The 52,711-nt window shown below is 45.9% G+C and overlaps 3 protein-coding genes across 6 annotated transcripts; 2 read left to right on the forward strand and 1 right to left on the reverse strand.

Annotated features, from left to right (window-relative positions):
* The first annotated feature begins 14,599 nt into the window (after positions 1-14,599).
* On the forward strand, positions 14,600-21,646 carry CHCHD2 (coiled-coil-helix-coiled-coil-helix domain containing 2). The gene is made up of 4 exons (XM_081173241.1): positions 14,600-14,761; positions 17,747-17,987; positions 19,767-19,920; positions 21,336-21,646. The coding sequence occupies exons 1-4, from the start codon at positions 14,712-14,714 to the stop codon at positions 21,344-21,346; spliced, it is 456 nt and encodes a 151-aa protein (XP_081029367.1). The 5' UTR covers positions 14,600-14,711; the 3' UTR covers positions 21,347-21,646.
* Positions 21,647-23,908: 2,262 nt separating this feature from the next.
* Positions 23,909-40,815, forward strand: PHKG1 (phosphorylase kinase catalytic subunit gamma 1). 3 transcript variants are annotated; one of them, XM_081173123.1, is made up of 10 exons: positions 23,909-24,249; positions 26,624-26,759; positions 27,986-28,161; positions 31,227-31,281; positions 32,712-32,777; positions 34,093-34,256; positions 35,503-35,593; positions 35,981-36,134; positions 37,411-37,536; positions 39,166-40,815. In XM_081173123.1, the coding sequence occupies exons 2-10, from the start codon at positions 26,677-26,679 to the stop codon at positions 39,415-39,417; spliced, it is 1,167 nt and encodes a 388-aa protein (XP_081029249.1). In that variant the 5' UTR covers positions 23,909-24,249; positions 26,624-26,676; the 3' UTR covers positions 39,418-40,815. The 3 variants fall into 3 exon arrangements, with proteins under 3 accessions (XP_081029249.1, XP_081029250.1, XP_081029251.1); XM_081173124.1 differs by lacking the exons at positions 23,909-24,249; positions 26,624-26,759 and adding an exon at positions 27,462-27,523; XM_081173125.1 differs by lacking the exons at positions 23,909-24,249; positions 26,624-26,759; positions 27,986-28,161 and adding an exon at positions 28,197-28,375.
* Positions 40,816-40,974: 159 nt separating this feature from the next.
* SUMF2 (sulfatase modifying factor 2) lies at positions 40,975-51,997 on the reverse strand. 2 transcript variants are annotated; one of them, XM_081173161.1, is made up of 9 exons: positions 51,817-51,997; positions 50,942-51,080; positions 49,430-49,544; positions 49,024-49,068; positions 48,430-48,580; positions 47,500-47,555; positions 43,773-43,857; positions 43,063-43,231; positions 40,975-41,866 (listed from the first exon to the last, which is right to left on the reverse strand). In XM_081173161.1, the coding sequence occupies exons 1-9, from the start codon at positions 51,914-51,916 to the stop codon at positions 41,758-41,760; spliced, it is 969 nt and encodes a 322-aa protein (XP_081029287.1). In that variant the 5' UTR covers positions 51,917-51,997; the 3' UTR covers positions 40,975-41,757. The 2 variants fall into 2 exon arrangements, with proteins under 2 accessions (XP_081029287.1, XP_081029286.1); XM_081173160.1 differs by having other exon boundaries at positions 50,942-51,083.
* Positions 51,998-52,711: the final 714 nt, after the last annotated feature.

Consider the following 52,711-nt stretch of genomic DNA (forward strand, 5'->3'; position numbering starts at 1 on the left):
AATTTTCAGTTTCGAAATATTAGTACTAGTTTAGTACTGTATTTCTATATTACTATAGTACTGTATTAGTTATTTTCAAATACTTAAATATTTTTAGGATGTAAGACCCAATTAAAGCCCGTTATTTACATACAGTATTACAGTATTTACATACAGTATTAGGCATACTGTATTAACTTTAATAACTGTATTAAAGCATTAACTTTGAGATATTATTTTTATTTAATGAACCCTCAGCCTTATTCAAAGTAAGCTTAAATTAGCTATTTCACTTATTAATCAAAGTGCTATTACTGTGCGACAGCAATATTTTATATTTTATTCTTTTAATGATAGTTTAGGATTTATTTAAATATCATTTCAGTCTTTTCAGAGCTATATATTCACTGCTCTGTAATAGTCTATAAGCATAATTATTACTGTAAATTAAATTAGCTTTTTATGAAAATACCGTGCGTGTTTATGTTTTGTTTCTTTTTTCAAAGCCAAAAAGTGTTTCAGGCTTGTCGAGTTTCCCGGAGTGTGGAGTTATAGAGAGTCAAGTTTTCGGGGTTCTAATGTTGATCATATGACTCTAAAATACTTTTTAAAAAATTTAAAACTCACCAATTTTCATCTAAAATTTAGAAAACTTCCCGGGGCAGGACCCCGGTATGGGCCCCCCCAATATTTTTTATAAGTCGGCGCCCCTGTTCATGATACACGAAAGCAGGCGAGAGATCACAGGGTATTTTTGGAAACCCTTTCAAAGCAGTGTCCTTTGCTCAATTCAGATAAAGTTGTCTCAGTGTCTGACAGAGAAAAAGGAATTGAAAAGGCTCTGGATAATGTTTTGCTCAAGAGCCACAGAGTGGTATGCTAGAATCACATCCGCAGAGAGATCGTGTTTTGGTTGAAAAAACATGGGGCCAGTTCAGAAGATACCAAGGTATACCTTGCTGACTTTTATCTTCTGAGGTCAAATTCTGAGCAAATACTACACATTCAAATTAAATAAACTCAGTAGATGGTGGAGCAAAATGTTCTTGGACTACTTTAATGAAGACCTGCACCAAGCAATAGTAACTCATGCTGGGGCCTGGATTTCAAAGAGACTGAACATATATACTGTAATGAAATCTGTCTGAGTTTTCATGCAGCTCTAAAAAAGACTTTCACAATGGAAAGAAATGATGATTGAAGCAATGGTGTTATCTGTATATGCAATGCAAAAACTTTACTCGAGTAATTTTTCGTGGACTATAACACAGGAAACCTTCATTTGCAGCCTCAGTTTATCCGGTACTCAAGATCACCAGAACACAGTCTTTCCTCATATAGCTTGTGATCCATCACAAATCATGGATCTTGTACAAAGGCAAGAACTTCTGCGGCCTAAGAAAGATGAAAGCTATGTTTTAAGCAATGGAAAAAAGATTTAACAAAATTTATTTGGCAATACAAAACACCATGAATTAAAGATAAATCATTAAGAGATAGTAAAAGTAGGCTGATTGTCGTTACCCGATTTAAATTTATATTTTGATGAAGCTTGCTTCATGTGGTTGAGAGAATGGCTAACACTAAACAATGGAGATTTATTGGACCTAGAAGGGTTCAATAATCGTTTTGGCTGGCACACACCCCTAGGGTATGAAAAGTGAAGGTAAACAGGGGTTTTCTTAACCATATTGTAAGAAAATCATTATATAAACTATGGGGAAAATATAAAGAACTTTTAGAACTCAAAGTACCTTGGTGGCTGTCTCCCAAGAAGCAGTAACGATTAAAAAGAAAAATATTGGAAACAAAGTGGGCTACATAGTTTGCTAGAGGAAAGGGTTAATAAATTAAAATTAAAGGATTACAAAGAAATAAAGGATCACCTGGCAGGGTGGATTCAATACCACTAGTTATATGGTAAATTTAATGAAGACAAGAAAAACAAAGGATTTGCAACAGAAGTCTCACTATTAGATAAAAAGTAATAACAAGTAATGTTAAGGTAATTTCCAAAATGTATGGATTATTATTAGAATGGGAAATTAAGGACGAACAAATCAAGGAAGTAATGATTAAATGGGCTATGGATAAAAACATTCAAGTATCACAGTGGGAGAAGCTTTGGAGGGAAAATTGGAAATTCACAGCATGCGAAGCGATAAAGAAAATATGACATATAGTAGCCCCATATTATCAACACAAAGTGAGAAGTGTTTGGGCAAATCACTGATTTGTACATCAGTTCCCCCATGGCACAACTCTACCTTCACCACAGTCTACAACCATCTCTGTGTATGATTTCAGTCTACAACCATCTGTGTATGATGACACAGACACACTGAGAGGATGAAACTGGATAAATGACCGCACAATGACTGCATTTCTTGCCTCCAGGGTGATCATGGCCAAAGAGTTAGGTCACAATGGAACAATTTTCCCACTTAGTTGCCACTTCATACAGACCATGATGTGTCAAAGATTGTCAGTGCAAACCTTGAAGTACTGTTTGAGATTTGGAGTGCTAAAGAAAGATGTTTTGATTATTCCAGTAAATGATGAGAAAGTCCACTTGATACTAATAGTTATCATTTTTAAAAGGAAGATTGCACAAGCCAAGTGATGCAGGTAGTATTGAGAGCCCTTGCACCCTCCAGCCTGAGGGCTTACACAAAAGCATCATCTTATTTCAAAAGGGTCAGAGCCAGGTTTTGCTGGGCATTATGCTAAGGAATCTGATGTCTTGAAATACAGTATTTGGTTTATCTGAAACAAAAAGGCCTGGCCCTTAAGACCATGAGCCTTCCTAAGTCTGCACTCTTATTTCAGTAATTGTTTGTGGCAGCCCGACTCTTGTGACATTTCCATGTTAGGAAGCTATTTGCTGGCTGGCGTTGCGCATACCCCCAAATCCGACTAGAAATATGATGCTGATACAGAGTATTTTGCCCAGCATTTGCTGGTCCAGCTTTGAGGTAACTTTTCCAAGCTGTTTTCACGTTGCAGTCACATTACCTGATCCCAATCGGCGCAAGCAGACAAAGATGCTTCACTAGTGGGGCAGGCAGTGGGGCAGTTAGGTACCACTTTGGCGGGTATGGCCAATAATCCACACGCATTACCAAGTTTTTTTTAATGAATTTGATACAATGATGTGGCGGTTTAGGCCAAGGGGTGAAGGCCTTGCAAGTCTCTGACCCTCAATCTACCCCCGACTGTATTCCCAACACTGGAGCCAGTTGTTCTAGTATGTCCTTGGCCAGTGATGGCAGGGATGAGATGCCTTCTACCTCTCAGGCCCTATTCAGTGACTCACACCTATCCAACCCTGCACCCCGGCCCCGCAATAAAAAGCCCACTGTGACATTGCGCTTGCACCACAGGGGTAGTAATGAGAATCCGCCACAAGTTGGGGTGACGCAGGCTCGGCGCACGAGCCGAAGGATTACTAGAGGCGCAGAAAGGCCAGTTTCTCCCCCTCCTATCAATGCTACTGCTGGGCGGCATCTGGCAGCATTGCTTCCATTTCCAGGTGCTGCAATAGCACTCAGGAAGCGCCATCATAAGAAAGACTCCAGCAAGAAGAGCAAAAAGTCCAGGAATTCAGATTCAGATCTGATTCTGATAGTGATGAGTCTATGGATTGTTACTGGGGCCAGGGGGAAGGGGTTCCTGGTCTTCCTTTATGGGCTTGGAATAGGAGGGCTAATTCCCATAGGAAGAGGTTGTGGGGGACCTTGGAGTGTAAAGATGGGGCCCTGGTGGAGGATGTTAAAATCTCTACTAATAGACCCAAGGACATTATCCTGGGTAACCACTTGTCTTCAAAAATTTCAAGCTGTTCCTGCTACACGAGTCCCATGAAAAACCCGAAAGGAAGCATGGTTTTGGTAAACGCAAGTTTAAGACCCCCAGGGTTGAGAAAACTTGGTTAAACGGCTTCCAAGTTTTTTCTTGTGTAGTTCCTGCTGCTTATCCGAAAAGAGCCATGCATTTAATGGTCTACCAATCCCTTCTGCAGAACACGCTGATCTCCCAACAGGCAAAATGGCCACCCAGGACTTAACGCCTTACGTTCTCCATGGATCCCCTCGCCCATCACCTCCAGAACCTCTCCCAGACAAGAGATCCCTGAGCCCCATCTGGGAAGCTCCTGAAGAATGGACGACCAGCGGACCTCCACCCCGGAATCTGAAGCCAGGAGCACAAGCCTCAAATCCTTGCCTTGCTCCTGGGCATCCCTGGACACTGTTCAACTTCTCCAGCCAGAAATCCATCCAGAAGACAAAATGTCTTGCATCCCTTTTCTCTCCCTCTTTGCTGTGGTTATCATCAGACACAATGACCCCCCCCAACCTTGCTGAAGTGACTTGCTGCACTGATTATCTCCTGCAGGCTAGGGACAGAGGTGAAACCTGTTTCCTCTCTTCAGCAGACCAGGATGGTGACGCTGCACAGAAGAGACTGCCCTTACGACAGATAATGGAAGATATCCAAGGCCCTCTTGCCAATTTTCCTCCTCAATTTCCAATAATGACTACCAGGGCTGAAGTGTTGCAGATGCCACCCCACCCAGTCTACTGTGAAAAGCCTGCATCCACTTGGAGCTCAAACACCTCTCAAAACCTCACTCAAAACAGTAGCAAAGAGAGCTAACTGTTGGTGGAAAAGGACCTGATCCATACAGAAGCCCTAAAGCTGCAAAACATGCTGATCTCCCAACAGGCAAACAGGGCATCTGATCCAGTAGTGGCAGACTGGCCAGGATGTCAGTTTCCTGATGGCAATTGCTATTTGGGGCTCACTTTTATAAGTGTGTCACAAACAACTTCCAGACACGGGTACAAGAGCATGTGCAGAGCGAGATTACATCATTTTCAAGTTAGCAGAATACAAAAAGAACAGTTTCCCCTCCTGCAGACATTATCCAAACAGATTCTAAATCTGTCTACTTCCTCATTTCTTCCCGAATATATTGAACTAGCCAAGATGCAATCAATCAGATTGCAATCAAAATTGCATCAATCAGATTGCAATTAAAATAAAAATTAAGGAACGGAAATCGTGTTGGAAAATATATTGTACAAAATCATTCTATTAGAAATCTCTGGGTAAGTATAGACTGAACCCATTAAGTTAAGAAGTTGTTTTCCTCTCTCCCCCTCCCGATTTTAATAGATGAAGGGCTATCGTAAGGATTAAAAATGAACACAATGTTAGAGGGTTTTTATTAAGTTGGGCATCACGCATGTGGGTGAAAGAAGTCACACGGGCATTTGGGTACAAGGGGAGGTTGGTTGCAGGGTTCGATGTAGGGAATTTGCAGAATATATTCATGTTATGTACAATAATGAAGGTGAATGGCAATTAACATGTAATGTGAATTAGTTGAAAATAATAAAAATTAAAAAGTCAAGTCACATTTTACAAAGTGGTTGCAATTGAATCTAGTTGTTCAGAGAGCTGAACCAAATATAGGTCACACAAGCACTTAACAGACTATCTTGATTTTCCATACTGATCCAGACTGACCACACCACCTTTGGAACAATGGTAAAGAACCTAAAACAGGAGGCACTGATTTATCTGCAGATTTGGCATTGCCAGACACCAAATTCCTTATATTCTTTGTGCCTATGTGGGTCATTCCCCACTCAACCGTGGAACCAGGACTTTTGCCAAGGGGGCAGGCAGGCTTGTTAGGGGAAACAGATTTAGGCGGGGCAGCTAACCCCCTGATTGGCTATCACACATCAAAGCTTTTGCGATATCTGTAATTTATTTGGGGGGGGGTTGCTACTGGAACGGTTTGGTTTCTTTAAGATTCAGCATTTTTGAAAAAAATCACATCAAGGTATTTAAAACGTTTAGTTTTTCTCATTGTTACTTTTTAAGCTTTCTTTATTAAAGCTTAGTTTATATTTAGGCGAGCCTAGAAAGAAATTGCTAAGAAAAAGTGTGGAATATCCTAAACTGCATGAGTGAGATTTTCCCAGTTTGCCAGGAGGACTGATTTTGTTTTGTTAATCATCCCTCCACCTCCACAACAGCATATTGATTCAGACTTCCAGGTTATTGCAGAACAGCATCGAATGGCAAGCCCAATTCTGTGAACGGCTTGCTCATTGTGAGGTAATTGGGGGAAGCACAAGGGTGCCGTGCACCCCCAAGAAAGCCCAAAGGTCTTTTGGGGTTCTGAAGGGTCCAGAAGTGCAAATCTCCATCTTTTGTGCCCCCGTGTAGCTCTGAAAATAACAGGGTGGGGCAAATTCAAGCCGAAAGTGTCAGCATCCAACACAGCTCCACACCGAGAAGCCTCAAGCTCCATGCATCAGTGGCAACTTTTCCAAAATGTAAAAATCTAAATTAATTTTTTAATGATTAACTGTATTTTAAAACGGGAATAAATTTGGTAAATGTTGGGGTAGTGGTAAAGAGGAGATCCACCCCAGACATTTTTTGGGGGGAAATTATCTGCATGGGAATTAGTAGATAAGTAACTAACGGGGCTATTCCTTTGAGAGCAGGACTTCACTGATGGAACAAGGTGGGGGCTGCCCCCCCAGTAGGATTAACATTTTTAATGGGGTTGGGGTTATTTTAAATTGTCAAGTTTTACTCGTTTCAAATCCTACAACTCTCAAAATGATTTAGCGGATCGACATTTAACAACTCCAGGCATGTCTGGATGATGCGGACAATTTGAACCACTTGCAATCACGATTCAGGAGAAACCGCCTTGGCCACATGATCATCTGTGGGCTACAGAAAGAGGTGAAAGCTGTTTCCTCAGCAGACCAGGATGGTGACGCTACACAGAAGAGGCTGCCCTTGCGACAGATGGTGCAGGAAATCCAAGGACTCTTGCCAATTTTCTTCCTCAATTTCCAATGACTACCAGGGCTGAAGTGTTGCAGATGCCACACCAACCCATCGTCTACTCAAAGACCTCTCAAAATCACACTCAAAACAGTAGTTTTCTCTCCCTCTTTGCTGTGGTTATCCTCAGACACAGTGACCCCCCCCACCTTGCTGAGGTAGGGATTTGGAGCCTCAGGAGGACCATCTTGGAAGCAATTATATTGGCGGCGGAGGGGAATCAAGGTTGGACCAAGATCCAGACCAGTGCCCAAGATACAGATGAACACCCGTTGGCTTTTTACATGCGGCTTGTATCTGCCTTCAAAACGTGGGGGGGGGGGGTCGATCCAGATAACCCTGACAATCGGGTCATTGTGATATCAACAGTAGAAGTCTGCTTTCCACTGTCAGGAGGAAGGGATAACACAAAGCCTTACACTGTCCAAAACTACAGAAAGGCCATCCCCAAAAATACAGATTCAGCCAAAAGCGATAAATTTATTTTAAGAAGTGGAACCTGTCACAAGTCAGTCCACAGAACCTGAGCAAACTGAATAGTCAGCCTGAGAGACCAGCCGAAGTGGAACTATATGCAGACTTGTGGCATTGAATGAGGTGGTAGTTGAATTAAGGGATATTGGATCAGAGGTCACTCTAATCCAACCTCAGCTGCTAGAGACACCAGAATTTGCCACCCCAGTCCTAGAAATCAAGGCAATTTGTCAGAGTGGTGCATCCAAAATGCTATGCAAAGAATTAATGTAGTAGAGTTCACGCTGCCACCACAGTAGGCAGTTTTCAGTTAGGCATGCCTCAAAGCCAGTCTGAAAATATTTGTCTCCGACATAAATTCATGAAAATATTCTTCAGTAACTTAAGTATTGCCTACCTCCCTTGTACATTCAAATTGGACAAGAGCAAGTAAAATTCCTATGTTGTTTTTAAAACTTGAGTGTTGCGTGGGTTTTTTCTAGAGGGAAAATAACTAGAAAGAGTCACACAACTTGGGGCAAATAGCACACAACTCTATAAAGTGTAATTACCACATTTCCTGCCTTCTTTCTTGGTGTTGTCTTTTAGTCTCTGCCTACTAGGCCACAGGACCCGTTGAGATTCTCTAGGGCAAAGAATTGGGGCCAAGCAGATGGAACTCACACAGACCCATGATGGAGGGAAGTCTTCCCTGACTTGGATCTGCTTCAGTGCTCTTCAATACCCATTATTTGTGGGTGCTTCCAAAAGGCATCTGATCCAGTAGTGGCAGACTGGCCAGGATGTCAGTTTCCTGATGGCAATTGCTATTTGGGCCACACTGATCATCTGTGGGCTACAGAAAGAGGTGAAAGCTGTTTCCTCTCTTCTGCAGACCAGGATGGTGACGCTACACAGAAGAGGCTGCCCTTGCGACAGATAGTGCAGGAAATCCAAGGACTCTTGCCAATTTTCTTCCTCAATTTCCAATGACTACCAGGGCTGAAGTGTTGCAGATGCCACACCAACCCATCGTCTACTCAAAGACCTCTCAAAATCACTCAAAAGAGTAGTCGTGATGCCCCCCCGCCCGCCCACACACCTCTTGCATCCCTTTTCTCTCCCTCTTTGCTGTGGTTATCATCAGACACAATGACCCCCCCCCCACCTTGCTGAAGTGACTTGCTGCACTGATTATCTCCTGCAGACTAGGGACAGAGGTGAAAGCTGTTTCCTATCTTCCTCAGACCTTGATGAGGCCCCAGAGAAGAGGCTGCTGTTGCGCAAGATCGTGGCAGATATCCAAGGCCCTCTTGCCAATTTTCTTCCTCAATTTCCAATGACTATCAGGGCTGAAGTGTTGCAGATGCCACCCCAACCCAGTCTGCTGTAAAAAGCCTGCATCCACTTGGAGCTCAAAGACCTCTTAAAACCTCACTTGCAAAGAGAGCTGCTGTTGGTGGAAGAGGACCTGATCCATAGAGGCCCTAAAGCTCCAAAATACCATGATCTCCCAACAGGCAAAGTGGCCACCCAGGACCTAACGCCTTACGTTCTCCATGGCTCCCCTCGCCCATCACCTCCAGACCTCTCCCAGACAAGAGATCCCCGAGCCCCATCTGGGAAGCTCATGAGGAATGGACCACCTCGTCAGTCACAAATTGTTAACGCTCCTGGCTCCAGCTTGGCTTCAATAATTTCAGACCCAACTCCCTTCATGGCTCCTTGTTCATGTAACCCATCACACCCTCAAAACCATCTGCCTGTCCTGTAGTGTTATGGAGCCTCCTCTGGCAGGCCCTTTACGCTTCTAGGGGCTGGTGTCTTCACACACACAACAGCCGGCCCTGTTACTCATGTTGCCCCCCATCTTAGCCCCCCAAGTCTGTTTACTGAGACCCTACCGCAACCGCCAGCATCATGGATCTTCCAAAATCATAAATATACATTTCCACTGTTCATTTCTTTGCAATAAAACATTCAACGACTTCCCTTCTTCCGCAGTTCCTGTTGAATTTCCCTCCACTCCTGCATATTCTTAAATATCCATTTAGTGTATTATACTGTTGAATTTACTTTAATCCTGTTAGCGTTTACACTTGCTTAAAATTATTTTCCAAATACTTGACAAACTTTTCCCACTCCTTATATACTTCATCATTATCTTGTTCTTGTTTTACTTGTTAGACCTAAGAACTCTGCATATTCAATCGCTTTTAATTGCCAAACCTTATTAGGAACCTCACTCACACACCATTTTAGCAGCATACATAATTTTTTGGCTCCTGGGTACTTCCACCATTTCAGTGGTTTGAAGGCCCCATGTGACCCAATTACCTTGATGTGGTAAATGATGAAAGCGTAGAAAGTTAAGAAGAGGATGCACACAGTAGTGACAGCGACGAAAGTGATAACGAAGAGAACCAAAAGACTATGGCTCCCCTCACTCGTAGCCTCAAGCAACTTTCCGCATTCTAAGCACCACTATGGTTTCTCCCCTGAACAACTGAGTTCTTTGACAGGAAGCGAGGGCTGCTCTGACTTAAGTGGGAGCAGTGAGTGGAGCAGGAGAGCAAGTGGGGACAGTGGGCAAGTCAGGTCTGCTGTGCAGGTTTTTGCATGGGCCGAGGGGGAGGGGGTAGGTCAGACTCAGAAGGGGGGAAGGGGTTGCCTGGCCCTGGTTCAGTGCAGAAAAGCAAGAGTGACACTACCAGGGGCAGCAGGCAGGTCTTTACACTCCCAACAACCTGCCCTGCTAGTCGTGATAGCCCCCCGACCCACACACCTCTTGCATCCTTTTCTCTCCCTCTTTGCTGTGGTTATCATCAGACACAATGACCCCCCAACCTTGCTGAAGTGACTTGCTGCACTGATTATCTCCTGCAGGCTAGGGACAGAGGTGAAAGCTGTTTCCTCTTTTCCACAGACTAGGATGGTGACGCTAGACAGCAGAGGCTGCCCTTGCGGAAGATATTGGAAGATATCCAAGGCCCTCTTGCCAATTTTCCTCCTCAATTTCCAATAATGACTACCAGGGCTGAAGTGTTGCAGATGCCACCCCAACCCAGTCTACTGTGAAAAGCCTGCATCCACTTGGAGCTCAAAGATCCCTCAAAATCTCACTGGCAAAGAGAGCTACTGTTGGTGGAGGTGGAGGACCCAATCCATACAGAGGCCCTAAAGCTGCAAAACACGCTGATCTCCCAACAGGCAGAGTGGCCACCCAGGACCAGAACCTCTCCCAGACACGAGATCCCCAAGCCCCATCTGGGAAGCTCATGAAGAATGGACAGCCTCCTCATCAGTCACAAATTATTAACGCTCCTGCTCCAGCTTGGCTTGCCCTTTAAAGCATTTCAGACCCAACTCCCTTCATGGTTCCTTGTTCATGTAACCCGTCACGCCCTCATATCATCTGCCTGTCCTGTAGTGTTATGGAGCCTCCTCTGGCAGGCCCTTTACACTTCTAGGGGCTGGCGTCTTCACACACACAACAGCCAGCCCTGTTACTCATGTTGCCCCCCATCTTAGCCCCCCCAAGTCTGCTTATTGGGACCCTAAGGCAACTGCAAACATGGAACTGGAGATTAAAGTAGGTTCAGAGCAGCCAGAGCCCTTTAAGGGTTGCATCATACTGGGATGGCTGGCTACTTCACAATATTCTTTAGTCACAGCCATTGAAGAACCCAACGCTTCACCCAGCAAGAGCTGTTATCAATAGAAAATTACTAAACTGAAAATGACCTCTACTTTTATGTGCCTTTAAATTTTGAGATTTACAACTATTTGCTAAGAACGTGAAGATTGATGACAAAAGGAACCTTTGGCTTTAACCTGTTAAACGTTTTGTGGCTAAACTACCATATTTCAAATACTACAGACCCGACTGTTTCTATAGAACACTTGAGTAGCTATAATTTGAGAACCTCAAGTAACCCCAGTCCAAGTTGCCAAAGGCCTTGACATCACTGACTTGCTTTCTTTGGTGAATAGTGCTCACAAAACTATCACCTTAATTGGAGGCTTTCACCACAATGCTTGCCAAGCTTTTACGTACTATTGCCAACCACTATCCGTTTCCCAAACACTGTATTCAAACTTATATTAGAACCTATAGCACATTTTAAAGGTCTCTTGTAAATAAGAGACACCACTAAGAAGTTACTGTCCAGGTCCAATTGGCCTTGTCCAGACCTAATTAGTAAAGCCCAGGTGCCGTTAGATTCTTTGTGATAGGGTCTAGACAACACAACCCTATTAGTTCAACATGCTTGGTTGTTATACTCCTGAATTTTTCAATCCAGTTGTGATATTTCTTTATAATAGAACACTCAACATCTTCCCTTCCCCAGTTCCTTTTGAGTTTCCCACCACTCCTGCATTCTCGCACATCCATTTAGTATATTATACTGTTGTATTTATTTTAATCCTGTTAGCGTTTTCACTTGTTTAAAATTATTTTCCAAATACTTGACAGACTTTTCCCACTCCTTATATACTTCATCATCTTGTTCTTATTTTACTTGTTAGACCCAAGAACTCTGCATATTCAGTAGTTTTCTATTCCCAAACCTTATTGCGGACCTCACTCACACAGCATTTTAGCAGCATACCTAATTTTTTCTGACTCCTGGGTACTTCCACCATTTCACAAAAGGGATGCCTGTTGGGAGGGGGGAGTGCTTTTTAAAAACTTCATCCAAATTATTTTTTATCATTATTTCCTCAAGTTTCAAAAACTTCTGCTCTCCCTTGTAACCCTGCTTCTATGTGTTAACAGTTAATTAGAATGCCTTTGTTTCAACATTCTCAATTAGAAGTTTGTGATTGAAAAGCTTGGTTTATTCAAATATATACTGCTCTGGGATGTCAATTCAAAGTTGCTCCATTCTCTTGTACTGTTTTTGCCTTCTACTGCAAGTTAATTTTTGTATTTCCTGGTCTGGAGAGGGCTTCTGTGTCGCTAATCCTTGACAACCACCTACTTTCTACTCTGGCAGTAGCCTTCCAGGATTTTAGGCGTGTTTTCTCCCACCCCCACTAAGGCGTGTCAGGGATTGGGCCTTGAACCTTCTGCATGCAAAGCATTTGCCCTACTACTTAACAGCCCTTAACAATTTGAGCTGGATTTTTGTTCACATACCCAATGAAGTTCATTTCCCCCTCTTCCTGACTGAAAACCCTTCCCTTTCCCAATCAATTCTCTATTATGATATAAACCATTTTCCCCACCGCATTCCTTTTATTGGAATCGATATCCATGATGTTTATGAACTGTTAGGTACAAGAAACTTAAAAATTCATGTAAATGAAACCCAGAGTCGTATTAACGGGCATAAATAATTTCAGCTGGTCTGCTCTTGAGAACTTGGGTACAAAAAACATCTTGAAGGTCCCAGGCCACAGAGAAGTTAGGCTGGCCTCAACTAGAGCCAGGGCTTTTTCGGCTGTGGCTCCGATCTGGTGGAACGCTCTGTCACAAGAGACCAGGGCCTTGCGGGACTTGACATCTTTCCGCAGGGCCTGCAAGACAGAGCTGTTCCACCAGGCCTTTGGCCAGGGCACAGCCTGACCCCCTCCCTCGGCAATCTTCGCAGAGCTCTGGCCCAATGGTTGCTAGTGGCTTGAATTAATTAATTTTTATAATGAATGATTTTAGAATGTTGTTTATGTTGTACTTTTGTACTGTTTTATTGTTGTTAGCCGCCCTGAGCCCGGCTTCGGCTGGGGAGGGCGGGATATAAATAAAATTTATTATTATTATTATTATTATTTTACACAACTGGGATTTTTTGGGGAGCAGATAGTAATTTCTCTTTATATGTGAACTAGAACATGTCTTACTTTGAAAAACTGTGGATTTGGAACCACCTTAATGTAACTAATTGTACTATCTGAAATTAAGTGCTAAAATGGTAGCTGGAGCAACTAGTAAGTTCTTCAACTGAGTGGTAGAGAACAACACATTTCATTACATCCCCATGTTAATATTGACGGTATCTTGCTTCTCATTCCTGGCAAAGCCCAATGTGGCCAACAACAAAAAAGCTCAAGTCAAATCTAAAACTTAAGTTACCCAAATATTAAACATTGCTTTTTGGCTTTTTATATTTTATAAGAGAAAAGGGTGAGTCAAAGCTTAAGTCTTTTGAATCAATCGCCTTCCTGTTTATTGCCCAGGCTTTCCCATATATTTTTCCTGCTTTAAAATGCGCTTCCACGCCATTTTATTAGCTTTAGGTTGCGGCTCTTTAAAAAACTGTATGACTAGACTTATTAAACATGAAGCAGCTTTCTAAGCACTTTAAAATAATTCATGCTGATATATTAGCTCATATTTCTCTTGGACCAATTATTCCATTCCCTCATTTTCACCAAACTTGTCCTATTTCTACATTCACATTCTATTCATCTTAAATCCTCATTTCTGTTTATCAAGTTAACAAAGCACTCAACCTTTTTTTTAGTACTAGGGACCTTTATCTCCCTATTTATCCACAGTATTAAGTCCCATTATAATCTTGTTTCACCCATTTTATAAATCCTGCCGCTATTTCTCCCGTTACTTTTTTCATCTTCTCAGTTTACAATCTGGCTGTTCATAACCCAAGTTTTCGTTTCTGGTTTGGACTCCCTGGTATTTTTTAGCTAGACTAAAGATAAAACAAAAAGGTTTCCCGAGGAAAAATAATCACAAGGGGGGGGGGAAAGACAAAAAACAGCGCTACCTCCCCTCCTCTCCCGATAGCCGCCAGACAGAAGAAAACTAAATATAGGTAAGCTTTTTCTACCAGAGAGGCAGGGAGAGACAAGAAGCACTTCTAATTCCGCTTGCCAAGCTGCCTATTTTGAGCTCACTATAAAGAAAATGTACAAGCCGCCACCCAGCCCCCAAATGGCGCCACCTGACCCACCCAGCCCCCAAATGGCGACCACGCTTCCCGGGGCCTATTTCTAGCTCTAGAGCAGCAAAGCCCACCCAGCACCCATTACAAAGCCTTAGAATTAGCGTATCCTTGCGCTAAGGTTCGCCTATTTATACAGCTCGCCTATTTTTGGCTCCGCCCCCCCTCGTTCATTGGTTTAGCCGCGGCCACACCTATTAAGCACAACCACCTTGCGCTTCCCTCTCCGACGTAACGGTCTGGCTCCGCCCTATTTAGATAAGGGGGCGGGGGCAGCTGCAACAGCCTCGTTCTCGGCCATCGGCACCCCGTCGTCAGTACGAATGATTTGCGCATGCGTAGTGCGGGAGACAGGCGACCTCTAGCGGTGACCTTGAAAGAGAACTAGAGAAAGAGCCGGAAGCGGAAGTAGAAAAAAGCCGGACTGCGGAGCCCTTGAGAGAGAGCAGCTGCAGCAACAGCAACTCGAGAGCCGCTTTTATTATTGTCGCCACCATGCCGAGGGGAAGCAGGAGCCGAACGTCCCGGATGGCGCCCCCTGCCAGGTAAGGGGGCGGGACGAGGCGATTTGTGAGGGTGATCTGGGAAGGGTCGGGAGGGGGAGGTGTGGTTGGAGATATTCATGGCAGAAGGGCTGGGAGGGAGCCACGTGACGCCTCTATGGCCTCCTAATTTCGCCCCCAGCGCTGCCAACTCAGTGGAGATGAGGAGGGGGGGAAAGATATTAGGGAAATGCCATAAAACTTGGGGTGATGAAGGAAGGGGGGATCAAAACAAAGGCGATGTTGGAGATTGCAGGGGGCAGCTGTATTAAGGGGGTTATTATCTCCCTGCCACGTGTAGTAGTAAGGGGGGAGTCTCTACCCTTTATTAATAAAGAGTGAATGAGAGTTGTAATCTCACGTTAGGAGCAGATGCTGGTGGAAAGGGATGGGATGGGGGAATCCAAAGTCTCCGTGCGGATGTGGCAAGTTCGGGTGAGGATTACAGCAGTACACGTGGAGGTGATGGAAGATGAAGAGACAGATCGGTGGGTTGCCAAGTATAATACGTGCCTTGCATTTCACTTGTGGAATGGAAGTTGTGTTATGGATCTGTAAATCAGAGCTTATTTCTGGTGTTACGTTTGCATCCTTCTTTGTAAATAGGCTGAATGTGACTTAAGGGTCTAAATGAGAGTCCTGTTTATCAAATGCTTAATTTCAGAAACCTCACAGCGTACAGTGCTCCCACCACAACTGAAGGATGCCAAATGATTTGGATGGACTGGACTGTGACCTTCTAGAATATTCCACAGGAGGAATATTCTAGAAGACCATGTGCTGTAAAAGCCAGCACTGCTTTGGTGCTTCTGGGATTAAGAGTTTCTATTCAGACAGCAAGTTGATGCTAAAGCTGGAAAAGTACTAATTGGCTTACCTTAGGCAAGGGCTGACCTCACTGGGCCTGGTTCTTGCCTAGGGGTAAGGCAGAGGTCTCTGAGGTGTGGCCAGAGAAAGTGAGAGCTGAGGAGGGGCAGATCACAAGCAGAAATGGAAGAGGTGGGTAAGGGGGCAGGTTAAGTTTGGGGAAGGAGTAACAGTTGAAGTTCGTGGAGTGAAATTGTTGGGTCAAGGAGCAGGCAGTTGAGCAAGTAAAAACCTTGGCGTTCTATTGAACAAAAGTTCTGACTAAGAGAGGGATCCACATTGCATTGGTAAAGCACTGCAAATGCGGGACTTCCACAACAGACATGTAAAGCACTTTTAGAGCGCTTTTAGTGGTCGTTGAGAATTCTGAGAACTGTAGCTTGTTCAGGGTGCTACTAAGAGTACCAGAGTGCTTAAAATGCATAGGGTGGCTGTGACCAGACTTTGGAACTGCAAAAGCAGTGGCAGTTGGTTTTGCCTTTCTTATTATTATGTACATCAAGTCTGTAAATCTAAGTTTACAAGTTGGCCTTTACTTACCACCAAGAGAGGCTAGAATGTGGTTGCTGCTTCCTTCCAAGCAGCTTAGACAGAATTGTAAAGGTGGAAGGCACCACAAGGGTCATCTAGTCCAACCACAACATGAATTTCAAACCCATGACCCTGAGATTAAGAGTCTTATGCCGTACTACCCCAGTCCATTATCCCAGCTTTACTAGGATAGGTTTATGTGGTATACATCGCTTACCACAGAAGTATAAAAAAGCACATTGTTCCATCAGACAGGTCACTAGACTGGCAGGCAGTCAGCCACCAAAGAGACTACGTTTCAGTTGCAAAATCCAAATGTTGCAAAAACCAGGATCCCATCCCACCTTCAAATTTGGGACAGGTAGAGATGGGTGCTGGATTCCCAACTCACATCAGTCCTAGCCAATGTGGTCAGGGATACAGGGAGATGTAGTCCAGCAGCATCTGAAGAGCCGCAGGTCCCCCACTTCTGCTCCAGACTGGCTCTCTACCAGCTCTGACCAAAGATCAGCAGTATCATGTTTCACTCCCTCTGTGTACAAGGCAGGTTTCATAAGAGGCCGTGTCTTCCTCTGTGAATGTTTAGCCAGTTTAAGGACCAATTCAGTTTTGTAATGTTTTGTGTTGACGCCCAGCTTCCAATTTAGCTCTTAGCACGTAATATGTTTAATGCTGCATTCTTTGGTGGAAAGTGAGGGCTATATTCTTTGGGGATAAAGGTGGGCAAGAAGGTTGTGCATGCAAAGATTTAGAAACTTTGGATTCTTGCATCAGGGGCATTTTAGCAACTCTTCTCTGAACAGGAGCACTATCGACCAGGAACTAGCCTGCTTGCAGGTACAAGTGTGTGGGCTGGAAAGCTAGTTGCCCATGAAAGCTTATGTATCAGGTGTGTGTGAACACCACCTACATCAGCCTTGAACCTTTCTCCTCCTCCCTCAGATGTTGCTGAGCTACAACTTCTGTTATCGCCAGTCCATGCTTGCTGGGGCTGATGGGAGTTGTAGTTCAGCAACATATGGGGGAGGAGGGGAAAGGTTCAAGGCTGATGTAAGTGGTGTTCACATGAACATAGGTGGTGAGGAAGCATAGCCCCAATTGTTGGGGCTCAACATTCTTCAAGGAGAGTATAGGAGGGTATTTTTCTTACCCTCGAAGCATTCAAAGGATCAGTGTTCAGGAGAAAGGAACATGTGTACTGCTTTCCAAGTCGTTGTTCCTGAGCATTTTTCACATAACAGCTCTGATTTCAGCAAAATGGCTGCATCAGGTGGCTTCAGACCATGCTGTAGGGAGATGTGTTAAACTGAGGCAGCAAATCCCTAGAATCGGCATCCCCCACCCCCTCTGGAGGGGGGACCAGGTTGGAGGAAAGTCTGGACTTTGGTTTGTAATTGCTATACTTGTTTATTTTTACTTGTATGATTGAATTTTCAAAAGGCATCAGGGGACCTTATGCTGAAGGACTGGTAAGAAGTCAAATAAATAAACACAGGCAGAATACATAAAAAATATCCCACACGGGGCCGCTGTAACAAATGTTTGCATCCAGGATTGCTTTTCAATGTGTTTCTTCTCCTGCCTTTGCAGCCGTGCGCCTCCTATGAGGTCTGCTCCACCACCAGCTTCTCATGCCCCTGTTCCAGCCCCTGCCCCTGCCTCTGCAGTGGCTTCTCCTGCCCCCAGGCAGCCTGGCCTAATGGCCCAGATGGCCACCACTGCTGCTGGCGTGGCTGTGGGCTCTGCTGTGGGGCACACTCTGGGGCACGCCATGACCGGAGGGTTTGGAGGTGGAAGCTCTGAAGCGGCAAGGCCCGACATCACTTACCAGGTGAGAGAGAAAATGATATGTTTTTGTTTATCTGAGCTTTTTAGGTGCACCTTGAGCCATACAGAATTCTCCTCCTGGCTGATGAAACCCATGTCAAGTTTTCTGGGCTGATAGGTGATGAGGGCAGAGCTGTGCCTCCTCCCCTCAAGTCAAAGAAGTGGGCTCAGACATGGCTTATGAGTGAGCCTTGCTGGCAGGATGCAACTTAACAAAAGCTTTTCAAGAAGAAGAAGAAGAAGAAGAGTTTGGATTTGATATCCCGCCTTTCACTCCCTTTAAGGAGTCTCAAAGCGGCTAACATTCTCCTTTCCCTTCCTCCCCCACAACAAACACTCTGTGAGGTGAGTGGGGCTGAGAGACTTCAAAGAAGCGTGACTGGCCCAAGGTCACCCAGCAGCTGCATGTGGAGGAGCGGAGACGCGAACCCGGTTCCCCAGATTACGAGTCTACCGCTCTTAACCACTACACCACGCTGGCTCTCCGAGAACAAAAGAATACATGCAACGTGTGTTCCATTTGAGCACCTGCCAATCCAGGAGTAAAGCATATATTTGTATCTGGTATAGTTATGGATTTGCATCAGTTCTGAAAGTCAAGAGACTAGATAATGTGCAGTTGTGTATTGATGAATCGCACCCATTTGATGATGTTAGTATGAGTGTACAAAGCCTTAAGCCTCTTGGGACCCAAGTACTTGAAAGGGTGCCCTCACCAGTAAGAACATTGTTACCTGGGAAGAAGACGCTGCTTATGGTCTCCTACAAGTAGGAATTGCACAAAGAATCCAAAACTTCATTCTTGGTGGTGGCATCCCAACTATGGAACTGCCTCCCAGTGAAGATCAGGCAGTGCCCTGCATTCAGGAAGAAAAAAAAACATAAAGGCTTTCTTATTTATCCAAGATTTTGGACAGTAGTTTTTATGAACCTTTTCACACTACTGCTTTTAACTGCTTTCAGCAGTATTTTATAGTGCTATTCTAATTTTTTGTGGGTCATGTTATTACTGTGAGACACCCTGGATTTCCTTTGGGGAGAAAGGATTGGTTATAAATTTGAAATAATACATAAAATAACCTTGACACCTGACAGAACTGAATGCAGAAATCCAACTAACAAGCCAGCTGGGTATCATGAGAAGGCATCATTTTATAGCACTCCCCCCTCCCTTGGACCTCAGTTGTATTAGCAGCATCTAAGTGCCAGTGTGGTGTTTCTGTACTACAACTCCCACCATCCCTGATAATTGGCTATGCTTTCCAGAAACATCTGAAGGGCCGCAGGTTGTGCACCCCTGGATCAGAGTGTAGGGCTGTCACCTGTGAGACCACAGTTCAAATCCCCACTTGGCCATGGAACCTCGATGATCTTGGGCCAGGCCTACTTCACAGGGTTGTTTGTAAGGGTAAAATGGGGGGCGGGGAGAGAGAGAACCATGTACGACAGCTTGAGATTGTTGGACTTAAGGTGAAAATGTAATCAACAAACATTGAAAGCTAATTCTGAATGCATAAGGTATAAAAAGTGTTGGCGATCCTTAGTAACTGGAGGATTTAGCCAACTGACTAGGAAGGGAAATTGTTGGCACTCCTGAGATTTGGAAATTTTGTCCTCCAGCAATTTGGAATGAGGATGCTGCTGTTGATGCCTCCCCTTTCTGCTGGGGAGCCACCATACTCTGGCACCCTGAAAACATTGTTGAAGGCGGGTGGGGTTCTTAGCAAATGTAATCTTTTAAAAAACATTTTCCCATCTTAATTGTGCTACTGTTCCTCCTCAGGAGCCTCAGACAGCCCAGCCTGCGATGCAGCAGTCGCAGTTCACGCCTTGCCAGTACGAGATGAAGCAGTTCCTGGAGTGCGCCCAGAACCAGGCCGACTTGAAGCTGTGCGAGGGGTTTAGCGAGGTGCTGAAGCAATGCCGGTTTGCAAATGGTGCGTAGCTCCTTTGGCCTCCCCAGGGGTCTCAGCAAATGTTGGATGCTGCAATTGATCAGGGCTGAGGGGTCTCGAGCCAGTGTAACACTTTTGAGGAGGTGCTTCTGGTTCTTCCAGACCCTGCCAGGTTGAGAGAGAGAGAACAAGGAGCTGTACCAGTCAGTATAGAGCAAATGAGAAAGTAATACAAAACTGACTTGCATAATTGTGTGCTATTTTAGTCCTTGTCCTTTGTACATGTTTTAGATAGCTGCTAATATACTTTGCAGTAAAAGTATATACTGCAATTCCTGGCAGAATATATGGCCTCTGAATAGGCGCTGCGATTTCTTTGAACCAAAGTGGGATCCCAGACAGGCTTCGTTCTCCCAATCACACTGAAGCTGTTTTGACGCAGGGTTGTATTCAGTGCCACCTCCTCTCCTGCCCTAAGATTCTGCTGAGGAGGGTTTGAGGGAGCCTCACACAGATTATGGGGGAGGGTTGTTGCTCCACAGTCTTGGATTAGGTCCTCTTTATTGGGTGCATTGTACCCAGGTGAAATATTGGTGCATAGGCTCAACTTTATTTATACCCTGTATCAGCCACAAAGGCAAACAAGACAGTTCCTGCACACTTGCTTAATGGTCTAAAAATCACAGCACAAAAGGAAAAATGGATGAGGAGGAAAGAAGGAGGGGGAGCCCAGCTCAGCCACCGATTTTTGAAGTTAAAAGGCGGTGCTTATCATGAACTAGCTGTTGTCAAAGCGGTTCAGGGACAGGAAGAGTTCAGTGGAACCAGTTTTTCCAGCAGGGCTGATGGAATGAGACCTGCCTCCCACCTCTCCCTCTGTGGCAGTTTCTCATTAATGGTTGGTGCCAGATCAGTTGAAGGAGCTGGTTTTCCAGTTTGTTTGCTTTCAGAGCACCAGACTCTGAGGTGTGGGGAACAGACACTTCCTATAATCTGAAATGTGTGCCCTCCTGATGTTTTAGGACCTAGCTTCTATTAGCAGCACATCTGGAAGGTGCTGGGTTAGCAAAGGCTGATCTACAAATAAGGCCACACCAGTATATTTGCGTTTGATGGGTTCCATCCTGGGCCCCTTTTCTGATATGCAGGTTCTGTACTGAAATCCATGAACTCTCCTACCTACTTCACCACCACCACCACCATGCCGGAAAATAGAATAATACTGCTCTGAAGCTCCATTTCAGCAAGGTGGATTGTGTTTAGGTTCTTGTGGAAAAATCAGAAATGTTATTAGGGGCTTGGGGTGGCTGGGGAGGGGGCAGAAGCAGTCTGTGGAGGACACATTAAGAAGCCAGGGGTCTGCTGGACACAGCAAGACCTCTTCTGAATATATGGCTTTTATGTGTGTCTTGATAGTAATCCGTTTCCTTTCCTCTTTTTCTCTTTCAAATACACAGGTTTAGCCTAACGAGCTCTTCGAGATGAATCTCATCCCCCTCGTTGAATGACATGTCGCTAGTGAAACTCTTTCTTCTTTTAACATCTTAAAAGCTGCCTGGCATTCCTTCATGTGTGGCCACTTGTCCGTCTCCCGAGGAAGGAAACCTGGAGTGCTTTTTACAGCCGGAAGGGTGCTTCTGGCAAGAGAGTGTGGGGCATCTGTTGCGTGGGGAGAGATAAGACACACAGAATGCTAGGATTGTGATCGTTCCCTGCTTGCATTTACCAGTATGCGCCTCTGAATAAAAGTCAATTTCTCTCTAGAAAACATGTTTTGAAGTGCCTGTTCTGTAGCTCACATCATGGATCTCTGATGAGTATGGCTGAGCTGGGAAACAGAAGGTGGTAGGATCTCTGGCAGTCTCCATTTTCCCTCTGTATGATGAATAGCATGCTTTCCCCAGTGCTGTTCAGTGTCACGGTAGAATATAAGCATAGCATTGTAGAGTTGGATGGTATCATCCAGCCCAGCCCTCTGCAATACAGAAAGCAGAGTATTGCTGCGTGGGAATCCAAATTCTGCAGCTCAAACAAATTGATGAAAGAAAGCCATGCCAATCCACTGCAGCTGAGTGTCTTGGTGCCAGCACTGTGCCAAGTGGTGGCGAATGTGTCTCAGTGTAAGAACTGCTATGGGGTGTCTTCTCCACGAGGGGGAGCTTCCTGCCTGGTTTATATGGAGCCCTGATCTCCCAGGTCTCAGTTATGCAGAAAGCCTTCATGCTTGAAGGAGGAGTTCTACTCCAGAATCTGTATAGAGGTGAGAGAGGAGGCAAACATTGGGGTGGAGAAGCCAAATATATCTCCCCTTTCTGCACACTTGCCCTCTCTCTACATGTGCAGATGCCTTGTTTGAAGATGGAAGCAAGTGCAAATTAAAGTGGGCACCCTTCAAAAAAGGAACAGCAGGCTATGAAAATGAAATAAATCTCTGCCTGTGAGCCGAGGTAGGGCCTGTTCTGCTCTGGGCTGCAGCCAGGGTTATGTTACTGCCATGAATGGCTGTTTGCAGGCTGCAATGGTAATACATGGTTGGCTGAGCACAGTGCAGTTTTAAAAGGGTGTCTGCCCAGGACTAGCCATGAACTACCTTACAACATGATACCAGCTGCCCGGGCACAACCCCTCTCTACATGCTTGATATGCATGAGCCTCCTTAATAGACAAATTCCACATGGCTATTTCCGGTCATTGTTTCAGGGAGTGAGCACTACAGAAATAGATACAGCCATATTGTTCCTGCTGGCTACACCGTGTAGAATATGCTGCAACTGAAAGACTTGTGGTTCCCAAACTTTCAAGCCATTGCCCCCTTGTGCAGTGTCCCCTACCCTATAAAAAGCATGATTTAGAATAGCTGTTTGCATAACCCGCCAAAGCAGATAATGATAAAATTCAAAACAGCAGTGACTGCACCTTTATTAAGTTCTAAGTCAATAACATGGATGAACTGGATCCAGTGCTAACTTTTTGAAGTCTGATAGTCGCTTACACCTCTATTGCCACCACACACAACCTGCCCCACACTTGCCTCTCAGCACCCCCAGGTAATTCCACTGCCCCCTTTGGAAGCTACATAAGCTAGGCACTCCTAATAATTGCTAGTAAAGACTGAAGGGAGACATTTCTGCATTTCTCGCCCAGAAGTGTGGAGGACCATGAAATAACAAAATGTAGCTCTGCACCACCTTGTGGGGTTTTTATTGCTACATGTAGCTTGTCATGTGCCTGGATGATGACCTGGATGACACCTGGCAGAAGAAAGACAAGATTGAAATATGCAAAAAGAAAAACTAGACGAGTCAATAAGATGTGTGTATTGCTTTGAATGTGGTTTGGGTCCAGTTTTGTTTTCTTCAGAAGTCATTCTGAATGTGAGTCCCTATGGGTCCCAGATTTGATCACTGGCCATCTCCGTGTGCGTCACCCAACTTATCTTTGTGTGCCAGATTCCCTCCTTGGGGTGACTAGGAACGTGAGAAAAGCCTTCCCAATGGCCCATCCAGTCCAGCATCTTGTTCTCACAGTGGCCAACCAGGTGCCTGCAGAAAACCCACTAGCAGGATCCAAGCACACAAACTCTGCTGTGGTTTCCAGCAATTTGGTATTCTGAATGGAGGCAGAGCATAGCTAACGTGGCTAAGTAGCCACAGAGAGCTGTATCCTCCATGGATTTGTCTAATCCCCTCTTAAAGTTTGGGGCCATCACTGCCTCCTGTGGGAGCAAGTACCATAGTTTAGCTATGCTCTGCATTAACTTTCATTTATGAAATATTCAGCTTCATTAAATGCCCTTGAGTTCTAGTCTTATGAGAGACGAAGAAAAACTTTTCTCGACCCACTTTCTCAATGCCATGTGTAACTTTACACACCTCTATCATGTCTCCTCTAAACTAAAAAAAGTCCCAGTGCTGCAAAATCTTCTAGGGGACCCACGTCATCCCCATGATCATTCAAGTTGCCCTTTCCTGAGCCTTTTCCAACTCTACAGTATACTTTTAGAGGTGAGGATTTGACCACCCTGTTCAGTGTCACTCCAGCAACTCAGAGACAGCGCTGTTGCCTCTGCTGAGCTGCTCCTTCACCTCAAAGCAGGGTCACTCCTAAATAAACACTCCAGCAGTTCAGCATGCTCAAACCGGAGGGCTGGACCAGCTCCCAGGTTGCATGACCGCTTTTATTTTGGGCATTGGTGTTCCCGCAGCGGCAGAACGGCGCCCACAGCAAATTAACAGAGAATGCAGAAGGCTGGTTTGTTGTAGCCTCAACATAATCGAGGCAATTTGTTTCTGGAGTTGCCTGCCGGATTTTCTCACAAGGCATTTCCTGAGGCCGGATTAAGTGAACAGTTTCAGAGAAAGGAAGGTAATGGTGAGTACCAATTTACTTTGTCCAGAAATTGCTCCTGTTCAGCAAAGAGATTTAAGGGGGGGGGACTTATACTCAGGACAGCCCCCCTGAAAATGATGGGCATGATATACATGGGCCCATTAATTCCAGTGGGCCTACTCTGAGTAGGACTTAGTTGGAGACCATCCTACGTTTATGCAGGTGTAATGATTACTTTCTAATACATAAGTATGTGTTTGTTGGGATGGGGCTGAGTATGTCTGGAAGCAGAGCTGAATCTGCACTTGGGTTCAGCTTGAATTAAAGCAGAGCACATCTTGTCCAGAGTGTGGCTTTTTCCTCGCTGCTTGGAAATCACAATTAGTCCCCGAGACATCTGGAACCGAGGTCAGACTTTTGACCCTGAAGCTCTCAAAGCTGCTTGCTTTAAAACCCAAATGCATATGAGCTGCCTGTACGGGTATGAGAGGAACGAGAGGCTTGAACTCTGCACGTGCCTCAAAGGATTATGTCCTGAGGTGGACTGGGCTGTCAGAGCCAAAGGCAGGCTATTTTGATACCTCATGCCACAATTGCGGGTGGGAGTGTGATTTTGTGTCACAGCACAAAATGAGGGGAAGGTTAACCCTCCCTTTCTGCGCCGTTCAGTTGTGACCATAGGCTTTTTAAAAGCTTCAATTGTCACTAATGGCTTGTTTGTTTTTAAGCAAGCCTAATTGTATGGGGGATCAGGGCATGAGAAGGGTGAGGAACAGGAAGACCGTGAGCCCGCAGAATGAAGATTCCCTCCTTCCCCATAGAAGGCTGAGCCCATTGAAACCAATGAGATTTCAGATGTATGTTTTTTGGTTATTGCAATTATATCCCACCTTTTTCTTTCAAGGAGCTCAGGGTGGTGTACATGGTCCTCCCTCACATCAATTAATCACTACAACAACCCTGTGAGGAAGGTTAGGCTAAGGGGCAGCAACTGACCCCCAAGGGTCACCTAGGGAGCTTCATGGCTAAGTGGGGATTTGAACCCGGTTTCTCCCAGGTCCTAGTCCAACACGGCACTACCACTGCACTACTATGGCTCTCACTAGACTTCACTGGCTTCATTCGTCCCATAGACTTCAAGGGGAACTACAAGCCAATTTAATAGCTGTCAACTTTTCCCTTTTCTTGCACGGAATCCCATTCGGAATAAGGGAATTTCCCTTTAAAAAGGGGAAACGTTGACAGCTATGGCCAATTTGACACAATCCTATTACTGCAAGATAAGTTGGTATAAACCTCAAAGCAGTTTAAAAACAACAGCAATAAAATTATCAGCTATTGAAGCTATTGAAAACATTTTAATAAACAATCCAATTAAAACATACACCAACATTCTGCATGTCTGGATAGACTTGCCTAAACTAAAACATTTTAGCAAGTGCCAAAAAGGGTGCAGTGAAGTCGCCTGCCTGGTGTCAATTGGCAGGGAGTTCCAAAGTGTGGGTGCCACCACACCAGAAGATTGATTTATTGCAAAAACATAATGACTATAATCACCTAGCATATGTAATAGTGCCAATTCTGCAGGTGGAAGCAGTCTAGTGGGCTTGTATATAGGATAAAGCAATATTGCATGCTGCAAAGGGCTTTGTATACTAATCGTAATACCTTTATCTTGGCTCGGGAACAAATCGACAACCAGTGCAGATCTTAGAGCACAGGTGTAAAATGCTGACAAGACCCCACTCCTGTCAGCAATTGTGCTGTAGCATTTTGCACTAACTGCACCTTCAGGATACTGTGGATTTGACTAATGTTGGGCAACATCCCATGTCAGGAATGGGGGACCTTTTTTGGAAATTGTATCTAGCAACAAAAACAGACTATACACACAATGGAAAAAACAAGCAGTGACAACAAAATAATACAAGATCAGCACAAGGAATTCTTCTTCTTCTTTGATAATAAAGTTGAAATAAAAACCTATTTTCAGTCCAAGGGCCACTTTCCCTTCTGAGCAACTTTTTGAGGGCCACATCCCTGTGGCGCGCTTGGCCAGTGGCAAAAGTGGGCAGAGCAAGGAATGTGAATTGTAACTTTTTAAGCAGGCAATTTTTCACACATACCCTTCTCTGTCCACTGTCCAGGTAATGCAAGTGCCATGATGAGAGTTCAAGGGCACATCCCAGTTGGGCAAAAACACCTGAGGAGGATGCAGATTACTGCTGTTGAGGGGCATGGCCTGTGAAGGGGGTGTGTGGAATGGGAAGAGTCCTGAGGGCCAGTTAGAAAAGTGTAGAGGGCCGCAATTGACTTCCAGGCCTTCTGGATCCCCTCTCCTGCAATAAGATTTGGTATATATTGGAGAAGACGGCTAATTTCCTGTGGGTGTTTTTGCTTGTTTGTTTCTTTACAGCTTTTTGTCATCTTGAAGTAAACCTCTAGAAGGTTGCTGGAAATCAGGCCAAGATGACCAAGACTGAAGAAGTGCCGGACAGCCATACGTCTGGGGAATTTTATGAGAAATATGAGCCAAAGGAAATCCTGGGGAGGTAATGAAATGAAATGAAATATATGGGACTAATCTTGCTGGTTAATACGCTGCATGTCCCTCAGAACCAGAATATGGATGTCAAATCAGCCAGTTGTGGAAATTGGAAAGCTTTTGCCAGGACAATATAACATATATATATATATATTAATTTTTAATTAATTTTTAATTAATTTTAATTAATTTTTATAATGAATGATTTTAGAATGTTGTTTATGTTGTACTTTTGTACTGTTTTATTGTTGTTAGCCGCCCTGAGCCCGGCTTCGGCTGGGGAGGGCGGGATATAAATAAAATTTATTATTATTATTATTATTATAGAGAGAGAGAGAGAGAGTGCGTGCACAAGTACTAAGAACCCAAAACAAGTCTTGTTGGAACTGTCTTGTCAAGAGTCCCATTTCTAGCAATTGTAGTTCTCAAGTATACTGCTATTGGACTTGGAGGTTCCATCCAGCCACCATAGCCTATAGCTGTTGATGCACTATTATCTTTCATAGCATGGGGTAGAGGGCTTGATCTGGCTGATGGGCCCGATCCTGAGTTCCCCCACTCCATGGCCAGCCACTTTGACAGGTGCAGGGGACTCCTATTGACCCTGCCAATCACCTTTTTTTGGACCGGTTGGCAATTTGAGAAAGTGCCAGTCACAAAATGGCTGCCTGCGGCAGGGCATAATGCAAAATGGCTGCCATGGGAGTGTGTGCCATAACACAAAATGGCAGCTGGGGGCGGGGGTTATAGGACACATGGCTGCTGTGGAGGGTATAGCATTATACAAAATGGTTCAAACTCCCCACCTGAAAGTGGATGGCCTTGGGGGCCAGTCACTGTCTCTCAGCCTAGCCTACCTCCCATGGTTGTCATTGAGTTCCTTGAAGGAAAAGTAGGACACAAATGTAGTAATATTAGGATTGATTTTTTTATTGCATTTTCTCCAAGGAGATGGCATAACACATAGTTCTCCCCCTCCCCTCCTGAATTAGTCCCCACAACAACCCTGTGAGGTGGGCTAGGTCGGGAGGGGCAGTGGATGGCACCCATGGGCACCCAGTGAGCTTCTTGGTTGAGGATGGAGCGGGATTTGAACCCTGTTTTCTCAGGTTTTAGTTTGACACTCTAACAACTACACCACACTGGCCCTAGTACCTATATATTTGTAGATAGGGTGTAGATATAGGGTTTAATTCTTGGCTAAAACCTCTCTTGTCTGCTCTGCCCTTCCAGGGGAGTGAGCAGCGTTGTCCGGCGCTGCATTCATAAAGTTACAAGAGAAGAATATGCAGTGAAAATCATAGATATCACAGCTGGGAATCTGTCTTCAGAAGAAGTCAAGGAGTTGAGGGACGCCACTCTGAAAGAAATTGACATACTCCAGAAGGTGTCTGGACACCCAAACGTTAGTAAGTCAGGCTTTGGTTCCAGAAAGTTCTGACGGAACAACAGCTATGAATTGGGGGGTGGCGGCAAAAAATGGAGTCTGCTGGCTGTTATTTTTACTGAAGTGAAGGACCTAGACCTTGAGATGCCTGTGGATTTACTTTGTCTTTATGATTCTGAACCCTGCATCCCGCCATTTGTCAGGAGAAATGTGCTGCTGTCTTTCAAATGCTCTGGGTAAGAACATAAGGAGAGCCTGGCTGGATCAGGCCAAGAGTTCTGTTCTCACAGTGGCCAGCCCATTTTAGGAAGCCCACAAGCTGGGTAGGCAACACAGCAGAGACCCCTGGGGAGATGATTTGAGGAATGGAAGAAAGAACCCTCACATTAATCCTGCTCCATCTCCTCAAACATAAATACGACAAAAACTCCAGCACCCCACCCATTTCCCTGAAATGTCATCTTCTTCCCTTTTTCCAATTTTAAAAAGGACCCACACCTCATTGACATGCAAGAATAAGAAATAAAATAAAAACAATGCAACTTAAGTAAAATCAAACATATGTGCAAAATGTTTCGATGAGAATAGAAATTGCATTTGGAAAATTATGAATTGATGGGTGTGAGGAACGATGGGGGAAAATCTGGTCTGGGATCTGGTTATAAACACTTGTGCTGCAGCGTCTCAATTCCTTGTGTGACATTTGCAGTGCCGAGAGAGTAAAATTTCCGTGCCACAAAAAAAAATCCTTGTTCTGCTTTCTTTGATCATTCGCAGTGGTGGACACGGTTTTCTTCCCTGTGATACATGGTGTTCTCATTTGACACCCCCCCCCCCCGCTTTAAATCCAACCCCTGTGAGATCCCCACATGGCCCCAGCTATCATATTTTCGATGTGCTGATGAATCAGCATTACCGTAACACACAGGCTATAACTTAAGGAGGACCAGGCACTCCCAGGAAAAGGCTTCCCTCTTCTTGCTATCTGCTCCTTGCCTCATGGCATTTGTAAAGAGGTGCCTAATGCGTTTCTGGGACCCATTTGTAATTCCAGGGCTGATTCCAGGGAGTTTTGACAGCAGGGGGTTGACAGCCTCTGCCTTGGAAGATTTCCTAGACATGTTCACAGAGGATCAGCCAAGCAGAGGATCGGTTGGTTCCAGGGCCAGAATCACCTAGAGGCAGAGAGATCAGGGGTAGCTTTTCATTAGTGTGAAATGGCAGCAATTTCTCAATTACTGCATCTGCTTTGCATGCAGAAGGCACCAGTTTCAATCCCTGGTGGCAATTCCAGGTAGGGATAAGAATGTCCCACACATTGTAGATATTGCAGAGCTAGGTAGACCAATAGTCTGAGTGAATATAAGACTGTTTCTATCTTCTTATTCACATCAGAACAATGAGGACTAGAATCATGCTTTATTCTTTGGGAAAGGGACATAGTTCAGTGGCAGAGCATCTGCTCTGCATGCAGAAGATCCTGGGTTCAATCCTTGACAGCATCTCCAGGTAGGGCTTGAAAAGACTCAATTTATGAAACCCTGGAATGCCACAGACAGTCAGTGTTGACATTACTCACCTAGGTCAATAGTCTGCAAGGGATATATGGCAGCTTCCTATATTCCTGTGCCCCCCAAAAAGTGCATTGGGGGTTGGGGGACGGCACCACAGCATGAATCACATGAGGTCAAGGCAACCAAAATGGCCGCTGGGCTTGTGTGATGGAAAACAGGAAGATGGCATCCTAGATTTTGGCTTCAAAGTGTTGGAGGGTATGCTAACGTCCTTGAGCTATGGGGCCTACCATTAAGCAGCCAGCAAACCTTCTGTATGTCATACGACCTGTCCTTGCCCCTTGCCCCCAGTCTCCCTCTGCCACCACTAGCCTGTTGGCTTCAGGTGTAGCGGAGACATCCATCCCATTGCCAGTGTTAAAATAAGTTTTAACTGCCAGTCCAGTCAGCTTCTGTACATGAAACAACTTGCCTTTCGCCTCAGGCAGCCAAAATGTCCCAGACTGACTTTGCTGAGTCACCCTGCCTGAGTCACGCCATCCACGAAGGATTTTTAAACAAACATACATTTCAACATTTTACGGGCATCACAGTGGAATTTATTTATTGCTTTCCTTATATGATCACATCTCTCCCTATGTGCTATTTATGCACCATTTTAAATTAATTTAAATTATTTCATACCTGCCGTTCACCATAAGGTGTGTGACAATTATAATCTGTTCTACAGTGAAGGTGCTTAGATGCACATCTGTGGGGAGGGAGTTTCCTAATCTAGGGGCTACCACAGAGAAAGCCCCGTCCCAGCCTGTCATTCCCCATACCTCTTAGGGTCCCCTCTGCAGAGCTTAACACCTGAGAGGGTCTGTAGGGAAAAGGGGGGTCTTTTAGACATTAGGGGCCTCAATCCTTGGGAGACAATTATGCTTTGTGGTCTTCTGGATGATGGTGGACTCAAACTCCCATCAACCTCAGGTGGTCACATGACCAGTCTTGTGGCGTGGCTGGCCCCAGGTGACAGGTGAGGGAGAGCAGACCTGGTGGAGCTGAATTACAATGCACCGTTGCTCAGCGATCTCCAGTTAAATGGCCTTGGAAAGCAGAGGACAGGAAGGACCTTCACAGTCTCATATCTGGGCCAGAGCCAGTAAAGTGATCTAGACCAGAGTTTCCCAAACCTTTTCAGGCCATCACAATGAAATTCAAAACAATGAATTGCACATTTATTCAAAATCCAAATAAAGCTATTTAGTTTAACTAATACAACAAAACGAATGGACCTGATCTAGTGATGCCAGCTTTTAAAAGTTTAATTTACACTGGGTCAGAAGTGATATAAACCAGCTTCCCCGGTTGATCTTGCAGAGATATCTGCACTGATTTTTAACTACAGTTCCTAGGCTATCTTGAAGGAAAGACATCATCAACGTTAGAGTGGTATAGAACAGTTTGTAAAAAGAGCTGTCCAGAGCCCTCCCAGCCCAGTTCAGCTTTCAAGCCCAGATTTTGTGGAGGTGGTGAATGCTTCAAAGGTGATCCCACATTGCTAAGAATACCATCTTTTCTTTTGCAGTCCAGCTGAAGGACAGCTTTGAATCCAACACGTTCTTCTTCCTGGTGTTTGACCTGTAAGTACTGGCTTTTTTTAACAAACGCATCATACTGAAAGAGCGAGATTTTGCCATGGGCATCCGGGCTGGGGCTTACAAACAATATAATGTTTGGAAATGGTTTGGGGAGCTTTTCAGCTAGTGAAAAATGCAGCTACTCGCCTGCATACAGGCTCGAGTCACCATCTTAGTGGGTCACCTGTTTTGAAATCTAAGAAGATCCCTGCTGGATCAGAGCAAAGGTTCATCAAGCCAAGCCTCCTGCTTTTCGCAATGGTCAACGATAAACGTTCCCATGGCATGAAGGGAGCAGCTGTTCGTCTCTCCGCCTCTCTGTTGTGGGGCTGGCTCAGATTTCCCCATAACCTTTGCTAAGGTCTCTGCTGCTGTCACAGATCCTTGGGGGTCTATTCTTAGCCGCCCCGCATTTGTGTAATAGCTGGTGTGGTGGCTGCTTTAACCGGAGTTTTTCCTGCACAAACATTCTTGATACATTTTTAATGCACTCTGAGTAAGCAAATTCTCCTAACATCATTTTCAGACACACTTTTTCTTACTTCTCTTCACATATCTATTATCTGTCAAAGCATATACCATAATTCATTCATAATGATACAGTCATTAGAATTTATCCAAATGTATCTTCTGGCAGAAATTCTGATTCCCATGAGTGCTTTAAATATGTATCCTGACCTGTGGAATTCTTCTTGGTCCGTCTCCTGGCTGAGATCTTACTAGGCCATATCCCCATTTCTGACCAAGCTTATCTTATGAACCATGAGCAGCGGCGTAGCGTGAGTTGTCAGCACCCGGGGCAACGCAAGTAATTTGCGCCCCCTAACCCGGGGCAAGGCACGTAATTTGCGCCCCCCCTAACCCCTAACCTGCGAGTTGCCGCTGGCGCTGCCGCCCAAACGACGCCACTTGCCCGGAGGAGGAGGGGGGCAGAGAGGCGAGGAAAATGCAACGGCCCAGCAGCTGCAGCAGCAGCGGCGGAGGCGGGGCTGTGAGGAGGGGCTGCCTGGCGCGTCCTCCACGGCGAGCGCTGAGAGCCGCTGCCTGCCGGGCGCCTTCAGCCGGGACGCGCGCACAGCTCGTCGGTTCCGCGAGACATGCGGCTCTGCTACAGCCTGCGCCCGAGGCTCTTCGGCGACTCCGGAGGCAGCGAGCGCGCCCCCCCATATGTTGCGCCCGGTGCGGCCTGCCCCCCTGGCACCCCCCACACTACGCCACTGACCATGAGGACCAGAGGCTTAAAAAAAACCACCCCAAAACCCTGAGATTTGGAGTTGTATACAGTTGAAGTATACATTGGAAGTTTTAGGAGTGCTGTTCGATCTGTAAAAGGGGAAAGAGGAGTTGTGAAGCTTCCAACCTTCCCCACATCAGCTAATGCCCTTTATTTAGCTTATTTTTGATGTAATTTTCTTTCCCCTCCCTCAACTTAGAATGAAGAGAGGGGAGCTATTTGATTACCTCACAGAGAAGGTGACTTTAAGTGAGAAGGAAACCAGGTAAGGCATTTCAGCCCTCTCTGTTTCAACCGCCCTAAAGAGACAAAATGGGGGTGATAATACTGGCCTACCACACAGGGCTGTTGTGAGGCTTGATTAGAGTTGTCAGCCTATCCCCCTGCCTCTGCACCCCAGGTCTGGGTTTTTGCTCGCACCGGAGCATGGCAAAATATTGGGAGTTGGGTTTTCTAGAGACACGAACCGCTGTAATAAGAAGCCTGGGTCTGAGCCCGAGAGAGAGAACAGATTTGCTCTGAATACAAGTGTCCTGCGAATTAATCTTTGGACAGGATTGATTAGAAAGGGTTGTTCCCTGGAATGCCAGGATCTCTGTGTTATCACCAACAACTGTGGGTGGGGGCTGCTCCCCTTGCTTGCCAACTCCCACCCAACTTCCCTATCTCCTCAGAGCATCTCATGTCCCTCCATCCTTACTTTATTCAAATCTCTCCTGTTGTTGAAAACCAACATTTTAAAACCTGCCTTCTCTTTTTGCTTCCCACCTCGACTTCATGCAAATCTAGCACTACAAATCCTCCTATGGGGCTGTGTGGTGACAGCCTTATATTTCTATTTCTTGTTATAATTATACAATTATAAACAAAACAACTGATAAAAAGACAAGAGAAGTATACTACGATAGCAACTTTATCTGTTTTTCGTTATAAATTTAGGGTGCATTTCATTTCCCTCTAGCCTCACTTTTTGTAGCCTGTGTGTATATAATATTTATTTAATTTATTTCATAAAATTTATACGCCACTTGGTTGTACAAAAAACAAACAAACCTCAGAGCGATTTGCAAAAATAGATAAAACAATAAAATTACCAATAAGAAGAATTAACAACAATAATTTAAGACTTTTGAAAAGGTAAAATAACAATGGACTAAAAACAGATTAAAACTCGTGCCAGCTTTCTGAACAAACGGGTAGGGTTGTCTAATCAATGTTTTAAGAAGGTGCATAAAAAGAGTACATTGAAGGCACCTGCCTGATGTTAATAGGAAGGGAGTTCCAAATTGTTGGTGTTGCCACACTAAAATATTGAGTTGTTTATGTTTCTCTTTCTCTCTGGGTTAGGCAATGTGGTGCCCTCCAGATGTTGCTGGACTTCATCAGGCCCAGCCAGTATGACCAATGGTCAGGGATGATGGGAGATTCCAGCAACATCTGGAGGGTACCACACAGGCTCCCCTGATCTATCTATCCATGCATCTACATACTTCCAGCAAAGCAATGGGGAACAGGGGTGCCCATCTTCTCCTTTGGATGGTTTCCTTTTGCTAAGAAGCATCTGCTCTCTCTCCCTGCAGGAAGATCATGCGTGCTCTCCTGGAAGTCATCCAGTATCTCCACAGCATGAACATTGTCCACAGGGACCTCAAGCCAGAGAATATCCTTCTGGACGACGACATGAACATCAAACTGACCGACTTTGGCTTCTCCTGTCAGCTGCGCAGAGACGAAAAGCTCAAAGGTGGCATGGCGGGCTTATGGCAAAGATAATAAAATGTGGGGTGGTGAAGATGGAGGCTGCATTCTAACCCCTGCCCCTTAAAAAAAAAAAGTAGGAACTTAGGAAGCTGCTCCATATCAGGGGTAGGAATCTTTTTCAACCCAAGGGCACATTCCCTTACAGGAAAACCACCCGGGGGGCCACTGGCTGGAGTGGGTGGGGCCAGAGTCAAAAAGTGGGTGGAACAACTAGTGGGACTCTTACCTTGGTACAATATGGAACCTTAAACACACACACACACACACACACACACACACACACATTCACCATTGTACCTGCGCAAGCAAAAGGTTTTATATTATTAATCTTATTTGATTTGTTAACAAAAAGAAAGTGCAAACATGACAGAAAGAAAACAAAGAATAGAAATTGTAAGTCCTAAAGTGTCACAGCTTGGAAAGAGAAAAGTTCATCGTTATGGCACAGCTCCTAAGGGAGGCCAGAGAACTCTGAGGGAAATTGCTGCAGGTTTGTTTTATTCATCTTGTGTCCAGAACGGAAACAAATCCAACAAACATTATTGGTGTTCCCTGTTGCTGTTTTCTGCCTGCAAACCATGAATTGTTGATGACTTTCCTGCTAATTTGCATTGTGTTCCTTTGCCCTGAAATGAATGGCGTGGAATTAGGTAAAATTTTGCCATTGCTAAGAGATGAATAATGTAGTTTTTGCCAGAAGACGAATTGCAGTGGAAGGGAAACAGTGTTGCATGCTGTGTAGACAGAGCAGAAATCAATTCCTTCCTACAGCGTTAGTTTTAAGGGATGCATTTTGCTCCAGGACTGGAAGTTCCCCATCCCTGCTCTATACAGAGTCCATCCAGTTTAGTACTGTGCACACTGGCCAGACAGGGGTCTTTTCCAAACACTCACCTAGAGGTGCTGTAGACTGAGCCTGGAAAACCTCACCATGCAAACCATGAGTCAAAGCCCTTCCCCATTTTACAAGCCCAGAATCATACAGTCCTGCAGCATCTGTCTAGACAAAAAAATCCTGAAACTGGCATGTTTCCCACATGCATCTGGTTGGCCACTGTGAGAATAGGATGCTGGACTAGATAGGTCTTGGCCCGATCCAACAGTCTTTTCTTAGGTTCTTAACTTGCTTTGAGCCAATGGGTATAGCAGGATTTTAATAATACCTAATACTAACTGATATTAGCGGTACTTTTAACAAGTATTTAGCTTTTTATTCCTGTTCTTTGCAGAGATCTGTGGAACTCCTGGCTACTTGGCTCCCGAAATACTAGAATGTTCCATGGATCCAGACCATCCAGGTTATGGGAAGGAAGTTGACATGTAAGCAGAACCAATATATCATCATGGGGTGGGGGAGCAGACTTACCTAAAATATCACATACCCCTCGAGGAACCTACCTGGGTGCTCAGGTACTCAGGGAAGCACTTTCTCTTAATCCCATCAGCATCAGAAGCACAGCTGGTGGTGACCCATGAGAGAGCCTTCCCCATGGCTGCTCCCAGATTGCAGCATTCCCTCCCCAAAGAGGCCAGACTGGCTCCCTCCTTGTTATCCACCCACCGGCACACTATTGGAATTACCCAACACTTCTGTCTTCATCCATCCTTCGTTCTGCATGACTCTCAGTGCGCGTTGCGTCTGCTTTACATTATGCACAACTCAGGCGCAGATGCATTTAATTATGGGGGTGGGATTGCTTGTTTCAGGTGGAGCACCGGGGTCATCATGTACACCTTGCTGGCAGGATCCCCTCCATTCTGGCACCGGAAGCAGATGCTGATGCTGAGGATGATCATGAACGGGGACTACAAGTTTGGCTCCCCGGAGTGGGACGATCAGTCAGACACCGTCAAGGACCTGGTGGGTGGTGTTTCAAGAGGGAGGGCAGAAGGGCCATAGCTCCATGGCAGAGCATCTGCTTGGCATGCACAAGGCCCCAGCTTCAACCCACACTATCTCCAGGTAGGGCCCCTCTACCTGAAACCCTGGACAGCTGCAGCCATTCAGTGTAGACCAGGCCTCCTCAACCTCAGCCCTCCAGATGTTTTTTGGCCTACAACTCCCATCATCCCTAGCTAGCTGGACCAGTGGTCAGGGATGATGGGAATTGTAGTCTCAAAACATCTGGAGGGCCGAGGTTGAGGAAGCCTGGTGTAGACGATAGTGAGCAAGGTGGACCCAATGGCCTGACTACATGTAAGGCAGCTTCCTAAGTTTCTGTGAACAACAGATTTAAAGTATAATATTTTGTTGTTTAAGCAGAAGGGGCTATAGCTCAGTGGTGGAGCATATTCGGTTCATGCAGCAAGTTTTAGGTTCATCTCCACATAGGGTGGGGAACGTCCCCCTTCTGAAACCCAAAGAGCCACTGCCAGTCAGTGTAGACAATACTGAGCTAGATGCAGGGACAGACTTTGGTAATATGGTGTCCTGAGCAAGGAAAATATTTGGTGGGCCCCTTACCCATATATTTCTTATTTTCACAATAATTCCTTTTTGTACTTGGGGGTAGGTACTTATATTATTAGCCCCCTTGGCTTGGTACCCCCATGTGGGGGAACTGCCCACACCACCCTACATCTGGCACTGCTAGATGGCCTGACTCTGTATAAGCAGCTTCCTGTTTAAATTGGCCCTTTGTTTAGAATCAAGAGGACTAGAATCTTCCTTTATTTTCAGTATAGGCAGCTTCCTATGTTCACTTGCCAGGTCTCCTGACCCTCAGGAAGAAAAGGCAACTCAAAGGACAAAGGTCAGAACAATTACAAACAGGGTGTAGAAACTGAATTGAGGTGTTTTTTTCCTTCCACACTCATAATGCCAGACCTTTAACTACACCACCTGAATTTTCTGGGGTGCAATTGAATCCCCCTTGAAAACAGAGACAGTCTGAAAGGGTCCACTGTCTCTAAAACCCATGGGTGACCCCTCATTCAAGGCCTGAACAATTTATAATCAGGCAAGCAAAAGAAGAGAGAAGAGTTTGATTGCTAGGTATGTGCCAGGCCATGATCTGCGGCTGGTGAGCTCTGACTGGTACAGGGCAATAGAAAATTGTCTGGGCCCCAGTTCGTGCTTTAGCAGCCCCTGAAGCCTTCCTGCGGCCCAACCCCAGCTCTTCTTCCTCTGCCTACAGATCGCCCACTTCTTGGTGGTGAAGCCGCAACACCGCTACACCGTGGAAGACGCCCTCGCCCACCCCTTCTTCCAGCAGTACGTCGTGGAGGAGGTCCGACACTTCAGCCCCTTCCGGAAATTCAGGGTAAGTGAGTTAGCCAGGTCCTGCTGGGGGGCTCACCTGGCCCAGTGTCTGACTCCCAGATGTTGCCTTTCACCGTAGAATTGCAGTCCTTTTCCCCTTCTTTAGCTGCGATTATTGCATTGCTGGGGGTTGAATATGACCCTTGAGATCCTTTCCAACCCTAAAATTTTCTGACATGGCCTGCTGTGCACTGGAAGCTCCTCCTTGTTCTTTTTATCACTTACCGTATTTTTCGCACCATAAGACGCACCGGCCCATAAGACGCACCTAGATTTTGGGGGGGGAAATAAAGGGAAAAAATTTTATTTCCCCCCCAGGTGCGCTGCGCTACACCAGGAGCTTGGGGCGTGCGGAGCTCAGCGCGCCCCAAGCTTCTGCGTGCCGGCAAGGTCTCCGCTAGCGTGGGAGAGCCGGGTGCCTCTCCCAGGGCTAGCGGACCCCTGCGCTAATCCAGAAGCTTGGGGCAGGCTGAGGTCAGCGCGCCCCAAGCTTCTGCGTGCCGGCAAGCAGTCCGCTAGCCCTGGGAGAGCCGCGGGGCTCTCCCAGGGCTAGCGGATCGCTGCGCTATACCAGGAGCTTGGGGCGGGAAAAGTGCGTCCTATAGAGCGAAAAATACGGTAACTCTCATTTCCTCAGGCATCATAAAACTGTGCTGGCTGGGGCTGATGGGAGTTGAGAGTCCAAAACAGCTGGTGACTGCAGCTTGGGGAAGACTGGTCTAAACCTAGTAGTACAGATGTCCTGTGTAGAAGCTGGGCCTGACCCAAACAGCTTTCCCCCTCCCAAAAGTCAATTATTGACGCTGAAGATCATTTCAAAGCAGTTAAATTGATATAGATTCCTCAGTCAAAAGACAGGTGATGAGTCAATGAAATGCTCCCTAAACATAAGGGGCTGCTGGATGAGGCCAACAGCCCAGCTAGTCCAGCATCCTGCTCTCACAGTGGCCAATCCTGGTGCCGCTTCTGGGAAACCCACAAGCAGGATCCAAGCCCAAGAGCACACAGCCCTCCTTCCAGAAACTGGTATTCAGAAGCATTGCTGCCTCCGACCGTGGAGGCAGAGCAGAGCCATCATGGCTAGTAGTCATCAATAGCTCTCTCCTCCGCCATGAATTTGTCTAATCCTCTTAGGTAAAGGGACCCCTGACCATTAGCTCCAGTCGTAACCAACTCTGGAGCTGCGGTGCTCATCTCACTTTGTTGGCCAAGGGAGCCAGCGTACAGCTTCTGGGTCATGTGGCCAGCATGACTAAGCCACTTCTGGCAAACCAGAGCAGTGCACGGAAACGGCGCTTACCTTCCCGCCAGAGCGGTACCTATTTATCTACTTGCACTTTGACGTGCTTTCAAACTGCTAGGTTGGCAGGAGCAGGGACCGAGCAACGGGAGCTCACCCCGTCGCGGGGATTTGAACCGCTGACCTTCTGATTGGCAAGTCCTAGGCTCTGTGGTTTAACCCACAGCGCCACCCGCATCTCAAATCCTCTTTTAAAGCCATCCAATTTGGTGGCACTCACTGCCTCCTGCAGAAGTGAGTTCCACCATTTAACTATGTGCTGTCCTTTCATTTTATCAGCCTACAGCCCTCGTCACTGAGTTTCTAAACGTGTTCCGTCTCCCTCTCCAGGTCATCTGCTTGACTGTTCTGGCATCGGTCCGCATCTACCTCAACTACCGCAACGTCAAGCCCATCACCAGGGACGTGCTGCAGCGGGACCCCTACAGCCTGAAGCCTGTCCGCAAACTGATCGACGCTTGTGCCTTCCGGATCTACGGGCACTGGGTGAAGAAGGGTGAAGCCCAGAACCGGGCCGCTCTCTTTGAAAACACTCCCAAGGCCGTTCTGTTCCGCTTGGCAGCCGAGGAAGAGTTGTTCTGAGTTCCAGCACACTCAGTGGTCGGGCGAAGCCTCCTAGCATGTTAACAGCTAAAGCAAAACTTTATTATTTACTTTAAAAAAACAACAACTCATATTGCCTTTTCTCCATGGAGCTCAGCTACACTTCCTGCTCACCATTTTTATCTTCCCTGCGACCCTGTGAGGTAGGCTGGGGTGAGCAATCTCCAGAGAACTTTATGGCTGAGCTGGGGTGGAGATTTGAACCCAAAGTCTTAGTCTGGCAATCTAACCACTATACCACATGCTCTCATTATATATACTTTCCTTAATTACACAGTCTGAGACACACCAAAATTATAACAGTATAGTAGTGCTCTAGAAACTTTCAGAATTTTGTCTGGTTTTCCTTCCTGGACTGGGTGGGGTGGGACATTGTTTAAATCTCTAACCAGCCCCATCCTAAGAGTGGCAGACAAAAATATGCAAGGCGATATATGCTCAGAAATTAAATGCAGGCATTGAATATTCCTGCATTGCAGGGGCTTGGACTCTATAACCCTTGAGGCCCCTTCCAGCTCACAATTCTGATTCTGTTAACAATTTTGAAGCGGTAAACTCCAGCCATTGAAGGTTCATCTCCATGCAACGTAAAAAGGGGTGCATAGCAGGAAGACATTCAACAGGGCCTCTGGAGAAACTCAACAGGTGAAGCAAGCTTCTTTTCACCCCAGTGTATGGCTGCTTAAATGAGGAGGCAGAGAAGCTGCTTTATGGAAAGGAGCCCCAAAGCCCTTAAACCTCTTAGAAATATTGAGTTTGCTGCCCCAGGAAATCTTTTAAGACTAGACAAATGCATGGGGTTTTCCAGGAGCTGTGAGTGGCGAGAGATAAACATGGAACCTCCAGTGTCAGAGGCTGTATACCTCAGAATACCAGATCATAGGGCACAAACAATGGGATTGGGCAGGGGGAGTGGGGGTTGCCTCTTGCTTTCAAGCTCGGCTTCTCGTGTTCCTGAAGGCGTCTGTGCAGCCAGCGTTGGAAACAAGGATGCTGGACCAGGAGGGAGGCATTTGCATCCTCTGGTTGGCCTGCCATGGACTCTGGAACTCAACTGCTGCTTCATGTCTGTATTGCGATGCCCGGTGGCAAAATGCGTGTCCAGCAAGCCTTAGAAAAGGTGCTGATGAACCACAACTCCCATCAGCCCTAGCAAGCACAACCAATGGTCAGGGCTGATGGGAGTTGTAGTTCAGCAACATCTGGAAGGCTAGGGATGTCCCCTGCACTTCCTGCTATATATAGTATCAGCCCAGCTCAGGGGTGTGAAATATTTATTATGACTATTTATTACATCTGCACACACGGAAGGGAATGGATTGGTTTTCTAGGGGAGGGATTGATTTAAGAATGAATAAATGTGCTTTATTTATTGGATGTGGACTTTTGTTCATTGCACAGCGACATCTTGCTTCCTCGAATCACTTGCTTAGCGACGTCTACAGGATTCTTCATATAGCAGGGGGTTTGACTAGAGGACCATTTGGTCTCCTTCCACCTCTAGAATCCTATGATAAAACAGGCGCCTCTGTGCGCTTCCAAGTTATAATCTGTTTATTCTGCAGTGTTCTGCAGCTCAGCCTCCCACAAGCTGGTACCCTCTGGATGTGGCTGGACTCGAACTCCCATCAACCTCTCTGGAACATCTGCAGGGAAGGGTGACTCAGATGATGAAGGGTCTGGAAGCCAAGCCTTTTACGGGGAGCAGCTGAGGGTGCTGGGCCTGTTAAGCCTGGAGAGGTGAAACAAGACCCCTCTTCCAATTTCTGAAGGGCTGCCACATGGAAGATGGAGCAGGCTTGTTTCCTGCTGCTCCAGAGGGTCAGACCTGAAACAATGGATTCAAGTGGCAGGGAAGGAGATTCCAACTAAACATTACAAAGAAACTTCTGACAGGAAGAACAGTTGGACAGAGGAACAGGCTCCCTTGGAAGGTGGTGGACTCTCCTTGGTGGGAGGTTTTTATAGAAAGGTTGGGTGGCCTTCCATTCGTTACAGCAAGGTTCGATCCCCATATGGGACAACTGCATATTCCTACATTGCAGGGGGTTGGACTAGATGACCCTCAGAGTCCTTTCCAACTCTATGATTCTGATATAGAGCTGTAATTCCTGCACTGCAGGAGGTTGACCCTGAGGGTCTGACCACATATGAAAGATACCAGGTTGGGGAAGACACCTTTGCCTCAAACTTACAGCATCACCAATTCAGCCCTTCCTAAACCTCCTTTTACAAGAGGCTCCTCCCCAGAACCAAAGCGGGGATCTGGTCTCTCCACTGGAGAAAAGGTCTGTTCCTTCCTTTTGGGAGGAAGCCCCTTCAGAGCTCTGCTTTTTCGCTCCCAGTTGCTGGGGGCGGCTGCTTGGCAAGGCTGGCAGCACACCGGAAGCTCAGGTTGTCCGAGGCCGAGTCTGGAGTGTTCCCCATCCTAAGGAGCGAAAGGGGAAAAGGTTAGTTCCCAAGAAGCTGCTTCATACGGAGTCAGCCCACCAGCCCACCTCAGTATTGTTGGCACTGACTGGCAGCAGGGAGTCTTTTCTCAGCACTACTTAGAGAGGCTGCTGGGACCTTCTGTATGCTAGGCAGGTGCCCTGCCCTGAGCTCACAGCCCTTCCTCTGAAGGTCTCTCTTCTTCATGAACCTAAATCAAGGGCTCTACAAGAGGATCGGACAAATTCATAGGAATGTAAGACGCTGCCATCAACAGAATCAAACCATCAGATGTATCTAGCTCAGTACGGTCTACACTGACTGGCAGCAGCGCTCCAGTGTTGCAACCCCAAAGTGCTTCATACCTGTTAGAATCAGTGCAATTTTACTCAGAAGTAAGCCCCGCTGACTGCAATATGGACTACAGTGGTACCTCGGGTTACATATGCTTCAGGTTACATACGCTTCAGGTTACAGACTCTGCTGACCCAGAAATATTACCTCGGGTTAAGAGCTTTGCTTCAGGATGAGAACAGAAATCGTGCTCCGGCAGCGCAGCGGCAGCGGGAGACACCATTAGCTAAAGTGGTGCTTCAGGTTAAGAATAGACCTCTGGAACAAATTAAGTACTTAACCTGAGGTACAGTGGTGCCTCGCAAGACGAAAAGAATCCGTTCTGAGAGTCTCTTCGTCTAGCGGTTTTTTCGTCTTGCGAAGCAAGCCCATTGACGGATTAGCGGATTAGCGCTATTAGCGGCTTTTAGCGGCTTATCGGATAAGCGGCTTAGAAAAAGGGGGGGAGGGAAAAAAACCCGCAGGAACTCGCAAGACATTTTCATCTTGCGAAGCAAGCCCATAGGAGATTCGTTTTGCGAAGCACCTCCAAAATGGAAAACTCTTTCGTCTAGCGAGTTTTCCGTCTTGCGAGGCATTCATCTTGCCGGGCACCACTGTACCACTGTACTGTCAAGTGAGTGTGAGAAATATTGCCTGTGTGTGTTTTTTAAAAGCCATTCCCACAAAACCAAAATTTCTGAGATTAAAATTGTGAAACCTCAGTTACAACTGTCAGATTCAGAAAACGGGAGTCCGTTTTGGACAGTTGAGACGTTGTTTTCAAAATGAGTGCTGAATATTAGTGGGTGGAGCAGGTGGGTGGGGTGATGCTAATGAGGAGCCCAAGGGCCAACCTACCTTGTCGTCAGCTGAGCCTTGTGATTGGCTGATCCATCCACCGTGTCAATCCAAGAGGCTCCCCGCAGAACACGCATCCCCTGAGCAGAGTGGCGGACCCTGGTAGGCCCCTCTGGACTATACTCTGAGTCTGTCCATTCCCAGGTATTTCCTAACAGGTCATATAACCCTGGGATACAGAGCAACAGCAGTTGGTTAGGCTACTTGCTTTCCTCCCCCACTGGGGAGGAAAATGCACTCTGCACATGTTCAGGAACCAAAACTACTGTAGCTCATTGGCCAGGGCTTTTCAAGTGGGTGGGATGGCTAAAGGAAGATTTGAACAAAGTCCTGGTAACAGAGTATGGAATCACAAAAACATAGAGTTGGAAGGCCATTTCGTCCAACAGCCCCTGCAATGTAAGAATCTTTTGCCCAATGTGGGGCTTGAACCCACATCCCTGACCTTAAGAGCCTCACGCTCCACTGACTGAGCAATCCCAGGAAGCTTTGTGGAGTCTAGAAAGAGGAGTTGCCAGTGTGGCATAGTGGTTAGAGTGTCAAGACTAGGATTTAGGAGACCAGGGTTCAAATCCCCCCCCCAGCCATCATGAAGATAACTGGGCCAGTCAGGGATAACTAGGGATAAAATGGGAGGGGGAGAACCATGTACACCACCTCCAGCTCCTTGGAAGAAAAAGTGGGATATCAATGTAATAAAATAAACTTACCGTAGTTGTTCTGAGGAGGAAATGCAGCCACTGGGGAGACCCCATGGTAGCCGTCTTCGGCTGTGTCGACAGCAGGGAAATCGCCCTGTGGGGAAAGAGGGAAGGAGCACCCACTCAATATTCGTGTGTGCGTTGCACAGCTGGAGTCACAAGCCCCCAAAGGACACCCCAGGGCATAAGCTGATTCAGTTGTAACTAAGGGCAGCAAAACATGAAAACTGGCCTTGAAAAAACACTCAGGATTGTGTCCATTAAGAAGCTGCAGAAATCTGGTAATCCTTTCAGGCGAATGTCTCTGATATGTTAGGATACCATATACCCTTGGAACCTAAAATATTTCTGCTTTTTTATCCTGTTATTGCAGGAAATGACCAGAAAATAGTGTTTCAGTGTTATAGCTGCAGCTGAGATTATAACGGCTAGTAATTGGGGGGTGGCAATGACTGATTTAAGCGCATCCAATTGATGTGTGACCAGTGACCGGGAAGTGGCCAGAACAGGGGCTTATGTGTGCTCCGTCATTGTGCGGGATGACCTGGAACAGATTGGGGGTTGTCTGCATATCCAAATGGATCAAGAAAAAATTATTTACAGTAACTAGGATTAATTGACTTATTGCAAAAGAATACCTATAAACCAGGTTCGTTTGTATTTTTCGTAACGTTTGTAACAAGTTCAATGATAATGTCCAACCGTATGCTGCTTTCAACGTGCTGTAATGGTCTTTCTTTATGCTCCTTGTCTTTGGCTTATTTTGTTTACAGTGGTACCTCGGGTTACATACGCTTCAGGTTACAGACGCTTCAGGTTACAGGCTCCGCTAACCCAGAAATAGTACCTCAGGTTAAGAACTTTGCTTCAGGATGAGAACAGAAATCGGGCTCCAGCGGCGCGGCGGCAGGAGGAGGCCCCATTAGCTAAAGTGGTGCTTCATGTTAAGAACAGTTTCAGGTTAAGAACGGACCTCTGGAACGAATTAAGTTCTTAACCCAAGGTACCACTGTACTGATAATAAAAACAGAAGGATCAGAGGTTTACACTAGGCAGGAAATGCTCAGGTGGCTTTCTGAGATGCAGGTGGCTTTCTGCCAAAACTGCACAGCATATTCCAAGTGTGGTCATGCCACAGAGTTAAAGGCATGTGGGATACAAGCTTTTTATTTTATTTCATATAGAAAAAAACACCTCAAAGGGGATTACGAAAATGATAAGACAGTAACGTTATTGATAAGCAAAAATAACAGCAATCATTTCAGGCTTTCGAAAAGCTGAAATAACAATAGACTAAAAACAGAATTAACATTTTCATTGGCTTTCTAAACATCTATTTTTTTTTTTTATAAAATTTTTATTGGGTTTTCCGCTTTTATAGAGACAATACAGACACAAAAATAACACAAGACACAAACATGTATAAATTCAGCAGATCCTCATTTCATAACCTTGTTCCCTGACTTCCCCCCACCCCCCCTCGTGCATCCCAATTCCCAAGATTATATCAGCAAGTTGGTATTTCTCCTCTTAACCATCTTATTCATTTTGTTACCTCTTTTCTAATAAAAAAATTGATTTTCCTAAGTTGGACTTAAGTTCTCTTCCATCGATTTTTCATTTTATCTTGATTAAAAGTCATATTAACCAAACCCGAAAGTCTTAAGAGTTTTTAAGTATCTCCTCTTCCCTCCCTCCCATACCCGGTTTTTGTCCCTTCCCAATAAAAATCCCAAATCAAGATTCTCAGCCTGGGTTCCTCACGTCCGAGGCTTTCAAGTCTCTTTCAGTCCCTCTCCGCCGGTCTTGTTGGTAGTCCTTTATGTCAGTCGTCGAGTCTGGAAAAAGATCTTTCACCATCAAAGCATATTCTCTTCCCACAAGGAGATTTGAAAGCAACTGCTGGAGTATTTCCACAAAGCCTGTATCTTCAAAATCAAAGTCCAAACGGAGGCCCCAATCATATTTCTTTATTTTAAGTTCCTGTATTCCATATTGTCCCAGAACCTCCTCCTTCTTCTTCTGCGTCTTTCGCAGACTTGTGGTAGATATGTTCCCAGAGTCTCCTTGCTTGTGTTCCACAGATGTCAGCTTTTGGTTGTTGCTTCCCAAGGTTACTTTCTCTTTTTCTTGTTTAGTCTCTTCCTCCTCTGTAGACATTGTTTCCCATTCAGCTGTGGATTCTTTCTCATTCAGGTCCTCAATACAGACAGCAGAGTTGCCTGTTCCCAAGGTCATAGTGATAAGTTGTTTATTCATGGCTAAACTCTGCTCTTGTAAGATTCCCACCAATTGAAACATCCTTTCGATTTCCACTAGTAACTTTCCATCCACAGCCATTGTATCCATTGTAGTTTCACAGAATTCCCCCTAGGGGGAATCTGGTTACTTATTAGTCTTTTCTCCAACAGTCCTTTAGCTTATTATTATTACTTTGTTTCCAACAATTTTAGCTCAATTATAACTCGTCTTAATCCAGAGGGATCTTAGATAGTAATTTTTCCACTTTAAACTGCCCGTTTGGCAGCTTTGACAGCTGTCAAACTCCGCAGCTCTTACACAGGCACAAAGGCAGGACGTTCCCGAGCCCGGGAGGGGGGGTTGTTTAAAACATAAAGAGGGTCTCCAAAACTCCACTCTCCAGCACAAAATTTCCTTTAGCTAAATCATGAAAGTTAGTGTCCTTTTTAACTCACCCCACCAAGGGTAGGCTCTCCAGCTTAGCTCTTATGTCGTTGCTTAGATCGTCTGCAGGGGGGGGGGTGCGGACTTCCCTTTAGCACACCCCCCGGTCGTCTCCAATTCAGGGTAAAATTTTTAAAGTCCCAATCCGTCTTACTCACGGGTAATTCTTTCAGTCCAGATTTTCAAGGAAGAAAGTCAGCGCTCTCTGGTCATGGCTCGCGGCTTCGCTCCACCGAGGTAGCGGTCGACTCTCAGTGCCACGCCACCCCCCGTATCCTCTCCGCAGCCTTTAAAAAGGCTCTTCGTGGATCAGGGGGGGCGCTTAAGGCACCCGCCGAGTCTTCAGTCCGCAGGCTTCCGCGCCTGCGGTTTTTAAGGGTCCCCGCGTCGCCGGCGCGGCAAAGACCCGTCCTCAGTAGAGCCGATTCCCTCCGCAGCTCGGAGGGAATCCGCCATTTCCAGATCGCGTCAACCCGGAAGTCCCCGGCTTTCTAAACATCTAGGTGAGTTTGTCGAAACAGAAATGTTTTTAGCAGGCACCAAAAAAGAGTCCAGTTAAGGCGTCTGCCTGATGTCAAGAGGCAGGGAGTTCCAAAGTTTGAGTGTGGCTTTGTTGCTTTCCTAAGAATCCCCGGAGGCTGGGGAGATATTGCAGTCAGAGTCTCCTGTAGAAGGGGCCAGTCTTGACAGCCAGCTGTGGCATAGTGGTTAGAGTGTCAGACTAGGGCCTTAGATAGACCAGGGTTCAAATCCTCACCCTCCATGTTTAGCCATGAATCTTGCTGGGCAACCATTCTGCCTCTCAGCTTAATTTACCTCGCAGGGCTGTTGTGAGGAACAAATGGGGAGAGAACCAGATATGCCACCTAGAGGTCCTTAGAGGAAAGGCAGGATATAAATGAAATAAATAGGAGTCACGACAAAACACAAACGGAAGACTAGTAGGCTGTATGCCAGGTGTTTCCGACTACAACTCTCATCATCTGGGGGCACCAGGTTGGGGGACGGCTGGAACCAAGGTTCCCAAAGCCCTGCTCTCCAGTTTTCCTACCTGCCAGAGGTTCGTACGGTTGGTGAGGAATTTGTTCCCCCAAGGATACAATCTGTCTGGCAAAAAATAGGGAGGGAAAAAGAAAAGGTCATTTTTTAAGCTTGTTTTATCAGTTCCAACATGTTTACATACACAAACACCACCTTCTCTTATCAAACCAGGCGAGCAGGAAAGGGTGATTTTAATCCTATCCTAAAAATGTTAAATTAAAACGACTGATGATGATGCAGAAGGGGAACAGCAGCAGCTCAGCCGGAAATCTTACCCACCCCCCTGCCCTTATGCCTTGAGAGAGAGAGAGAGAGAGAGAGAGAGAGAGAGAGAGAGATGGAGAGATGGTCAGAACGGTTTTGCTGCCTTTGGGCTAAACTTAAATTGACTCCCCGATCCTGAATCCTGTTGTGCATGTAGCCTTAGAGTGTGTGTGGGGGGGGGAGTCCTCCTTATGCCACACTCCCCGCTTTAACCAGAGAGCCCCTCACAAATCTGCTGCCACTTGTACTGCTTATGTAGTCCTAGAAGGTCTAATTTTCACATGGATGGAATGGGCGGAAAGTGAGGGTAAAGGGGGTGGCACAGAGAGAGGGGAGAGAAAGAAAAGGAGGTAGAAGAGAGAGAGAGAGAGAGAGAGAGAGAGGGAGGGAGGGAGGGAGGAAAGGGGAGAAAAAATAGCCCCTGCCCCACTTTATAGGAATCCAGAGCACAAAAACAGCTGCCAGCAATAACGAAATTCTTCTAAACCTCGTTTTTGTCTCCTCCCCGTGCCCTGACAATTTGTCTGAAGCCGTTCAGAGCCAGCTTTGTGCTCAGAGGCTGGTCTCTTTGGATGAGGGTTTCCCCCAAAAAAACTTAGCCTGCTCTCCCCTGGTCTGGATACGCTGACCGGATGAAGCTGCCACCACCGCGACCCCGGGCCCTTCGCTTACGTACTCTCCAGGCCCCCCCTGGCAGCAAACTCCCACTCCTCCTCGGTCGGCAGCCTCTTCCCTCTCCACGCGCAGAAGGCCTGGGCATCGTTCCAGCTCACGTGCAGCACCGGGAAGTCCAGCCTCTCCTTAATGCCAGATCCGGGACCTGCGGGCTGATTGGGGTTACTCTGAGTAGGCCTTGAACCAGACCACAGTATCAGTAAACAACGATGACACAGAGCACTAGCGCAGACCCAGGATGGCAGCCACTACTGACTATCATAGAAGCTGGTATCCCTGGATCAAGTGCATCAGTTTTGTTGAGTTAATTAAACTAAATAGTCTTAACAGGATTTTTGAGTAAATGTGAAATTAGTTGTAACTGTTTTGAATGTCACCGTGTTATGATCTTCTTTAGCGGGTCATGCAAATTGCTATTCTGCACAATGCTTTTTATAGGGTAGGGGGCACTTTATAGGGTAGGCTCTATGCTGATCTGTGGGCTCCAGCTAATGGCCACTTTTTACTCCCTTTCCTTGGATGTCAACATGGACCATTTCAGTGACATCACTCTTATAGAAGGATGAACATTCCCCTGCCCCTACGTAAGACTCACCTGTCTCCAAAATGCTTTCTCGATAGGAAGCCACCACGGGGCAGACTAAAAGGAGGAAGAAAAGCGTGTTCAAAGCAAAAATCTCACCAGTGCTAATGCAGCCCACCTTCTTCCCCCCTTACAATAACTATGTCCCGTTTTAGGAAAAAGGTATTACTAGTGACATCACAGAAGCTTGGCCAATGGCTTGAGAGCAGGGCAAACCATGGGCAGGTAGCATCAAGCTAGCATGGCACAGAAGCTTTAGGATTTGACGAGTCTCAGTTTTTGGAAAGACAACGTCCAGAATCTTCGGGGGGGGGAGGAGGAAGCATATTGTTTGCAGGAACAGGCCTGTGATGGACATTTACCCCCATGACCTAAGGCCCCACCAGGGACCCCGTTCGTCTTTAGGGCTGTCCCCTACCTCCAGCTTCTGTGTCACTTTCTTCTTCAGCTCTTCGGGGACGAAATCCTCAAAGACAAAGCTCCACCCGTATTGCTCAGCTTCTGTTTTGTATTTCTGGTCTCTCACAAACTCCCTGTTGGTTTTCAAACCAGGAACTTAAGACACAAATCCCTAGATCAGCCTCCCCCAACCTGATGCCCTCCAGCTGCTTTGGACAACAACTCCCATCAGCTGGCTTTGATTGACAGTCCAACTTTTCTCATCCAGCACATCTAAACACCTCTCTTGGCCCATTTCCTTTTTCTACCTATTTTTTCCCCAACCATAAGCATCCTGGGAGGCTAATGGATGGGAGATCTGAGATAGCAGGATCATAAAAAGAACCTGCTGCATCAGGTCAGTGGCCCATCTAGGCCAGCAACCTGGTCTCACACTGGCCAACCAGATGCCCTTAATGGGAAACCCGCAAGCAGGACCTGAGCCCAGGAGCCCTCTCCCCTCCTGCGGCTTCTAGCAACTGGCATTCAGAAGCATTACTGCCTCCAACCACGGAGACAGACTATGGCCAACACAGCTAGTAGCCACTGGTAGCCCTCTCTTCCTCCATGAATTCATCTAATCCTCTTTAAAAGCCATCCAAGTTGGTGGTCATCAATGCTTCCAGTGGGAGTGAGTTCCACAGTTTAACTATACACTGCATGAAGGACTTTCTTTTATTCGCCCTGAATCTTCTCACATTCACTTTCACTGCATGCCCATGAGTTCTATTGTTACGAGAAAGAGGGAAAAAAGCTTTTCTCTGTCCGCTTTCTCAACCTCATGCATAGTTTTATAAATGTAGAGGAAAGCACCATAATTTTTTTTGCCATCAGTTACACTGGTCCTAATCTGAACACTTTCCACTGGACAGTTCTACCTGACAGTTAAACTATATAGAGCATCATATACAGTGGTACCTCAGGTTACAGATGCTTCAGGTTACATACGCTTCAGGTTACAGACTCCGCTAACCCAGAAATAGTGCTTCAGGTTAAGAACTTTGCTTCAGGATGAGAACAGAAATCGTGCTCCGGCGGTGCAGTGGCAGCAGAAGGCCCCATTAGCTAAAGTGGTGCTTCAAATTAAGAACAGTTTCAGGTTAAGAACGGACCTCTGGAACGACTTAACCCGAGGTACCACTGTATAGCCAATATTTGAATTTTCTCGATATCTGCTTTGTAGCTCAGCAGCAGAGGATGTGCTTTGCATGCAGACGGTCTCAGGTTCAAATCCCTGATGTCTTCAGCAGAGCTGTAAATATCACCCTGTTGCTGCCAGCCAGTGTAGAACAGGCATAGGGAACGAGCTGGCAGCTTAGAAATACTCTTATAAATGAAATAAAAAATAAACTGTATGCAGAACATGTTGAACACTCTGAAGTCCTATTCATATGTCCTATTGAGACAGAAATCATTGCAATTTTGCAACGCCAAATCCCCATGGACCCAGGAGCACAGCCAGCCTCAAGCAAGCGTGGGATTTATGCCTTACCGGAAGTCTTTGTTGGTGACTGGATATTTGTCCATCAGGAACGGTTTGACTTTCTTGAAGGCTCCATCTCCTTCTTTACCGTCCAAGAAACCTGCCCCGATTTGGAACACCCCACCAGACAGCCGCACCACACTGTCGTCTGCTGAGAGGAGGGTGTAAATCAACAGGGAGAGAGAGTCAGCACACACAAAAATGGTGGTTACGATTCCTACATTTCTGCCTTTACGGCGGGTTGGACTAGATGACCCACTGGGTCCCTTCCAACGTTACGATTCTATGAAATGATGTCTCTGCAGAAAAAAATATGCCTGAATTATATTAGCATCCACCAACAGGGGACACCATTAAATGTTAGGGCACCAGGGGGAATTGTTCCAGTGCGCCCATTTGCAGTGGTTGAAAACAGGGAAGGGAAAGATGATGGGTATCTAAGTCTGAAATAAGTTTGATGTATCAGTGTCCGTGTGCTCACACCTGCGCTGCACAAGTACACCTGAAGATAAGGACACCCAATGCACCTGACCAGGCTCATTAACCTCAGCGACCCTAATGAAGCCATGTCTGAGCAGCCCTCATTGCTGAAGGTTCAATAAGAATAATTTCTATGCAAGGCTGAAATCTGTTTCATGCATCTTCAATAAGAATAATTTCTGTGCAAGGTTGAAATCCGTTTCATGCATCAGATGCACCATCGATAACAATATTAATAATACTAATACTCATTCGCTGCAAGGCTGAAATGCGTTTCATGATACTTCCCCCGGGGGGCAAGCAAGGCATAGGTCTACCGATGAGAAGGAAGACCAGCCTGGAGAAACTCTCCTGCCTGCGATCCGGAGGAGGAAGTTGAGCGGGCGGGCAGGCGGGAGACTCACCGGGCTGCTGGGAGCTGCTCCCGGCCAGCGCCCAGGCGGAGATCAGGCCCGCCCAAAGCACCCCGACGCCGCGGCACCCCGACGCCGATCCGGACGCCATGGCAGACGGAGTGAGAGAGGCGCCCGCCGACTCCTTTCCCGCGCCCAGAATTGAGTTGCAGCTGAAGGCAGCAAAGGGAACCGAGGGCAAGGCAAGGAATCGCTTCCGGGGTCAGCCGAGGAAAGAGCACGTGGGAAGCTTTCTTTTTGTTTTCTCTCCCCCCCTCCCCCATAAAAAATAAAACTGCGCTGAATACATGACTCCGCTTCCCTGTTTTGGAAGGATTTAAAAAATAATTTATTAACTTTTTATCAACTTTCTGTTTTACAATTTCAAATAAACATCTTACAAACTGCAAAAAATATCCAGTGACTTCCCTTCTTCTCTTTCCATGGTTCATTTTACATATTTTCCCTGCATATTTTACTATAACTATTCAAAATAAAAAAATTCCTTCCAGTAGCACCTTAAAGACCAACTAAGTTAGTTCTTGGTATGAGCTTTCGTGTGCATGCACACTTCTTCAAATCAGTGTTCCACTTTTACATCCGCCAAAAAATATTTATCTACTCTGTTGCCAGCGTTTTCAGCTGTATAATTCCCATATATTCAATAAATGTTTTCCACTCTTCTTTAAATGCATGTTCTTCTTGCTCTCTTATTCTATATGTTAAATCTGCAAGTTCTGCATATTATGTCAACTCAAGTTGCCAATCCTCTTTGGTTGCGACCGTGCTCACTTTCCATTTTGGGGCTAACAAAAAACAGACCAGTTGTTGCATACATAAATAACATGAATTACTAGTAAGAATGATTTTTAATAGGTCTCTCTTCCAAATTAATAACATGTAAATG

Source organism: Podarcis bocagei (genome assembly GCF_964188305.1).
Source record: "Podarcis bocagei genome assembly, chromosome: 15".
NCBI lineage: Eukaryota > Metazoa > Chordata > Lepidosauria > Squamata > Lacertidae > Podarcis > Podarcis bocagei.

Bases quoted from the DNA above. Each gene is read 5' to 3' on its own strand.
- SUMF2 (XM_081173160.1), bottom strand. From the start codon at position 51,916: ATGGCGTCCGGATCGGCGTCGGGGTGCCGCGGCGTCGGGGTGCTTTGG. The intron at 49,069-49,429 runs GTAGGGGACAGC...TCCTCCTTTTAG, and splicing joins AAGTGACACAGAAGCTGGAG to TCTGCCCCGTGGTGGCTTCC. The intron at 41,867-43,062 runs GTAGGTTGGCCC...TTCGCTCCTTAG, and splicing joins AAGGCTCAGCTGACGACAAG to GATGGGGAACACTCCAGACT.
- CHCHD2 (XM_081173241.1), top strand. From the start codon at position 14,712: ATGCCGAGGGGAAGCAGGAGCCGAACGTCCCGGATGGCGCCCCCTGCC. The intron at 14,762-17,746 runs GTAAGGGGGCGG...CTGCCTTTGCAG, and splicing joins CGGATGGCGCCCCCTGCCAG to CCGTGCGCCTCCTATGAGGT. The intron at 17,988-19,766 runs GTGAGAGAGAAA...GTTCCTCCTCAG, and splicing joins GGCCCGACATCACTTACCAG to GAGCCTCAGACAGCCCAGCC.
- PHKG1 (XM_081173123.1), top strand. From the start codon at position 26,677: ATGACCAAGACTGAAGAAGTGCCGGACAGCCATACGTCTGGGGAATTT. The intron at 28,162-31,226 runs GTAAGTCAGGCT...TTTCTTTTGCAG, and splicing joins GTCTGGACACCCAAACGTTA to TCCAGCTGAAGGACAGCTTT. The intron at 36,135-37,410 runs GTGGGTGGTGTT...CTCTGCCTACAG, and splicing joins CAGACACCGTCAAGGACCTG to ATCGCCCACTTCTTGGTGGT.